Source organism: Vicia villosa, linkage group LG2, assembly GCF_029867415.1.
Source record: "Vicia villosa cultivar HV-30 ecotype Madison, WI linkage group LG2, Vvil1.0, whole genome shotgun sequence".
NCBI classification, from domain to species: Eukaryota; Viridiplantae; Streptophyta; class Magnoliopsida; order Fabales; family Fabaceae; genus Vicia; species Vicia villosa.
Window position 1 is genome coordinate 97,347,843 of NC_081181.1, and position 72,089 is coordinate 97,419,931.

Consider the following 72,089-nt stretch of genomic DNA (forward strand, 5'->3'; position numbering starts at 1 on the left):
ATCCGAAAGCACCCCATATTTTGAAAAAATTTGATTCCTTCCGTAGATGCATATACAGAAGCGTAATAAACTAGTGTATATGGAGAAAAAATACACATAAAAATCAATTAAGGGAAGCTTCTGTAGATGTATCTACGGAACAACTTAGCGCCACATTGTTCCGTAGATGCATCTACGGAAGAGTCTGATATAGTTTGAACCAAAATGATCACTCCCCCCATTGTTTCATTTCTTCAAACTCAACATACTCCACACCCTAAAAACCCTACATCATCAATACCCTATTTCACTCCAAGACCCAAAAAGTTTGGTGCAACAAATCAAAGGGAGCTAGAAGAGTCTGAATTTTAGGTAAATAATCACTTTCAACCACTACATTGTTCACATTATCAAGGTTATTTTCAGTAAAAAAGCTACGTAGCTTCCGTAGATGGATCTAATAAACAAGTCGAGATGCCTAAGGCGATTGTTACGGACCGCGACCCCGCTTTGATGAATGCGGTTGCAATGGTATTTCCTTCTTCTGATGCATTACTTTGTCGATATCACATATCATGTAATGTGAGAAGTAAGGTTAAACCCGTTGTGGGGACGAAACAAGTAGCGACCGAAGGTGGGAAAGCGGTGAAGTCCGGAGTGATTGTTGACCAAATAATGGAATATAATCCTTTTTTGGCAAGTCTTGCCTTATGTGTTTGTGAGTTTTTACTTTTCAAACGATTGCTACTGCAACTGCATTGTTTCTGTTACAAAACAAACAACAAAACTTCTGTAGATGCATCTACGGAAGGTACTACTTTGAAATATTATGGGTGTTTACTGTAGATGCATCTATGGAAAGGGGAAATTTATGACCCTTCCGTGGATATATCTACGGAACTTTCTGTAACAGAAATTGTGTGGTCCATAGTCTCCAAAGGCTTCTATAAATTTGAGGTTTTTAGGTTTGCATTACACACAAACACAAACACAAACACAAACCCTAAACACACACAAAAATGTCTCGCATAAGGCCACAATCATGGGAGCGAACATCATCCAAGCATCCCGATCCTGAACCGGAATATCACATAAGGGAAGAGCATGTCATTTTCTCTCCCGTCAAATCCCCCATGTCGGTTAAGTTTTGGAATATCCATTTGTTCGACCAACTCAAGAGGACTATCATGTCTTTTTTAGAGAGGGAGTACAAACCCGACGAAGTCATCAAAAGGATCCAGAGGCTTAGAACAAAGACCTCTTCTGTGACCGGAGAAAAGGAACGTTGGTGGGATGAAGTGAAATATGACATGGATTGCATTCAAATCATGCATGGATTAGATGACATTGTTTTAACCGTTGCAATTTCTTAGATTTCTTGGTTTTCTTATTTTCTGTTGAAAATTTCGTTGTAATGCCGATTAATCAATGAGTCAATGCATGAGTCTTTTATGGTTCAAAATGCTGCTATTTTGGTTCTGGGTCTGGGCTGATTCCGTAGATGAAGGTTCATAAATCTTCCGTAAGTGCATCTACGGAACAAGCCAACATTTAAAAAAAATGTACTTCTGAAGATGCATCTACGGAAGCACTATGACAGTTTGATCAATTCGGTGGTACGTCTAATGCCGATGGGGTGGGGTGAGAAATTTTTAAAAAGAATTGTTACAATAGAAAAAAGAACCATAAAATTAGAGAGAAGAAATTAAATTTAAAAATATATAATAAAGTAGGTGAATTCTTATTTACCCAACTCAAAAAGTTGGGTAAGATTACTTTCAGTGTAAAATGTCTTGAAAATAACAAATGTACTATTTAATAAATAATTAAATATGTAAAAATTAAATAGTATTATGTGATTGGTTGAATGTACACTACCCATCTTTTTGTGATGGGTAGAGAAGTTGTCTCCAATAAACTATTTATAGTATATAAATACAATTGATATTGTTGTAGCAAAGTTAAAATTTCTTCACGAAGCAGTCATAAAGGTAACCATCAGTTCACTCACCAAAGCAACGCGTGTGCGGCGTGTGCTTTCCAAAAGTGGTAGGTTAAGACCTGTTTGGAACTTAAAGGGATAAGCACTAACTTATAAAGAAAGGATTAAAATAATCACTTTCTTTTATTATGGTTATTAGCTGGACAAGTCATAATCCGTGGCTAACGTGAGAGCATTATCTTACTACTGTGATACATTTTATTTCCGCTTTTTCGTATACTTCTGTATATACATTTGAATTTGATGTATTTTAATTAATACTTTTACATTTTGTCAAAAAAAATTTTAATATTTATATATGCATTAATAATGTAGAACGGATATATCACCATCTTGTGATATCATAATATTGTTATTTATTTTTATGACAAAAATTATTAGTTCTTAAAATGTGTTTGCATTGTGGATATATCACCAGCTTTAAATTTGATGTAATATCTTAAACTTCAAAATGTGAATTGATATTTAGACTTTCTAAATAAAAATATGAAATAGTTTAATAAGTTTTCAAAATATTATGTAGCTCTAAGGTTTGCGATACCATATTCAACTAGTTATGTGACTCAATTAAAGTTTATTTAAAATTAAATTTTTTGCAAGGTTTTCGTAAAAATAAAAATAGATTTGAACTATTTAAGTACATGTTTTGTTAATTATTTTTTATAAATTAGATTTTTTATTACTTGATTTAATTTCATTAACAATGGATTTTACTATTAAAATTTTTTAATGAGGCGATTGTTATTTGTCATTGGTTTTTGGTCTAATCTCTTGAGATTGTACCTTTTATTTTACATTTGATAAATGTTAGTGATAGAGTATGAAAGTGAGCTTTAAGTTATTTAAAATAATTTATGTTAGTTGAGCTTGTCTTAGATATTATTTAGTTGGTCTTTTAGTTATTGGGCCTCTATTTTACTACTCACTATTGTCATCACTATATATGTACTCTTATTGAGAAAGTGAAGATCAATAAAAGAAATCAAAAAGTTATCTTTTATCTCTATTTCCTTAGTTTATTTTAATGTCTTTCTCTTTTTATTGTTGAACCCTAAATTGATAGTCTTGATAGGAACAACTTCCTATCAATTGGTGCTTTCATCCATGTACTCAAATCCTCCTATGGATTATTCTTATCATACACCTTCATTTCCATACCACTCCACCCACCATAAACACCACTCCTATCACACCATCCTTTCCATCTTTTCCATGGGAACTTTTTACACCTTGTTACATTCATGTTGGATCATCATCACCAAATTTGTATCCAAATCATGGATACTCACCACATATACCTAACCCATATCCCTCTTATTCAATAACACATCCTTCATATTCATATGTTTATCCAAATCGGGGTCATGAACCACACAACGACCCACAAGAACAACTTCTATCTTCACACCAACCATTCATTCAACAACAAGCACTCACCAAGTCCACCTATATGAATAATTATTACCTAGAAGCCACACATCAGTTTCACTACCCAAAAACTAACTATCAGTTTCACTTCCAAGAAATTTCATCAATCAACCTTGCTCATCAACAATTTCGGAATCCAAATCCTTGTAGGGTTAGAAGGGATTTTGAAAAACAATTTCTAGTTTCTCACCCATGTTTCAAAAAATCGTCAAAAAAATTCCCAAAACCGCCATTGATTGACAACAAATCACGTTCCAATAACAAACCACAACCGGGATTGTTCAATCGGCGCAAGAAAATGGGCAGTGGAAGTAGAAGAGGGAGCGTTAGAGGAAGATACAACAACAGCGGAAGCAACAGTGTAAACCCTAATTTTCGCAAAGGAGATTCAGTCGCTAGAGAAGCACTTTTCGTTGAAGGGGGATTCTTATCCGATTGGAGCCCTTCCTCCTCCAACCGCAATTTAGAGAAAGAACTTTGGTCGACGGGTGACGATGATTCCTTGGATTTGTCGAAGATTCGAAAGGCATCGGATGTTGATAAGAGATTTTATGAGCTTCAAGAAGATCCGCCTACTACTATCACCAACGCGGAAGGTCAGAGAACGACTCAGTCTGTGGTGGCGTATAGCAAGAACGATGATAGGCTGGTCGGTCAAATTGCAAAGAGGCAGGCGGTTGTGAATCCCGAGAACGCGTTTTTATCCTTCAAGAGGTTTATTGGAAGGAAGATGTCTGAGGTTGATGAAGAGTCGAAGCAGGTCTCTTATAGAGTTATCAGAGATGATAATGGTAACGTTAAACTCGATTGTCCTGCTATCGGTAAATCTTTCGCAGCTGAAGAAATTTCTGCTCAGGTTTTGAAGAAGCTTGTTGATGATGCTTCAAAGTTTTTCAATGATAAAGTAACGAAGGCTGTGGTTACGGTGCCGACATACTACAATGATTCAAAAAAGACAGCTACGAAGGATGCTGCTGCGTTGTTGGCTTATGGTTTTAAAAGGAAAAACAATGAAACCATTTTGGTGTTTGACCTTGCAGGTGATACTTTTGATGTCTCAGTGCTTGAGATTGGTGACAAAGTGTTTGAGGTGTTGTCTACTTCTGGTGATACACACTTGGGTGGTGATGATTTTGATAAGAGAGTTGTTGATTGGCTGGCTGGTGACTTCAAGAGAGATGAAGGTATTGACCTTTTGAAAGACAAACAAGCTCTTTAGCGTCTTATCCATACAGCTGAGAAGGCTAAAATGGAGCTTTCATCATTGACTCAAACAAACATCAGTTTGCTATTCATAACTGCCACATCAGATGGGCCCAAACATATTGAGACCACTCTTACAAGGGCTAAATTTGAAGAATTATTTTTAGATCTTCTTGACAGACTTAGGACACCTGTGGAAAATTCATTTGATGTTGGAATTCATAAGCATGATATTGAATCTGCTGTTAAGACTTATCATTTGATGTCTCAGAGATGGTTTACTAATGCTTCTCCAACTCTTTTCAATGCTGGTACACCTAGGGCCAAGGGTGGCAAGAACCAAAAGGTTATTGCACTGCCCGTTCTTGCTGTGAAAGGGCAAAATTTGCTAGTTAGTGCTGATGAAGAGAAGGAGAATACTTCTAATATTCCAGACTGTGAGCAATACAACAAGTTTGATTTTCCAGAAGAATACATTGATGCTAAATTTTTTGTCATCAAATCTTATAGTGAGGATGACATTCACAAAAGCATCAAGTATCAAGTATGGGCCAGCACACAAAACGGAAACAAGAAGCTTGAGGGCGCCTACCAAAAGGCTCAGCAGAAACCTGGTGGCTGCCCTATTTTCCTTTTGTTCTTTGTTAATACAAGGGGGCAGTTAGTTGGGCTTGCTGAGATGATTGGACTTGTTGATTTTAACAAAATTTTGGAGTACTGGCAGCATGACAAGTGGGATGGTGGTTCTAGCTCAACTAACAACCATTTTTCACTATGGTATATTTTACAGGTGCACAACTTGAAAGAGTTCCAAGATGAACTAACTTTAGTCTTGTTATACTCCACTACTGCAACCATCATATCAATATTTGTAGCTTTGTTATCAGTTCCAAATGCAAGTGCTTGGAAAATAGGACTAAATCTCTCACTCATCTCCATTGTTTCTTCTGGAATATTTGGAAAGTTAATAAGCAATTTAATTTATGCCTGGTCAGTTCACTTAAAGGGGGCTGTCTATGTAACATCATTCATGCCACTCCAAATTGCTATTTCTGTTATCTTGGGAGTTATATTCCTTGGTGATACACTGTATATTGGAAGTATAATTGGAACCATAATCATGAACAACCTTCAGCGGTTGAAAGAGCTTTACAATCTGATCATAGATGGAGTTTTGGTTGAGAAGGAAAACATGTTAACTCGCAGTAGAATAGACTTACCGGTGAGTCTATGTTTAGCAGCATCTAAAGGAAAAGAAAACTGTGTTTTGCTTCTGTTATATTATGGAGAAAATCCCAATAGTAGAGATTCATATGGAAATGTATCTCTATGGGAGGCTATACTTGGTGGACATGAAACAGTAACAAAACTTTTTGTACAAAATGGTGCTACCTTGCAAAGTGGTCATGTTGTTGCTAAGAATATGGATATTTTGAAAAGGAACATAATTACCCGTGTTTTGAATTATGTAGGTTTTGTGTGTCCTGAGTATTCCAAAGCTGATTTTGTATATAGAACTTTATGGTTACAAGATAATCCTAGTGAGGTTCTATATATGTGTGTGTTCTATCATGCAAGATTGGTTCAATATTGTGGGAATGGTTTCAAAGAAAAATTTAAAGGTCTACAATCAAGTTGGCTTCTGTTGAAGTTTATGCAAATTTCAAACTCAACTTTTAGAGACAACATTGACTCATATCTTTGGAAAGAAATGCTTTTAGTGGCTCAAGTTGTAATGATTAAACTGTCTCAGTTTAAGAGGTGGGATCCGGGAAGAAGAAAAAAAAACTTGTGACATTATTTCTTACAACCTTGAGGACAAGGTTGTTTTTGAAGGGGTTGGTAATTTTTTTTTTTGTAAGCAAGAATTTCATTGATGAAAGAGAACCCAAGTTCTCAACCGAACTTACAAAAAAACAAAAGGGGCGACAAACGAAACGCCCCGAGAAGAAATTATCCTCCAATTACAACTTATGAAAAGAAAAGCAAAGGATCTTTGCTAAAATTATAAAAGTCACAATTGGGAAGGCTAATTTTTCCTATGACCAACCATTTCCATGCCGTAATCTTAGAATTCCATACTATATCGTCGACGTTCCACTTATCGTTTCTGAACACGATGCCGTTCCTAACCATCCAGATATTCCAACAAGTAGCCATCCACAAAACCCCTTCTTTTCTTTTCCTCACTTTTTTATATTTGGAATACCCATACCATCTCATGAAGCTTTCCTTAATGCTAGAACACTTATCCACCTTCCATCCGATCCAATCCGCCATATCCTTCCACACCAAAGAAGCAACGACACAGTCCAAAAAAAGATGCTCGATTGATTCAGCACAATCACCACAAAAGCAGCAGCAGGTCGAAGAATTAAGACCACGGGTCTGAAGCGCAACACGGGTAGGAAGCCTATTAAAAAAACTCCTCCAAACAAAAGCCTTTACCTTCATAGGAACTAGCATCTTCCATATAAGCTTAATAGCTTTATCATATTTATCCACAGGACCCATAGGAATATATTTAGTACTTAACAAACGATAACAGCTAGCTACCGAGTACGTACCGCTGCTTTCCAGCATCCAAGAGACGGAGTCAGCAGCGGCTGTCGAGTCAGCAGCGACTGTCCCAAGCACAGTCGTGATACTGCCAGTGTCAAAACGGAGGGGATCCGAAAGCTGAGCATCAGAGACTCGAAAGCCAGCGGCTGCGTCCTTCGGGCTATAGTTGTTCAGCAAACTTGTCATGTTAGATAACGGGATCTGCAGCCGCCTCTCCTCTATAACACTCTGCGGAATGCCAAAGTCGGACCATTTCCAGCCATTACTCGTCCACCCTCCCATTGCTGCGACAGAAACAACCTGTAATACAGAACAAGAAAACAGAGATGGAAACAGACTTTTTAGTATTCCTTCGTTCGTCCACCACGCATGCCAAAACGACGTCTCGAAGCCATTTCCCAAGGTAATTTTACAGTTTTGCGCGAACAAATTCTCCGGAACAGCACTGTCAAGGGCTTGAATATCCTGCCATAGAAAGGATCTACAAAGTTTCTTAGCATTCCGTTCGCGCCTCAGCGGCTGTCGAGTCAGCAGCGACTGTCCCAAGCACAGTCGTGATACTGCCAGTGTCAAAACGGAGGGGATCCGAAAGCTGAGCATCAGAGACTCGAAAGCCAGCGGCTGCGTCCTTCGGGCTATAGTTGTTCAGCAAACTTGTCATGTTAGATAACGGGATCTGCAGCCGCCTCTCCTCTATAACACTCTGCGGAATGCCAAAGTCGGACCATTTCCAGCCATTACTCGTCCACCCTCCCATTGCTGCGACAGAAACAACCTGTAAAAGTGAGCTTTGAGTTATTTAAAATAATTTATGTTAGTTGGGCTTGTCTTAGATATTATTTAGTTGGTCTTTTAGTTATTGGGCCTCTATTTTACTACTCACTATTGTCATCACTATATATGTACTCTTATTGAGAAAGTGAAGATCAATAAAAGAAATCAAAAAGTTATCTTTTATCTCTATTTCCTTAGTTTATTTTAATGTCTTTCTCTTTTTATTGTTGAACCCTAAATTGATAGTCTTGATAGGAACAACTTCCTATCAGTTAGAGATTATAAAGATAAGTGATAAGTTAAAGTTTTAATCTAATTGAGATGTCAATCTTATCATTTTTAGTCAAAACAAAAAGACATAAATAAGGTTTGACATTTTAACACCTTTCGTATAAAAATCGTTATGAGTAGCAATACAACAAGTTTACTTTCATTTTTAAATCAAAACAACAAAATAATAAGTTTAGGCAAACTATTTTGCAAAAAATATGATAGTTTAAAACTAGATTGAAAATACATTAATCATACGATATTACTTATTAGAGCAAGGATTTGTCAAGAATAATAAATTGTAAAAAGTCATTAATATACATAAACCTAACCTAGTAGACCCTATCAATAAAAATTGTGTAATTAGGATTTTTTTTCTTCTTATTTTTTTTGTTTGGTGGAGGAATGTTAATGGCTACTCCGTTAGCAATTCCTATGATTGCATTTCATATTTGGAAGCTCATATTTGGGAGTTGGATGTTCGACTTTCCATGGCTTTGGTTAGTTTATGGAAAACAAAGGTTTCAAGTAGAATTCAAGTTTTTGGGTGACTTTATTGTGGAATAGACTTTCAACTTAATCAGAGCTTTTCAAGCATGGTGTGCTGAGGGGCCCTCACAATATGGTTTGTCCTTTTTGTATCGAGGTGGACAAAGACTTAGATCACCTTTTTTGTCATTGCTTCGTTTCAAGGAGGTGGTGGAACAAAATTTGTATTTGGCTTCGGGTTGTTGATTCTTCTTCCTCATGCCTCATTTTGGATCGTCTTCATTCTTTGGAACAATCTTGTAAGTTGGTTTTTGTCTTGGATTCGGGTTGGTTTTTTGGTTTAATCACTTGCTGGATTATTTGAAAATGTAGGAATGATATCCTTTTTAAAGGTCTCATTTTAGCAAACTTTGATGGGGTTGGTTTGATAAAATTACTTGCGTGAGATTGGTTCTTTCCGGGTTTTAAAGTTCCACTTCCTATTTCTTAGGCCGAATGGTGTATCGACCCGAGAAGTGATTTGTATTGATGTTCTAGGTGGTAGTTGTGGGTTGGTTCTTTTGGTTGGGTTTACTTAATTTCCCTTTGTTTTTTTTTTTGTAATCTTGTAACCACGAGTTTAGCACTTCTTGTGCTCTTTATATTTGATCCTTTTGCTTATAAAAAATTGTACTAATTTTAACTCATTATACTTCAAATGTGAAATGTGGTATAATTTTAACTCATTATACTCCTAGAAGAATATAGACATGGAAAGATTAATTCATTGCCTAATTTGTTAAGGGAGGAACATACAACTCACTAGATACACCTCAAGTTATAACAAAAAGATTTGTTAAATTTAATAACAAAACAGAAACGTAACAACTTCAACGCGAGTCCCCATCTTCTAGAATCATTTTCCATCAAGTGCCAAATTAGTGACATAATCCTCAACCTTCTTAGGAGGTTTGATTGTTCTCTTTGCTTTAGGGCCCTGACTCTCATTGAGTCTTTTCCATCATTAATCCTTTGTCTTTACTATTGGGCCTTCTAATACCAATACGTCCTCCAACAAAACCAAACCTTGTCCTCAAGGTTGTAATTACGATAAAGATCATCTCATTTTTCCCATGAGGTGTCATCGGGCGACAACCCATGCAACTGAACTAGAGCAAAACGCATGAGAATGACATCAATCAATTGTGTCTGGAAATCTAACACAATAAGAAGGGTGGCTAAATGGTGGTTGATAATGGATTATTATGGTAATTGGTCAATGGAATTCGAAGGTAAACCCTCATGTGGCATTAAGAGATAAAAATGGAAGACATTATGGATGTGAGAATGTGGTGATAATTCTAGGTTATAAGCCATTAGACCAACGTTTGATAAAACGATATAAGGTATGTAATACCTTTTGGAGAGCTTAATTATAGTATTTGATATCATACAATGATTCTTGATGACAAGGTTGTAATTGGAAAATAGACCTTCCGACGGTGTTTATTTGCATTCCTCTTCATATGCAATTGGGCTTTGCTCAAATTCTTGCGTAGTAGTAAAAGAACATTGTTTCATGATGTCAAAATGAAATCACAAGAATCAATGGACGACAAACCAAAAATATACGATGGGATAGAAGGAGGAGGTTTACAAAACATGACCTGAAAGGAGGAGGTTAAAAAACATCACAAAATTTGGTTTATATATCCGTTTCAAAAGCAATTTCTCGCGAGTAGTTTCAAAACCATGTTCACTATATTTAAAAAAAAATGTAAATAGACCCTTATATTGTTCTATAGCAACATGAATACACATATCCTTAAATTGAAAAGTTTTACTAACAGAATTTACTTTTACCGCAAACAATATCTCATACCAAATAGTCATGCCTAACAAAAACTCAAAATTTTCAATATATATATATATATATATATATATATATATATATATATATATATATATATATATTTACTAGCCTAAGGGTTGAGACCGCCATGCGGGTCAATCTAGTAGAAATATTACTCCTAATATTCATACTGTAGCAACCTGCCCTAAAACTAAAATATTTAGAGTCGCCACCTATTCTGAAGGGCGAATAGGAAACCCTACGCAGTATAGAGATCGGGGTAAGTTATTATAATTAGGTCGAGGGAAGGTGTTAGGCACCCTCAACCCTTTCCTATTGGCTTTGAATCTAAGGGTCAAGTTTTATGGCTAAAATATTGAGGTTTAATAGCTAAAGAATTGAATAGGGGAAAATTGAGATTTTAGAGAAGGGGACTCGCCTTGTTACCAAGTGCCTACGTACCTCCTTACGGAGGATCAGAGTCTATGTAGTTCGGGGACAGGGTTGTACGCCTTTGAATTGAATTTGATGTGTTTTGAAGTTGTTTTGAAGTTGTTTTGAAATTGTTTTGAAATTGTTTTGAAATTGTTTTGAAATGCGAAGTTCGAAGGTATTTTGAATTACCTTATCGTAGTTGTGAACATCGCAGTGTTGAAAATATGTAGTTACGTGGTTTAGTGTATTTTAAGATTTGGAAGTGTTTTAGGATTTGGCGTACAACCTTGGTTTTAATTTGTTACCATTAGTCGCGATAATCAATAGGTTTGATTACCATGGCTAACGGATTAAAGGGAGGATTGCTAACCACTATAATCGATAGATTTGATTATCACGAATAGCAAATGTGCGTGTTTTAATTATCGTTACTCCTCATAATCGATAGATTCGATTACAAATAACAACGAATTTGATAAAAGGAAAATGCTAATCACCGTAACCAATAGATTTGGTTAAAACCATTTAGCAAAATAATGTGTATTTTAATTTATAGGATTTGATTAATTAAATTAATCGATTATTAATCATCGCGACCAATAAATTTAATCGAAACGAATAATAATTTTAATCCTAATATTTTGATACTTTGGACAAATGGGGTGGAGCAAACCCTAATACCTTAATATATTTTCTAGGGTTTTTTTGGTTTTTATAATTACAATAATTAAATAAATTAATCGAGAAAATAGTCGGGAATATAATCGGGAAAATAGTTCTAAATAGTTATAGCCTTAATCCTAATTATAATCTATTCTAATTAAATTATAAAAAATCAAATTATATAACAAATATATTGTGCTTAATATAATTATATAATTAGTATATATAATATATAATGGAACCTGGTTTTATTCCTGTGTGGGGAGCTATTGAAGGTGCATGGTGGATCCGTAATTCTGGAGCGTTAGATTTGGATTATAGGAAATCTGATGGTTAAGCACTGAGAGTCCATGGTGAGCGTATGGGGAAGCAGCACGTTGGATCACGCCGGATCTGTGCCAAAAATATTTGTCTTGGCCAGGGTTTGAACCCAAGCCTTGTACTTTACAAAGGGAAGCGTTTTACCATTGTGCTGTGTGCCAGAAGTTGTTAGTGGTTTCATCATCAATAAATATAATATAAATTAATAATCAATTAAAGAAAACCAAAGGAAAGTCAAACCAGGCCCCATGTTGTACGCATAGACCAATCGTGGAGGGAGAGAGAAGTTTGACGAATTGCCTGCCCACTGGAAACACGCCACGCACGTGGAGAGAGGGAGTATGAGGCTGACCCACCAATAGGGAAGCGCAATCACGGTCAACGATCAGCCACACCAGCGTCATCTTCAAGCTTTTTCCTTGCAGAATTTCCTGTGGAAATTGCTGTGTCTTTTCCTGCAACTTTTGCTGCGGGTTATCCTTCAAATTCTGCAACAAATTAAAGCTCTACTAAAACATGTTAGTTGGTGACAAATCACGCCCAGACCACCGTTTTCGGGTGCTGCGAATCTCGTGGACGTATTGGTTTTCCCTGAAACGGCCTATAACCATGAGACCGAGCAACAAGGTATCTCCTGCCCTAACAATGGTGTACCACGTTATGGGCCCCAAAACTTTCATGAAATACGTTGCACCTACCTTAAACACGATCCTGAACACTGACAAACACCATAAGCGCGTTAACACTGCATATAAAATTGAAAACGAATTCAAGAACCTTTCACCAATTGGAGCTCTTGAGATCCACGATTTATGGATACTCCAAGATGATGTAAATGCTTGGAACGGTTCCCCTCCCCTTCCAGAAGACGAATGAAGGCTTTGAATTGACTAGGAATGCCTGGATCTTACGGTTTTAGTTTGCCCTAACCTTTTGATTTTTTAAAGATGAGTTAAAGTGGCTAAGACCCCCCATCTTTTCGTCCCCCCCTCTTGTGGTGTTCTAACAATATATATATCATAGTATTAGGGTTTCTTTGGGCTTGGACATTAGGTTTTTTGGAGAGAGTGAAACTTGATTGAAAGAACCATTTTAATCCTTTCTAAATTTGGAAAATTTACCTCATGGACTATGCCAACGAAATTGTGACTATTTTATGATATTATATGGGCCTTTATAAGATTAAAAGTATAATCCCATGATTTATTTCACTATCTTGTATTTTATTTTATTTATTTTGCATTTATATGAATAAAATTCAAATAAAATATAAATAAAATACAAAAAGGGTATGAATAATTTTATAGGCTCTCATGGATGTGTTTGAAATATGAATTCTAGGCCCATTAGTTAAAAAACCAAGTTTTGAGCAATTAGGGTTTCGTGCATCTCTTGAAAATTGCTCAATTTCAACCATGCGTACCTCTCTCAATTTTAATCATATGAATGCATTCTAGGACTTTTTAGAAAGCTAAAAGAGTCCTTTAAATGACCTTTTTGGTTTCATCTTAATTGAAGCTTCCATGCTCAAGTTATGAGCTTTGACCCAAAAGGTGTTTTTGTTGACTTTCTGGAAGACCTATAATGTATTGGACCATATCTCTTGAATGAAGCATTTCTGGCCTTGGCTTGTGAGAGACAAAGTTGTAGAGAATCCAATTTCCTTCAAAATAGGCTTTGAGTGAGGAATTTCTGATAAAGTATGAGAGAGTTATGGCCAGTCAAAGTTGAGTTGACTTTTCTTATAAAAACCCTAATTTGAACCTTTGAATTTGTTCATCTCTGGGTTTTTATTAACGGATCGTGATCAACCTTTGATCAAATGATGGATATAACCTCAAATACTTTATGTTGACCAAAAGTCAGGAGTTTTGACTGTACTTTGACCATAGTTGACTTTTAGGTCAACATAGTCGATTATTGATGACCTGAGCCATAGGGTGGGAAATCCTTGGGATTGAAGTTTGATAATTGACATGGAGATACTTTGAGACATATGAGATACCTTGAGGTTCATTTGAAGCCTTGAATATTCACAATCCCTTGATAAAATGAAAACCCTAGTTTTGGAGATCTTTGATTAGGAGAGAGTGACTTGAATAAGCCTTTGAACCTCGAGTTGTTGGAGATGAAATGAAGAACCTTTGATTGAATATAGGAGGGAAAATTTTGGGGTATGACACATACCTATGTAAAAACTTATAATTCTTTATCCATGATCTATGAGATTTGATCTTGAGTTTATCCATGTAATAGTCTCAATACTTTAATGTTATTCCACTTTACAATAAATCTCGACTATAGATACTTTATGAATAATGTCCTTATGTTTAACGAGATCTCATGATTAAGTCACACTTAACATTTCGTTAAACGTACTAGCTATTATAGGGAATTGATTATTTCACAAAAACAAATATAATAAAGAAAGCCTTTTAATTGTTAATAAATAATTTGATACAGGGATCAAAACTATTGACCTTTATAGCTTACACCAACATTAATTGTGTATCTCCCAAATGGTAGTGTTTCCCTCATAGTTTTACGATGCATGAGCTATGTAAGTATTTTTGCATTTTATCTAAGCAATGTATAAGATACATTATCAGTCATGAATCACTAAGGTCTTTCCTTTGGTTGTAATGTGGTGGGGCTTACAAAAAACAACGGTTTTTCTTTGAATTAAAAAGCCTAAAGATAAGAGAGCAAAATCTTATTGGTAAATCTTTTTTATTTTTTAAAATGTTTATTTCTAAGATTTCAGTTTTTACAACCATTTTTTCTTTTGTGGTTTTCTTTTGTTTGGATGCTTTGACATTTGATTTCTATTTATTTTTATTATTTTCAAATCATATTTTTTCCTTTTATATTTAACATTACTACTTGATTTTATTTTTTAGAACAGTTCCTCTTTTCCACCAACTTTATTTTTGAAAAAATCCTTGCATTTTTAAGCTCTCTTTTATCCTTAAGACAATGTGGTGAACATTATTTTTATTTTAAAAGGGGTTAGGGGTTGTAATGTTGAAAGAAAAAAATTGTTTTGGACTCAAAGAGGTTGTGAAAGGATCACACCCCCACAAGTTAGACTTTTTTGTCAAGTAGTTTTTCACTCAAAATCAAACAATGCGTCGATCATATCCATGACTTTAAGTTAATCAAGTAATAGCAAGACTGATGCAACATCTACATAATAAAAATGTATGTTCACTCTTATTATTTATGTAAACATGAGGTTGCACATAACTCACTTTGATAGGCTTATGATTATTGACTTACATTAACATGTTTTCACTAGACAATAGTAAAATTAAATTTGGTGTAAGCAATTAATTTATAGTCATGCTATATTTCATAGATAATTAAAACATTAATCATGAACGAAACATTTAAAAGAAAAATCCCTTTTTTATGTCATTTGTTTTTGACCTTTGTCATTCACCCATATTTGGTGATTCCAATGCTTTTAGCTTTTCAAATCATCATCAACTGAACCATCTACTGAAAAACCTCTTTAAAGCAATTTTTTAATTTTTTTCGAATTGAATAAGTCATTAATCATAAAAACTATTAAAATTCCACAAGTATTATTGTAGGATTTAGCTTCAATTAAGGAATGACTTTTACATTTTCATTTTTGTCCAGAAAATATCGCTAAGTCAACAATTGTAGTAGAGTGTGGTAGGTGCACACAAAGCTAGCATAGTGAGCCTTCTGCATTAGTGTATTCCACATGTTGTACTTATTCAATTTTCATCTCAAAAACACACCATAAATCAAGTAAAATGATGTTTTAACATCAAAATATTCAAATGTTGTTAGAAACTTGGGTGTGCTTAAGTACTTGGAATAAAATGGATAGCACACTTAAATCTATAGTGAATGACGATTATTAGTAACATGGAATATTATTGATTCACAATTTAATGCTGGACGGTTGAAGCTTCAATCATCATATTCATACTCCTTGGGGTCTTCTTAGTCTTTTCGATTTGAATTGTTCCATCCGCTATCACCTGCAGCATCATGCAAATGCCCTGGTCTCATTCCTTCTAGATATAATGACCTTTTTTAAGCCATTGTAGTTCATGGACGAATTCTTCTCGGGTTGACATATGACCACAATGAGAGTTCAAATTTTGAATTCTTAACTTTAATCTACTCATGGAATCTTACAAAGAAATCAACCCTTTAGAGTATGCATCACTAATATCTCACTCGTAAGTAAAATATGTTTTCAAGTTACGATATACCTATCGTATCACAAATCATGTCATATAAACATGTTTTTGGTAGCTAATTCAAAACAAACATTAAGTCCAAAGAATCATAAATATAAAAGCTTAAGTAGAATTACGAAAAACACCATTATTAGAATTAATACACAGTTATGATGAAGACTACACATAACCCAAATAAAAGAGAATTATATACATTTGCACGCCATAAATTTACACTTAAATATTAGAAGAAAGAGTTTGAACAACATATGTAGTGATTCCTCGAACAAAATTCCCGGCTTCAATCTTCATCTCTTATTCTCTTCTATTGAGATTTAAGACGAACCTTCATATTTTCTTTACTACATTGAGTCCACCAAAAACTCCCTTTTACTGAAATGGAACCTTTATTTACAGTTGTTGATTTGAGGTCTTCACTAGGTGTGCCGCCCATTTGTGCCTAATGCACATACTTTCTTCCCTGTTAAGCAATTCCAACCCATCAGTAACTTAACCTAGCTGCCCATTAGGGTATGAATAATTTTATAGGCTCTCATGGATGTGTTTGAAATATGAATTCTAGGCCCATTAGTTAAGAAACCAAGTTTTGAGCAATTAGGGTTTCGTGCATCTCTTGAAAATTGCTCAATTTCAACCATGCGTACCTCTCTCAATTTTAATCATATGAATGCATTCTAGGACTTTTTAGAAAGCTAAAAGAGTCCTTTAAATGACCTTTTTGGTTTCATCTTAATTGAAGCTTCCATTCTCAAGTTATGAGCTTTGACCCAAAAGGTGTTTTTGTTGACTTTCTGGAAGACCTATAATGTATTGGACCATATCTCTTGAATGAAGCATTTCTGGCCTTGGCTTGTGAGAGACAAAGTTGTAGAGAATCCAATTTCCTTCAAAATAGGCTTTGAGTGAGGAATTTCTGATAAAGTATGAGAGAGTTATGGCCAGTCAAAGTTGAGTTGACTTTTCTTATAAAAACCCTAATTTGAACCTTTGAATTTGTTCATCTCTGAGTTTTTATTAACGGATCGTGATCAACCTTTGATCAAATGATGGATATAACCTCAAATACTTTATGTTGACCAAAAGTCAGGAGTTTTGACTGTACTTTGACCATAGTTGACTTTTAGGTCAACATAGTCGATTATTGATGACCTGAGCCATAGGGTGGGAAATCCTTGGGATTGAAGTTTGATAATTGACATGGAGATACTTTGAGACATATGAGATACCTTGAGGTTCATTTGAAGCCTTGAATATTCACAATCCCTTGATCAAATGAAAACCCTAGTTTTGGAGATCTTTGATTAGGAGAGAGTGACTTGAATAAGCCTTTGAACCTCGATTTGTTGGAGATGAAATGAAGAACCTTTGATTGAATATAGGAGGGAAAATTTTGGGGTATGACAGCTGCCCCTGTTCAATCTTCTTAAACCTGAAGGATCAGATAGGCACGTCTGCCTATCGTGATCTAAAGGTAGAAGATGATTGGACACTGAGAATGCCCCGAAATTTGCATTTGTTAGGAAGAAGTTATGTGGGAGATGGGCTTTAAAGATGCCATCCAAGGTAAACACCCCTCTCCTTTTGGAGTGTGAAGCATGTGCTTTTGAAGGGAACCATTGTGTTTTGATCGTAGCACGGCCTAAAAAGGCAACCTGAATTTTATGCAATGGTTTGATGCATGCGATGTATGATGCAATAAGCTTCTCAAAATAAATGAGAGCGATGTATGTATATGCATTATGTATGAAAGAAATATGCAATTGAATGATGCATGATTGTTAGTATGTTAGTTGAAGTTAGTAACTTTGGAAAAAAAATAAAACCTTGTTTGTTGGTGAAGTTTTGAAGAAGATCACTGCCGAGGGACTAACGTGATAAACCCAATTGAAGAACTGTTTGAGAAACCTTGTAATCAGGGAAAATAAATCCCTATTTGCGAGGAGACATAATTCATGTCACTGCCAGTGGACTAATGTGACAAGTCATAACTCATTACTGCTCGGGGACTAACGTAATAAGTCGTAGTTTGAGATTGAAATTGAAATTGAAATTGAAATGAGTCTTGATTACTGCCAAGGGACTAACGTACCAAAGAACTCGGTGCCATATCACTGCCAAGGGACTAACGTGATAAGACGTAACGCAGTGGGTCACGATTTGGATTGAAATTGAAATTGAAATAGGATTTGAAATTTGAATTGAAATGGGGAATCAGTTTGGGATAGGAATTGGAATAGGATTTGAAATAGGATTTGGAAGATAGGAGTTGGGAAACAAGTTTGCGGTGTGGCCCACTTACTATAGCTCTAGTAAGTCGTCGCGGTTAGCCATACCTCCATGTTATCGTAGTTGGAGTAAGCTTATCGTAGATGGTGTGGCCCACTTACCATAGCTCTGGTAAGTCGTCGCAGTTAGCCATACCTGCTTACTATCGTAGTTGGAGTGAGTTTATCGTAGATGGTATGACCCACTTACTATCGTTCTAGTAAGTCGTCGCAGTTAGCCATACCTACTCACTATCGTAGTTTCAGCAAGTTTATCGTAGACGGTGTGGCCCACTTACTATCGTTCTAGTAAGTCGTCGCGGTCAGCCATACCTACTTGCTATCGTAGTTTGAGTAAGCTTATCGTAGATGATATGACCCACTTACTATTGTTTTAGTAAGTCGTCGCAGTTAGCCATACCTGCTTACTATCGTAGTTTGATTAATCCCTAAAGGATCACTTGCCATAGTTCTAGCAAGCTCACCTGGACCCATGGGATCCACTTGCCCCGGTGCGGACAAAATTACCTGCATAGAAGATCGTTTGCTAAAGTTCTAACATGTTTGCGACTCGAGGGTCGGATATTCATGACTCGAGGGTCGGAGAACACACCTATCACAACACGAGGGTTGGAACTGGGCTTTTGTAGTATGAAAATGCGCTAGATGATATGTATATGCCAATGTGTATGTATATGTTTTATGAGTGAAATGAACGGCAAGGTTGCTATTATTGGTAAGGTTACCGGGAAGCAGGTGGACAATGTGGTTTAGTATCAGAGCTTTGAATTGGATGTTTTGATGTATGGGATAATGCTTATGCTCATGCATATGTTGATTGATGTAATGAGTGGAACGAAATAATGTCTTCTATAAAACTACCTGAAAAGAGTTTCTGGAATGGATATGAAAGTTTGTCTTAAAGAAGACTACCTGAAAAGGTTTTTAGCAAAGGATGAGGAATGTCTTAAAGAAGACTGTCTGGAAAGGTTTAAAAAAATGTCTTAAAAGACTACCTATAAAGGTTCTTGGAAAGGATAATGGATGTCTTAGAAAAGGCTACTTGGAAAGGTTCGTAGAAAAGGAATGTCTTAAAGAAGACCACCTAAACAGGTTATTGGAAATGATGATGAATGCCTTAGAAAAGACTGCCTAGAAAAGTTCTTAGAATATCTTAAAGAAGACTACCTAACAAGGTTCCTGAAAAGGATGACAATTCGTCTTAAGGGAGACTACCTAAAAAGGTACTTAGAAAAAGAATGTCCTGAAGAAGACCACTTGCAGAGGTTCCTAGAGAGGATCGTGAGATTTATCTTAAAGAAGAATACCTGAAGAGGTTCCTAGAAAGGATGGTAAGGTTTGTCTTAAAGAAGACTGTTTGAAAAGGTTCCTAGAAAGGATCATAAGGTTTGTCTTAAAGAAGACTACCTAGAAAGGTATGATGTAATGCATCAACCAATGTACGCAATGCATGATTTGCATGATGCTCCAATGATAGGATGTTGGTAACCAAAGCGTATATAGTTCGCTGGAGTTGTGGGTTGTTGGATGCTAGCGCGATTCCCCAATACCTGTTGCTTGAACTTTGCAGATTGTAGTTAGGAGATAGATTGATTCGAGGTTGTAAAGTACGAAGACGCCTTTTCCTTTTGTTGTGAGTCTTGCCCTAGTTTGACCCTTTGAATTACTCCATGCTTTTGACTTTTGAAGTTCTCCACGTCTTTCACCTTAGCATTTCACACCTTTAACCTTTTTGAGGTTCTCCACACCTTTAACCTTTCGGGGTTCTCCACACCTTTAACCTTTGAATTGTTCACCTTATGGATTTGATATCCAATGCCCCAGTGTTTAGTGGAAAAAGATGCCAATGATCCCCACGCTATGAAGGGAGTGCTCCAAGAAATAACCTTGTCATATGCTCCGATGTTTAGATTGAAGGGTATGCCCTTGATCTCCCGGATATGGAGGGTTATCCATAGTGTTCTATCCATTTGGATTTTGAATTCTTCCCATGCTTGACATGCCCCTGTTTGTTATTGCTTCGAGATGCGACCCAAGTCGATTGAACCTTTAGGATGAATTCCCCTAGTTAATAGGATGTTTGACTGCATGCCCCTGTAATCCTTGAAATTTTGCCCCTGTTTAGGAGAACCCCCTAGATGTGGTTCCCCCCACTCCAAAGTCTTTATTAGAAGTGATCGCCTTTGATTACCCAATTTCGAGATTTCCTTGATGCTAAGTGTATATTCGTAGATGACGTTGTACTCTTCGAAGAGTAACTCCAATGCGATGCGTATGCAAGTTTTGAAATCGAAGTCCGTTATGAATTAGGACCGGATGATTAGAAATGAATGCTTGAAGAAGCGTAGTGATTAGAAATAGTTTTAACAAACATAGGAGTCAGTATAAAAAATCCTGCTTAATATGCTTTCATGGTTAACCTTGCCTCAATTAGGACTTTTGCATGTTGTAACTTGGCCTGGTTCAGGGTTTAAGAAACAACAGATATAAGGCTCAAAATTTATTTACCCCACCCCTTTCTCCTTGATGTTCTCCAAATCCTAAAAATTCGCCTAATCCAATGAATGTGCTTTGTTTGTAAGAGAACCGTTTTAGTTCTGATATTGAGCAGAAGCCTTAGTAAAGATCCAAGTACTGATGAAAACTGTTGTGAAGATCCAAGCATTGATGAAAATGTTGTAAAGATCCAAGCATTGATGTGAAGCTCTGATAGTTTAGCAGTCACATGATTATCCTTTGTATTTCTCCTTTGTTTTGTTTTTTTAATCCCTTATTTTGCATGAACCAATTCCTTTGTATTTGATTCATCGGGATGCCCTAATTTTTGCCTAAGTCGTTTTTTTTTGTTTTATGGAATTTTCCATTTTGACTTAGCGGGCGTTTTTCTCCTCTTTTTTTGAATACTCCTTTTGATCCTTGGATATTGGACATCGTGACTGCCATGTCGATTTTGATTTGTAAGCTTCGCCTTTGATACTTCCTCGATCTTGAATGATGTAATGAGGAAGAAAATGTTGTGAATGTTTTCTCCATTGCTTCCTCAATCTTGGATGAATGCGAGGAGGAAGATATGCTTGAACCTTTGCTTAGCTTGATCCTCATGCTTGAACCTTTGCTTGAATCCTTTCTTGGATTAACTGATTCTCTTAGCAACCAAAATACCCCATTAAATTAATCGAAATCTACCCTACCCCTGGTTGAAATCAAGGTTTGATTGAAAAAGTAGAAACAAACTCCAACTCCTGGCTCGAGGGGGTAACGAGGGATTAACAACCTTATGTCTCCACTGTTTGGGGATTGAAACAATGCCTGTACATCCTCGGTTCGGTCTTACCTTGAAAGCATATATTTAGCGAGACTTAGTTATTTGTATTCGTCATCCTCCCTCAAGTTTGTTAATAATTGGGAGTGATAATTTGAAATGGAAAGTCGTAGTAATGCAAGAGCGAAGAGAAAGAATTGATTTCAAAACACGCATGATTATTTTATTGAATTACTATTCGAAGGTACAACGTTTTACACCAAATAACACTTTGTGATTGTAGAAATTACAACTTGAAATGGTAAAACCTATTGATCCTAGGGACAATCTCCTTTGTGACCGTTGACCCTGTTTTACTCCTTAGTTCGTGGACTTGTAGAAGTAAAGGGTGATCTCGAATTCTCCTTGGGCACGTCAAACCATTCGCAATCTTCGGAGTTCGTAGATTGATGAAGAAGACCTATGGCCCTTTTTCCCCTTGGTGGGGAGCTAACATATGTCGACTTCCCTCCATCATAGTTATGCATCTTTGTTCAGGATATTGCCCCAGTCGGACTAATCCTTGCCCCCAGGTTATCATAGAGTGTCCTTGTGAATTTGATGTGTTCTAAGACGAACCCCTTAATGACTAGATACCTCTTGAGCGTATCTATGTGGGAACTTCTTTGTTGAACTGATCCTTGCTCGACGATTACCTTTGTATAATCTTGTTGCGAAAAGGCGTGGACATGCGGAAGGCATGGTGAAAGACATCCTTTTTTTTCTTAGCAAGACCAAGATCTTTTATTTTCCTTTCTCCATAGTTTCTGATCCCTTTGATTTTTTTGAAAGTTTCGGGAAACCGGCTAGCATGGTAAGTATGGATGCGGGCGAAGATAGAAATGTAAATGTAAATGTAAATGTATGAATGCATGAAAATGCGAATGCACGACTCCTTTTTTTTGCGTAAGGTGACTCCTTATATGTAATGCAAGCGCGCGGGATAAATAATCCTGAGAATAGCCTATGTGGAGTTAGGGATGACATTAGACCCTAGTGACATACGTGCGAGCTTGAGGTTATAATACGCCAATGGGAATCCCTCAGATTAAGGGGTACGCGAAAAGTAGCAGCTGATGACCGTTCAGGATAGTCATCAAGTCTCATGACCTTCGAGAGGTCGTTCGACGTGTACTTACGAAGTTGTCCCTCGTGGGAGGGTTCTCTATGTGGAACACAACCTATCTAAGGACGATATAAGACGAAGTGAAATCCCTACAGGCTAGGGATTGAAGACGCATAAATGGAAATCCGAACCCTACAAGTTAGAGGGTGCGCGGGAATAAACACGGGTTGACCGTTCTAGACAGTTACCAGCTCTCATGGCCATCGTGAAGGCAATCGACGTGCGTTAATGAGGATGTCCTTCAGGAGAAGGACACATTATTGTAGAAACACATGAACGTAAAAGAAAATCCCTACTGGCTAGGGGGTTCGTAGAAGCAAGCACAGAGTGACCGTTCGAGACAGTCACTATATCTCATGGCCATCGAGAGGCCAATCGACGTGCGTTAATAGAAATGTCCTTCGTGGGAAGGACACGTAGTTACAGAAATACAAGGATATAGAAGTAAAATCCCTACAAGCTAGGGACTACATAGGCGGTGATATCCTTCGTGGGAAAGACGTGGTCTTAGAAATTAGAGTCCCTACCGGCTAGGGACCACGTAGGGATACCTGCAAAATTGAAACGCATAGATATTCGAAGTATATAAAGTGCAAACATATAAAGAGCCCAGAAGCACAAAAGTCCTAGGTTCATAGGTTCGACGTAGCGGCTCTAGGGAGCCAACCTTTTTATGGGGGGTTCTAGAAGGTCTCATGGGGTCGTTCGTAGCTGTGGACCTCCGTTTTTAAATCCCGGGCCATACCTCTGTTCTGTAGAGATACGTGAACTGACTCTTTTTTATCGCTTAATGCTTTCGCATTTTGAAAATTCACAGAGTCGCCACCGACCTTTTATTTTATCCAATTAAGGAAAGGTTTATAAAAGAAACAGAAAAAAGACCTTTAAGAAATTCTGGGTAAGGGGGGTAGGTTATACAAAGGGAAGGTGTTAGCACCCTTTGTATCCATGGTTATCCATGGGCTCTTAAGTTTGCTTAGCTCACTTGTTTTTCGATCACTTTTCAATTGCTCTGAAATTGCTCATATGTGGTTTCAAATACCTTTGTAATTTGAATTTTGTAATGATCTGTGTGTGGATGTATACAAAATGCTTGTTTATCTTTCGAAAGATGTTTTGAAAAGAACGTTAACTTTGTAATAATCCGTGTTTGGATGTATACAAAGTATTGTCTTTTTTGAAAGTTTTGTCTTGAAAAACAACAGCGTATGAGAATTTTGTTTGTTTTGATTTGAGCAAGCAAACTAGGAGGTCTACCCTGAGTTGTAAGGTCTTTATCCTATTTCCTTTAAAAATCTATCCTTTCACCGGATATAAACGCAAGGTTCGATTTTGTACTCAAAATAGTAGAATTTTGACTTTGATTTTGAAAAGAATGAGAAGGGATTACCTTAAAAGGTGCAAGTGTGATTGTGATTGTATTCAGATATTTTATCTTTGAAGTTAGTGATCTAACGGTTCAATTTTATCTTTGACATACACGCAGTTTATATTTGCTGGAAATTAAAATGCGGAAATGTAAAGTGCGGAAAGTAAATCTACGCTATTACATCGATTGTGCAGGAAATGTAAACTAGCCTATTTACATGAATTTGACATCCTATACATTTATCTAGGAATTTAAATTGCAAGAAAAATAAAAGGCATGTTTTTGGATTTTTTTATGATTTATTTTAATTATAATTAATGCATGATTAATTAAATTAAAATGAAGAAAAAAGATGAAAATAAATTTAAACCTAGAAATTAAGTTTAAAATATGTACAAAATATTTGTCAATTAATTTTAAAACAAAACTAATTTTTTGGAATTTTTGGAATTGATTTGAAATTGATTTAAGTTAATTAAAACATAATTATGCAAATAATTATAAAAATAATTAAAACTTAAGGATAAAATTATTCAAAATATGTACAAAATTAGTTTATCATATGTAAATAATATTTAACATAAAGAACAATTTTTTTTTATGATTTTTTGATTGGTTAGAATAATTAAAAAGCAAATATATAAATATATACTAATTAATTATGCAAAATATTGAAATTTTGAAGAAAAATAAAATATTTTTATTTCAGAAAATAATATATTATTTTAGAAGTCTAAAAATATTTTTTGTGTATTTTTTGGATTTTTAAAACTATTTTTAATTAATTTAACAAAGAAATTAAAATAAAATAGAAAATAAAAGGATACTGATCATGTGTGGTTGGATTGAGGGTCCATGATAAGGATTGTTTGATCTGGCGCGTTGGATGATTCATTAAATGAGATCAGATGGTCCAGAAATTGAGGCACGTGGTGATCAGTACACCTGCAAAGCACAGAATTAGAGGAAATTTTAAAAAGTACGCGCGCTGGCTGTCCAATGAGGTGGGGACACCTCATCATCTTCAACCTCTCGCTAGGGCCTTTTACAGCGCTTTTATGAAAGAGCGCTGTAATTGATGAGCTTCAGACCTGCAAAATAACGAATAGGGGTAAACGTGCAAAGAAATTTGGCGCGATGGTACCATTCAACTCGTCTGATCCATACGAACCTAATGGTACTACTTAGAACCTCTAATTTTGCCTATTTCAGAAAGCCCTAATTTTGAGATGAAGAACCCTAAAATGGTAGTTTCGTGTATACGTGTTAAAACTCCAATTAAGTTTCCAGAAATGATCTACACCTCAAACCAAACTTAATTATATGTCTACATCTTGCTAAGCATGTGTGAATAACCAGATACAAGTTGATTTAGGTTCGAACAAATTATGACCTGTATAGCTCGATTTAGTGAGCTTCAAGGCTTGCAATTGATTGGGATACGTTTATTGATGTTCAAGGAAGGTGTTTGAATATTTATTTTGTATTGAAATGGACTGAAACTTAAAATTCGAATTCCAAGTTTCTTTGAAAATTACAAGTTGTTACAAGAGTGCTATATGCTTATGAATGCTACTGAATTCGTCCTCTTTTTGTTACTGAAGTATGATAGTCTATATATAAGCATTGAGTGCTTAGAATTGAAGCTAAGAAGCATCTTAGTTGCCTTTGTGGAATTCTTGCATTTTTTATATTAAAAAGCTTTGAATTATTGACCAAGTCTTCTTGCCTTCAATGCACCTGCCTTGCTCTTCAATTCTCTGCAGAAAGATGAAGATTCCTTGGGTGAGTCATGCTTGGAAGTTAAGCTACCATTTATCCATCCATTTTCCTTTTAATTTTAATCTTAAAATAAGATAAAATCAAGCAAAAAATGAATAAAAATGGTGTGGGCTTAGTCTTGGTCGTGGGAAGCCCATAATATCATGGAAATGATGTTTGAATGCTGAAAACTTGGCCCCATTTGGAAAAAATACATTTTTGAGCAATGTTGATTTCATGCATTTTCCCAAAATTTAGCCAACTTCAACAAGGTGTAAATCCTTCAATTTTTGTCATATGAAGGAGATCTTGCACTTTTTGGAAACCTCAAAGAGTCCTCTAACCAATGCCTTTGGTCTCATGTCAAAATGATTTTTGATGCTCCTTGTGTGTCCTTTTGAAAAAAGTGTCTTTTTGTTGACTTTGAAAATGACCTGTAATGTCTTTGATCATATTTTTCAAATGGTGAATCCAATGACCATGGGATCAATGGCATTTGAAAGATAATTGAATTTCCTTCAAAATAAGCTTTGGTTTGAATTTTTTGGATGAAGGATGAGAGAGTTATGATCAGTCAAAGTTGAGTTGACTTTTCAGGCAAAAACCCTAATTTTGAATCTTAGGGTTTTGTTGATTTTTTATCTTTCCTTGATGAATTATGATCATCCAATGATCAAATGATGAATCCTTTGACAAAATATGGACTTTGACAAAAAATTTCATTTTTGACTGTCTGTTGACTTTTTTTGTCAAACGGGTCGTCTGTTGACTGTTTGAGCTGCTGACGGTGCGTCTGAGTGAATTGAAGTTTGAAAATTTGAATGATGGTACTTTGAGATATATGGATGTGCATGAAATCCATTTGAGGTCTCAAAAGCTTGTTTCTCCTGTAAAAACAAGAAAACCCTAGTCAGGGACTGTTTATGTAGGAGACAGTTAAGCGTACCTGATTTTTGTGCAGTGCTGAGTCTCTGCTAATCGCGTGATATTCAGAAGACTTCTAGAACAAAAATCTTGGAATTTTTAATTGTGAAAGATTGATTTGATTGATGGTACAAAACACTGAGAATTGTATTGCCAGCAGTTTGGCTGTCAACTGACTGTTCAGGTATTGACGTAGCAGTTAGAGTGAAAAATCAACAGTCAAGGTTAATTTTCTTTTTTGTTGTTTTTTGTTTTATGTGAAAAATGAAAGTTTATTTACATGACTTGTTAAAAAACACAGACATAATAAATAACTATTATTTACTGTTACCAGTACAGTCTGAGTTTCCTGATTCTGCGCCTACAAAAAAGATTTAACTCTGTACCAATTATGTCAGTACTATTTATCTGTAAATAAATAAATAGCATGTGTGAAGTAATAAACAGTATTTGGCGTTTGCGTAAGAATAAATTCAACTGCAAGCCAAATTACTGTATAAGAAAAATTCTAAAAACTAAGTATTTCATATGTCAGGATATTTGTTGAAATAAAAATCCATGATTATATGAGACTCTTAATTTTCAGATTGGAGTTTTCTTGAAAAAAGATGCGGGCAAATTTTGGGGTATAACAGTTGCCCCTATTCAATCTTCTTAAACCTGAAGAGATTGTCTGAAATCTGAAGGTAGAAGATGATTGAATATTTAGATGCCCTGAAAATTTGCACTTACCATGATCAGAAGAGATGTTGGAAGTTGCATTTGAATGTCGTCTGCGAAATGTTGTTGGCAGATTGGATCATTACCTGAGATGGGCTTTCAGATGCCACCCGTCAATTGTGTTGATGGTCTGTTCATCAGAATGAATCCATTGATTATATCTTGATGAAGGATTTGAAAGTCTTTGCGTTGACCGTTTCGGAACCGTCCAAGGTTACCGCTTTAAGTCTAGGAGGATGATTGCTACGGAACTTGTCCAAAGTTTTTTTTTTGCTTTAGATTTTGAAAGTTGATCATTGTGGAACCGTCTGAGGTATCAGCTTTAGATCTTTGATGTTAGATCGTTCTTGAATCGTCTGAGGTATCGCTTTGGATCTGCAATATTAGATCGTTCTGGAACCGTCTGAGGTATCGCTTTAGATCTGCAATGTTAGATCGTTTTGGAACCGTCTGAGGTATCGCTTTAGATCTGTGATGCTAGATCGTTCTGGAACCGTCTGAGGTATCGCTTTAGATCTGTGATGCTAGATCGTTCTGGAACCGTCTGAGGTATCGCTTTGATCTGTGATGCTAGATCGTTCTGGAACCGTCTGAGGTATCGCTTTAGATCTGTGATGCTAGATCGTTCTGGAACCGTCTGAGGTATCGCTTTGATCTGTGATGCTAGATCGTTCTGGAACCGTCTGAGGTATCGACTTTAGATCTGCGATGCTAGATCGTTTTGGAACCGTCTGAGGTATCAACTCTAGATCTGCAATGTCTGTTTTTGAGTTGATAGGTGATCAGAATGAATCTTCGGCTTGATTATATCTGAGAGAACTGTTCATGGAATTCAGGTGAACACTGCATGTGATTGAGAACATCTTTGTTGAAGATATCCGTCTACCTGAAAAATCAAGTTAGTGATATGCAATGTTTATGATGCATGTAAATGTGAGATATTCCCGGAGAAATATGCATGTGATGTTGTGTATGAATATGCGCATGAATATGCGCATGATGCATGATGTATGATGCATGATGTATGAATATGAATATGTGATGTATGAATATGATGTGATGTATGAATGTGAGATGTCGAGCTTCTATTTGGGAAAATAAATTTCCGCCAGTCATCTGGATATGACTATATTGTGATCGTTGATGATCTTTTGTCTTGTTTGAGTACCCTTGGCTGGGGAAATTCTTTGAGAACCCTGGTATTCTGTTGAAGGATCTTTGAATATCTCTTGAGAATGAAAGGTAGCTGGAAGTTCTGATGCCCTTTCAAATGGGAATGAGGAATATGCATAATCCTCCGATGCACTATCTGACCAAGTCCGGGTGCGGGGATCACACCTTCTGAAGATAGTAATCTGGAACAACCCTGCTGGGGGATAAGACTTCTTTTGAAGAGAAAATCTTTTTGAGGAATTTGCTGAGAAATGCGTTTCTCTTGGGGATTTTCTTCTGATGGGATGATGTCCAGATAATTGGGACATTTCCTGAATGCTATCCCTGTTTTTCCTGGTAAACATCAATCATATTCAAATGCACATGTTCATTCAAAATTATCATTGGGACGCTTACGTATTTAAAACAGAAAAAGTGAAAATAGTGATTTTGAGCCTAAGCTGCATTGATTTTTGAAAAAGAGCCATGATAGGCTGGTTAGCACAGGGAGACAACAATCCTAGAAGTAGGAAATTGTCAGAAAGTTTTGGAAAATATTTATGAAGATAAATAGCTATGTGAAAACGATCCAGTCAAGTTTCAACTCTGCTATTGCCAATCTGTCTTCGAGCATCTCATCCCTCACTTGTTGGAAGAAAGTGATTGGACTGACCGGTGTCTTTGAGGTGTTGAATCTTGATGGTGAGTAGGCAGCTGAACGGAACACAGTTGTATGCTTCATTCCCTAACTTTTGCCTAGGCTGCCCTTTTAGGTTTTCAGCCTACCGGGATAGTATTTGTTTAGTCTCTATTTTTTGCCTGGACCGCCCTTTCGGGTTTTCAATCCACCGAGACGCTCATTTTTTTTTGCCTAAGTTGCCCTTTCAGGTTTTCAACTTAGCGAGCTGTTTTTTTTTTTTAAGCGAAGTATTTTTTGACTATGTCAGCATTCACAGGGTGTGGGAAATCCTCGCCATCCATGGTGGTAAGCAACATGGCGCCGCCGGAGAATATTTTCTTGATTATGAATGGTCCCTCGTAGGTGGGAGTCCATTTGCCTCTGGGATCACCTTGTGGTAAGATGATGCGTTTGACAACCAAGCCACCAGTTTGGTATGCTTGACTTTTGACTTTTTTGTTGAAGGCTTTGATCATACGCTTTTGGTATAGCTGACCATGACAAATAGCTGCGAGCCTTTTCTCATCAATCAAGTTTATCTGGTCCAACCGTGTTTGAATCCAATCGTCTTCGTCTAGATTGGCTTCTTTCATAATCCTTAGGGAAGGAATCTGAATTTCAATTGGAAGAACTGCCTCCATACCATAGACTAAGGAGAATGGAGTTGCCCCTGTTGAGGTACGCGCAGATGTGCGATAACCATGAAGAGCAAAAGGCAACATCTCATGCCAGTCTTTGTAGGTTACTGTCATTTTTTGTATGATTTTCTTGATGTTTTTGTTGGCAGCTTCCACCGCGCCGTTCATCTTTGGTCGATATGGAGAAGAATTATGATGTTTGATCTTGAACTGTGTGCAAAGTTCAGTAATCATTCTGTTGTTTAGATTTGTGCCATTGTCCGTGATAATCCGTTCAGGGATGCCGTACCGACAAATGAGATTGTATTTGATGAACCGGGCCACCACATTCTTGGTAACAGAAGCAAATGAAGCTGCTTCTACCCACTTTGTGAAGTAGTCAATAGCGACCAGGATAAAGCGATGTCCGTTGGAGGCAGTAGGTTTGATTTCTCCAATCATATCAATACCCCACATTGCAAAAGGCCAAGGAGCCGTCAGGACGCTTAATGGAACTGGAGGTACATGTACTTTGTCAGCGTATATCTGGCATTTGTGACATGTTCGGGAGTGATGATGGCAGTCTGTTTCCATGGTAGACCAGTAATAACCTGCTCTCAGGATCTTTTTAGCCATTGTATGTCCACTGGAATGAGTACCGAAGGTACCATTGTGTATTTCTTCCATGATCTGTTCCGCTTCCTTCTTGTTTACACAGCGAAGTAAAGTCGAGTCATGGTTGCGTTTGTATAGGGTTCCATTGCTTAGAAAGAATTTGGCAGCAAATCTCCTTAGAAACTTTCTGTCATTAATGGATGCCCCTTCAGGGTACTCCTGAGCTTCGAGATATCTTTTTACTTCATGGAACCATGGTTTTTCCTTGGTTCCTTCGGTATTGATCTCATTGCAATAGGATGGTTCATCTTGCCTGTAAATGGTGATCATAGGCGCCTCGTTGTCCCACCTGACTTTGAACATGGATGACATGGTAGCTAAAGCATCAGCTAGTTGATTTTCCTCGCATGGGATGTGTTCGAAAGTGATTTCTTCGAAGTAAGGAATCAAACTCAGCACATATTCTTTGTAAGGAAATAGATTCGGGTGCTTCGTGTCCCATTCCCCTTTGACTTGGTAAATTACCAAGGCCGAGTCTCCGTAGACTTCCAGGAATTTGATTCTTAGATCGATTGCAGCTTTAAGACCCAGAATACATGCTTCGTATTCGGCTATATTGTTAGTGCAATTGAAGCATAATCTGGCAGTGAACGGTGTGTAACTTCCTGCGGGGGAAATGATCACAGCTCCGATGCCATTGCCAAGTGCATTAGAAGCTCCGTCAAAAACCATAGTCCACCGGGATCCTGGCTCGGGTCCTTCTTCTGGTCCTGATTGTTTGTAGTCATTGACTAGCATAATGTCTTCGTCTGGGAAGTCAAAGTTCAATGCTTGATAATCATCCACTGCTTGATGAGCCAGATGATCAGCTACCACACTTCCTTTGATTGCTTTTTGTGAAGTGTATTGAATGTCATATTCTGTTAAGATCATTTGCCATCTCGCTATTCTTCCAGAGAGAGCAGGTTTTTCGAACACGTATTTGATGGGATCCATCTTGGAGATTAGGAAAGTGGTGTGATTTAGCATGTACTGTCTTAGCCGGCGAGCTGCCCAAGCTAAGGCACAACAAGTTTTTTCGAGTAGTGAGTATCTTGTTTCACAATCGGTAAACTTTTTGCTAAGATAGTAGATTGCGTGCTCCTTTCGGCCGGATTCGTCATGTTGTCCTAGTACACACCCCATTGAGTCTTCTAACACAGTTAGGTACATTATCAGAGGTCTGCCTTCCACAGGTGGCAACAAGATTGGAGGTTTTTGGAGATATTCTTTGATTTTGTCAAAGGCTAACTGGCATTTGTCATTCCACCTTTCCACTTGATCTTTCTTCAACAGTTTGAAGATCGGCACACAAGTAGTAGTCATGTGGGCAATAAATCGGGCGATGTAATTTAGACGTCCCAAGAATCCTCTGACTTGTTTCTCGGTACGAGGTATAGGCATTTCTTGAATGGCTTTAACCTTGGCGGGATCAACCTCAATACCTTTGCTGCTGACGATGAAACCTAAGAGTTTGCCGGATCTTACTCCAAAGGTACACTTATTTGGGTTCAGTCGCAACTTGTATTTCTTGAGTCTGTCAAACAACTTGTGTAAATGACCCAAATGTTCTTCCTCGGTGTTGGATTTTGCAATCATGTCATCGACATACACCTCTATTTCTTGAGGAATCATATCATGAAATAGCGATACCATTGCACGTTGATAGGTTGCTCCTGCGTTTTTCAGACCAAAGGGCATTACTTTGTAACAAAAGGTTCCCCAGGGTGTTGTGAAGGTTGTTTTTTCCATGTCTTCGGGTGCCATCTTGATTTGATTGTACCCTGAGAATCCGTCCATAAAGGAGAATACCTTGCATTGTGCGGTATTGTCAACCAGTACATCGATGTGTGGTAAAGGGAAATCATCTTTGGGACTTGCCCGGTTCAGATCTCTGTAGTCCACGCACATTCTGACTTTCCCGTCTTTTTTAGGTACAGGGACGATGTTAGCTATCCAAGGAGGATAACTTACAACTTTTAGGAATCCGGCATTGAACTGTTTTTCAACCTCGTCTTTGATCTTTTTTGACATATCAGGCCTACTCCTTCGTAGTTTCTGTTTGACTGGAGTGCTACCTTCTTTGATTGGCAGGCGATGAACTACGATGTCCGTGTCAAGGCCTGGCATATCCTCATAGGACCAGGCGAATATCTCGACGTAGTCTCGCAGCATTTGAATCAGTCTTTGCTTGACGCTGTGTTCTAAATCAGCCCCTATTTTGACTTCTTTCTTTTCTTCGTTGCTGCCCAAGTTGATGACCTCAATTGGCTCATCGTGAGGCTGTATGGCCTTGTCTTCTTGTTCTAGCAGCCTTGCAAGTTCTCTTGGCACTTCACAATCTTCCTCACTTTCGTCCTCAGTTTGGTAGATCGGACTTTCAAAGTCATGACGGGCAATAGCAGAATCGTTGTTGACTGGATCCAGAGTGTATGTGAATCTGCATGTTAATTATGTGAGTATGTGTGAAGAAAAAACATAGTTATTTGAAAGCGAAGAAAGAAGGAAAAAGGATCACAAAATTTAAATATGCAAGCGTCCCATGATTTTATTGAATGCACATGATCATGATATGATAAGCCCTTATAGAAGGACCGGTGTGCTAAGGCACACGGCTTTCAAGCTCATGGTTCGATTGTTCAGGAACCATTTTTATCTTTGCACAATATACACAAAGAAAACAGGAAATGGCATTTACTCCTGGTCAAAGGAGATCACATCCTCAGCTTTCCAGTTGTTCAATCCACTGTTGTGAGCAGGGGGTACCCAGCTGTTCCAGTTGCAGTTGTCTTTTTCATCTTCCACAGCATTGATTTCATTAGTGGGAAAATGAGCCGGTGATCCTTTGGGATAAGGGATATACTCTGCTGGATACGAGAGCCCAGGCTGAGATATCTCTGTTGGCTGAGCGAGATGCTCGATAAGGCCGTCCCATGCAGTCGGGATGATGTTTTGAATAGAGACTTGTGCATCTTGATGAGGAGTGTATGCTGACAGAAAGCAACCCTCGTTATTTGGTATTTCCCTGGCTTCTTCGAAAGCGAAATTGTCATCGTAATGTTCATCCCATCCAGTTGGGATAATGTCCTTCATAGCAATTTGTGAGCATGGAGGAGCGGAATATTTCACCATATAGTCATATTTGCCGCTGGGTTCTCCTAGCGTGTCCCATACTTCTTTGGGTGGATTTTGATATTGCTCAGTGACGGGACTTGTGAAACTTTCGTCATTTCCAATTTGATCACCCCATCCAGTCGGGGTAAGGTCTTCCATAGCAATATAAGAATTCTGAGGTGCGGCATACTGATAGTTATACCCGCCGTTTGGTTCTCCCACAGCATCCCACATTCCCATGGAAATGGGTGGAATCTCATCTGGATATGGCTGAATGATATGGTTCAAGAACACTCCTTCATCTTCAATAGCGTTTACTTCTTGGCTGACGAAGTGTGACATTAATCCTCCAGAACGGGGACCTTGATCATTCTTTTGATTTTCACTATCATAGCCCAGACCTAGCTTGTCAGACTTGTAGGGTATATCGGGAAGCTGTCCCCATACTGTGCAATCACCCTGTTCAATCATGGCTTTGGCATCTTTGAGAGAAGCCATAGCTGTAGTTGGAGTAGCAGGAATATGCTTGGTGGTAGAGACATCTGGGGAGACCACCTCAAATGATTGGCATGGAGTTTCGATGAATTCGTCCTCCAACTCAACATATTTGGAATTGCTTAGGTGACTAACCACATATTCCTCTTCGCCATAGACTGTGACAATCTTTCCTTTTACTGGATATTTTAACTTCTGATGCAGGGTAGAAGTTACAGCGTTTGCCCCATGTATCCAAGGGCGTCCAAGTAAACAGGAGTAGGCTGGGTGAATTTCCATTACGTAAAAGATAGAATCAAAGATTTGAGAACCCACTCTGATTGGGAGATTCACTTTTCCGTATACCGTTCTGGTTGACCCGTCAAAGGCTCTTACCACAACATCACTTGGTTGTAACACAATTCCTTCGAAGTCAAGCTTTTCTAGTACTGTTTTCGGTAACACGTTCAGAGAAGAACCGTTATCTACTAGCACATGAGATAGAGTGGTGCCATTACATTCAATGGAGATATGTAAGGCTTTGTTGTGATTTTTTCCAGCAGGGGTTAGATCCACATCGGAGAAACCGAGACCATTGCTCACGGTTAGATTGGCAACACAATTCTCAAATTGGTCGACTGAGATCTCTTGAGGCACATGCGCAGCTTTGAGGAACTTCATCAGAGCTTTGGCATGAGCTTCTGAATATTTTAGCAGAGATAGCATTGAGATTTTTGAAGCAGTGTGCCCCAGTTGCTCAACAATATTGTAATCACTCTTGCAGATGATTTTCAATATTTCCTCCATTTCTTGCTTTGATGGATCCTCAGCAGTGATCTCCACCGGGGTTTGAACTTGTTCAACTTGTGGCTCTTTGCCTCGAGCGTTAACATTTTGATTAGGAACTGGGACTCGGACTGGACCAGCAGCAACATTTGGAGAAATTTCTGGTGAAAAGATTCTTCCACTTCTCGTGATCTTGCTGGTACCCACAATATTACCCACAGTTGGAGTAGATAACTTTGCGGTCTCTTCAGTCGAGGTACTCTGCTTAACTCCATGAACATAAACATTAGTGTCATATCCCCATGGGACAGCTTTGTCTGAGGAGTATGGAAATGGAGTTGGACTAGCAATGACTACTGATGCCACTTTGAGTGTAGCAGAAATTTTGAATGGAGCCTTGGCAGAGATTTTGAATGGTAAGCTGGAGATCACTGAGGCATCCTCTATTCTCATCCCGTTTGTAAAGACTTCGCACAGCACGTCCATAGAAGGGAGCCTCTCAAACATAATGATACGGCGATCCATCCATTTTTGAATTCCCATCCTCAGATTTTCACAACCATTGGGCAGGCAGGAGCAGTAAAAGCAGTCGGGGTCACACCCTGGAAAGTAACCAGCTCGGATTAGCTTTCCTTTGACTCCGCAGAGTGGAGTTGATAATTCGTTCACATCATAGATGTAAACAGTGTCCAGGATAGCGTTGACAGTTTTGTCATGCTTTGGCATAGGTGTTGTGATGACATTTGGAGTTTCTGGAGGATCGAACTCAATTTCCCCAGCATCTATCATATCTTGTATTTTATTTTTCAGGGCCCAGCAGTGATCTGCGTCATGTCCTGGACAGTTTGAGTGATAAGCACATGTCGCATCAGGGCGATAATTCGGAGAGGAAGTGCTGACATTCTTTGGAGGACCTCTTAAGGTGATCAGATCTGCTTTTAGCAAGTGCTGCAATGCCTGAGAGATTGGCATGTTGATTCTGGTGAAATTTCTTCTTGGTGCATCTGGTCGATGCGTATATTTTGGCTGTTGATCTTTTTGAGGTGCAGATGCGGAGATCAGAACTGCCCCTACAGATTGATGCTGCTCACTTTTGCGACTTTTCTGAATTTGTGTTGCATTGACCTCATTTCTCCCGCTGATGGGCCTTTTTGTAGTACCAGAGGAGGAACCTATTTGAATTTTTCCATTTTGAATGCCACTTTCGACACGTTCTCCGGTCAGTATCAAGTCAGTGAAACCTGATGATGAGCTTCCCAGCAAATGGCTATAGAAAGGGCCAGTTAAAGTGCCCATGAACATGTCGACTAGTTCGCGATCAGATAAGGGTGGTTGAACCCTTCCAGCCATATCTCTCCACTTTTGTGCATATCCTTTGAAACTTTCTTTTGGTCCCATAGACATGCCCCTTAGTTGAGTACGGGTTGGCGCAAGATCAGCATTGTATTGGTACTGTTTGTAAAAAGCAGCAGCTAATTCTTCCCAAGTATGAACCTTGGTATTTTCCAGCTGATAGTACCACTCGAGTTGTGTACCCGACAGACTTTCTTGGAAGAAGTGAATCCACAATTTGTTATCCGTTGTATGAGGTTGTATCTTCCTCACATAGGATCTCAGATGTAGTTTCGGGCAAGAAACTCCATCATATTTTGCAAAGACAGGAACTTTGAATTTTGGAGGGATAACAACATCCGAGATGAGTCCTAGATCATTGAAATCTAAGCCAGGTATTTTTTGTATCTCCATAGCTTTCATACGGTCTTCCAGCTGTTGGTATTTTTCATCATCCGGTTCGTCCCCAAAATGATCATTTTCTTCATTTGAAGAGAGAGAGAGGGTTTAGCAGAACCCTGGTTGCTTTGATTGTCTTCTTGTTCATCATCACCGACTGTTTCAGGGATCGGTGGCTTTTTGAACTTTTTGACTGGGATTTTGATCTTCCTTTTCAGGTGACTCAAGCCTACAGATCCTTTGGGCTTCTTTTTCTTCTTGATTATCAGGGCTTTCAGTTCTTGTTGCCCCTTTGCCAGTTCCAGAATTTCCACTTGAACTTGGGCATTCTGTGCCTCGAGGTTCTTGATGCTCATTTCAGATTCCATCTCTTCTGACTGAAATAAACAGCGAGAAGATGAGAAATCCGTCATGTGAACCTGTTATGCAATGTGTATGACTGGATGCCATGTGTATGCAATGTATGAAATGTATGTGCAATGTATATGAATGCAATGTATGAAATGTATATGCAATGCATGAAGTGAAATGTGTGTGCAATGTTTCAAGGATCTTAGAGTTTAGATTTGTTAAAGAAGAAACAAACGTTAGTTAATCAATTTATTTCTTTTTTTTGCTTCTTTTTTCTTTGCCTCATTTGGGCTTACAAGACAGAAATAAAATAAATGATCCTTCAGGTCTCCCGTGGACGCTTTCTCTTTGCCCCCAGGAATGTGTTGATCTGCTGTTCTTCTTGAAGCTGTCCGGTGAGCTCCAATATCCTTCTCTCATAGTCTTGACAGTATGATTTGAAGGTGTCTCTTTCCTCTTTGAGTTGAACCCAAGATTTTTGCAACTCTTCTAGGTCAGTTGGCATGTCCGGGTGTAGAATAACTTGAGGTTCATATCCTTCGACCTCTGGTTCAATAGTCACTGGTAGAACAGCGGGATATGGCATAAGGAGTTTTTGAGCATGAGTGCGGACCCATCTGAGGTAGGGTTCCATAGGAATAGAATTCCATTGTGTGGACCTCCAATTTTTTAATCCCGGGCCATACCTCTGATCTGTAGAGATACGTGAACTGACTCTTTTTTATCGCTTAATGCTTTCGCATTTTTGAAAATTCACAGAGTCGCCACCGACCTTTTATTTTATCCAATGAAGGAAAGGTTTATAAAAGAAACAGAAAAAAGACCTTTAAGAAATTCTGGGTAAGGGGGTAGGTTATACAAAGGGAAGGTGTTAGCACCCTTTGTATCCATGGTTATCCATGGGCTCTTAAGTTTGCTTAGCTCACTTGTTTTTCGATCACTTTTCAATTGTTCTGAAATTGCTCATATGTGGTTTCAAATGCTTTTGTAAATTGAATTTTGTAATGATCCGTGTGTGGATGTATACAAAATGCTTGTTTATCTTTCGAAAGATGTTTTGAAAAGATCGTTAACTTTGTAATAATGCGTGTTTGGATGTATACAAAGTATTGTCTTTTTTGAAAGTTTTGTTTTGAAATACAACAGTGTATGAGAATTTTGTTTGTTTTGATTTGAGCAAGCAAACTAGGAGGTCTACCCTGAGTTGTAAGGTCTTTATCCTATTTCCTTTAAAAATCTATCCTTTCACCGGATATAAACGCAAGGTTCGATTTTGTACTCAAAACAGTAGAATTTTGACTTTTGATTTTGAAAAGAATGAGAAGGGATTACCTTAAGAGGTGCAAGTGTGATTGTGATTGGATTCAGATATTTTATCTTTGAAGTTAGTGATCTAACGGTTCAATTTTATCTTTGACATACACGCAGTTTATATTTGCTGGAAAGTAAAATGCGGAAATGTAAAGTGCGGAAAGTAAATCTACGCTATTACATCGATTGTGCAGGAAATGTAAACTAGCCTATTTACATGAATTTGACATCCTATACATTTATCTAGGAATTTAAATTGCAAGAAAAATAAAAGGCCTGTTTTTGGATTTTTATGATTGATTTTAATTATAATTAATGCATGATTAATTAAATTAAAATGAAGAAAAAGATGAAAATAGATTTAAACCTAGAAATTAAGTTTAAAATATGTACAAAATATTTGTTAATTAATTTTAAACAAAACTAATTTTTTTTGGAATTTTTGGAATTGATTTAAGTTAATTAAAACATAATTATGTAAATAATTATACAAATAATTAAAACTTAAAAAGAAAATTATTCAAAATATGTACAAAATTAGTTTATAATATATAAACAATATTTTATATAAAGAACAAATTTTTTTATGATTTTTTGATTGGTTAGAATAATTAAAAAGCAAATATATAAATATATACTAATTAATTATGCAAAATATTGAAATTTTAAAGAAAAATAAAATATTTTTATTTCAGAAAATAATATATTATTTTAGAAGTCTAAAAATATTTTTTGTGTATTTTTTGGATTTTTAAAACTATTTTTAATTAATTTAACAAAGAAATTAAAATAAAATAGAAAATAAAATAGAAAATAAAAGGATATTGATCCTGTGTGGTTTGATTGAGGGAGTATGATGTGCACGCGCGTTCTGAAGCATTGGATGAGCTGTTAAGCAAGATCAGGTGGTCCAGAAATTGAGGCACGTGGTATACGTTACACCTGCAAAACACTGGATTAGTGGAAAGTTTAAAAAAGTACGCGCGCTGCTGAACCAATAGGAGGAAGACACGTCTTCGTCTTCAACCTTCAGACAAGGCCTTTAACAGCGCTTTTGTAAAAAAGCGCTATAGTAAGTGAGCCCTAATTCTGCAAAATAACGAATAGGGGTAAACAAGCAAATAAATTTGGCGCGATGGTACCATTCAACTCGTTTTGTCCATACGAATCTAATGGTACTATTTAGAACCTCTAATTTTGCCTAATTTGGAAAGCCCTAATTTTGAAGCTATGAACCCTAAAATGGTAGTTTCGTTTACACGTGTTCAAACTTCAATTAAGTTTCCAGAAATGATCTACACCTCAAACCAAACTTAATAGTATGTCTACATCTTGTTAAGCATGTGTGAATAACCAGATACGAATTGATTTTAGTTTGAACAAATTTGGACCTGTATAGCTCGATTCAGTGAGCTTCAAGGCTTGTAATTGATTGGGATAGTTTCAGTGATGTTCAAGGAAGGTGTCTGAATGCTTAGTTTGTATTGAAATGGACTGAAATTACAAATTCGAATTTGAATTTTCTTTGAAACTTTTCAAGTGATTACAAGTGTGTATGAGCTAAGCTTTGCTTCTGAACTTGCCCCCTTTTTCTGTTACTGAACTATGATAGCTTATTTATAAGCATTGAGTGCTTAGAATTGAAGCTAATATGCAACTAGTTGCCTTTGTTGAAATCTTGCATTTTTAATATTAAAAAAGCTTTGAATTCTTGACCAAGTCCCCTTGCCTTCAATGCACCTGCCTTGCTCTTCAATTCTCTGCAGAAAGGTAGAGATTCCTTGGGTGAGTCATGCTTGGAAGTTAAGCTACCATTTATCCATCCATTTTTCTTTTAATTTAATCTTAAAATAAGACAAAATTATGCCAAAAATGGATAAAAAAAGGTGTGGGCTTAGTCTTGGTCGTGGGAGGCCCATATCATCATGGAAATGATGTTTGAATGCTGAAAACTTGGCCCCATTTGGAAAAAATACATTTTTGAGCAATGTTGATTTCATGCATTTTCCCAAAATTTAGCCAACTTCAACAAGGTGTAAATCCTTCAATTTTTGTCATATGAAGGAGATCTTGCACTTTTTAGAAACCTCAAAGAGTCCTCTAACCAATGTCTTTGGTCTCATGTCAAAATGATTTTTGATGCTCCTTGTGTGTCCTTTTGAAAAAAGTGTCTTTTTGTTGACTTTGAAAATGACCTGTAATGTCTTTGATCATATTTTTCAAATGGTGAATCCAATGACCATGGGATCAATGGCATTTGAAAGATAATTGAATTTCCTTCAAGATGAGCTCTGGTTTGAATTTTTTGGATGAAGGATGAGAGAGTTATGATCAGTCAAAGTTGAGTTGACTTTTCAGGCAAAAACCCTAATTTTGAATCTTAGAGTTTTGTTGATTTTTGATCTTTCCTTGATGAATTATGATCATCCAATGATCAAATGATGAATCCTTTGACAAAATATGGACTTTGACAAAAAATTTCATTTTTGACTGTCTGTTGACTTTTTTGGTCAAACGGGTCGTCTGTTGACTGTTTGAGCTGCTGACGGTGCGTCTGAGTGAATTGAAGTTTGAAAATTTGTATGATGGTACTTTGAGATATATGGATGTGTATGAAATCCATTTGAGCTCTCAAAAACTTGTTGCTCCTGTAAAAACAAGAAAAACCCTGATTAGGGACTGTTTATGTAGGAGACAGTTAAACGTACCTGATTTTTGTGCAGTGTTGAGTTTCTGCTAATCGCGTGATATTCAGAAGACTTCTAGCACAAAAGATCTTGGAATTTTGAATTGTGAAAGATTGATTTGATTGATGGTACAAAACACTGAGAATTGTACTGCCAGCAGTTTGGCTGTCGACTGACTGTTCAGGTAGCAGTTAGAGTGAAAAATCAACAGTCAAAGTTAATTTTCTTCTTTTTTTTGTTGTTTTTGTTTTATGTTTTATGTGAAAAATGAAAGTTTATTTACATGACCTGTTAAAAACATAGACATAATAAATAACTAATATTTACGGTATGCGGGCAAAATTACCGATAATAACCCTGAAAATCATTTAATGCACAGAAATAGGAATTTTTGACTGGCAGAAAACACACAAAATATTATCTTAGTAATTAAGCAATATTATGACAAGTAATACAACATTTAATACTGACAGTACAAATATTACATACTATATTGAACAGTACGACGAATAAACGGTACATTTAAGAAATAAGAAATACGGCAAATTTTAAGAATGACGGTTAATGACCCATGCTATGAACAATAACATGTAGATGATTGGGAGTGCAACCATTGCAGGTCCACACTCTTCAGGACTATGCAGGCAGAAGAAAGTCATGATCACCGTAGCAATGGTGATGACTGTAAGAAACAGTGTCTCTATCCACTTTGCCATTCTTGTTAGGGAAGAAGAGAAAATAGATATGAGGTAGGAATTTGAAAGATGAGTTAGAATTTGATGTGAGATTTTATAGAAGAAAATGAGAGGTATTTATAGAATGGAAAGAAGGATAGAGACGTTGGGGAATGATGTGATTCCGTACAAAAGGAAAATTTGAGTGAAAGTAAGATTTGAAAGAAAGTGGAGATAGTGTTGGGAAAAAGAGAGATTTGATTTTTGAAAAAGAGATTTGAAAAGATTTTTGAAAATAATGGAATATAGTACAAAAATTAGTGGGAAACAAAAGATAATAATAATCTACTTGTTACCAGTACAGTCTGAGTTTCCTGATTCTGCGCCTGCAAAAAGATTTAACTCTGTACCAATTGTGTCAGTACTATTTATCTGTAAATAAATAAATTGCATGTGTGAAGTAATAAACAGTATTTGGCGTTTGCGTAAGAATAAATTCAACTGCAAGCCAAATTACTGTATAAGAAAAATTCTAAAAACTAAGTGTTTCATATGTCAGGATATTTGTTGAAATAAAAATCCATGATTATATGAGACTCTTAATTTTCAGATTGGAGTTTTCTTGAAAAAAGATGCGGGCAAATTTTGGGGTATAACACATTGCCCTAGAGTTTTGCTTTCTATTCTATAGACACTGCCCCATGCATGTATGAACCTTCGTCGGTGTCTATGAGAATCATTCTCGTAATCAAACACAATGCCATGGATAAACATGTCATGAGGACCGTTGCTCCTTGCATATCCGAATTGGCGTAGAGCTAAAGAGGGATTGTAAGTGATGCCTCCTTTGATGCCAAGGAGTGGCACATTAGGGTACTCTCCACAATGATCAATGATAGTAATGTCTCTTTGAAAGAAGTTGTTCCACCGGATATCTGAATGAGACAAAGACATAATCCTGCGAGACCATTGCATTCTTTGTTCATTTCTCAACACTGATCGGGGAAGATGAAATGTAAACCACCTAGCCAGTAGTGGTATACAGCACATGAGAGTTCCTCGTTTCTTCATGGTACGAGTGTGTAGAGAATGTAGAATGTCTCCCAGCAATGTTGGTACCGGGTTACGGTTTAGGAAAAGGTTGACGATGTGTACACTTATGAACTGGTCGGGATTTGGGAATAAAACCAACCCATAGATCAAAAGTGCCATAACTTCCTCAAAAGCTGGATAACTTTTGTTTTCTAGTAGTAGTCGAGCCTTTTCCAATAAGAACTTGGCAAGTAAACCCTTAACTCCACTCTTTGTTTCCCAATTGGACTCGATTTCTGATTTCCGCAGATGTAAAGTAGCAGCAATGACCTCAGGTTTTGGAATCCTTTCTAAACCAGTGAAAGGTAATTGATTTCGAACAGGTAATCCAATTAGTTCAGAGAATTCTTCCAAAGTGGGTACCAACTGGTAATCAGGAAAGGTAAAGCAATGATGTTCAGGGTCAAAGAACTGGAACAGGACCCGTATCATGTCTTCTTCAAATTTTGAGGTAACTAAATGGAGTAGGTGACCATGCCTTTCAGTGAATTGAACATTCCTGGGGAATTCTGACACTAAGTCTTTTAGTTCAGATGGTACCGTTGAGATGTTGATTCGGATGTAATCTTTGGTGGCGGGAGCCATTACCTGCAAAAACAAAGGTAAACTCTTTGATCCTTGAAGTGTTTGGTGCAAAAAAATGATATGCTTATGATGCAAACATGTGGCACACAAAAACAAATCAAACAATAGCCTTAGGTTTAAAGGCTTGCATGGAGCTGATAGGTGATACCCTCCCCACTGAAGTTGAGTTGGTTAAAACCTGTCCTAGAATAGTATTCGGGTTCTATGATCCTTGGAAGTAACATCTCAATACGGCGCTCGAGCGGCCGATCAAAATATTCCTCGAGGATAACTAACTTCGATCAATTTCAAAGCTAGCCACTTAATAGGCCATAAGTCAAGTTCAACTAAAAAGGTTCTAAGACAAATTAGTGTTTAATGACATTTTGGAAGCCTAATATACTCCTTGATCGTTTTCAAGGGACATCAGTATAAACCAAAGTATCGCACTAATGATGACTACCAGATCAACCGTATCGGTACATGCCGTACAGTTTCCTTGGTCTATTGTCATATACTTAAGGTATCTCGAGATTCGGGTTAGAATCTTTCACACAAGCAAAATACCCAAACAAACCTTTGAAAGATAGAGCAATCAAGTCAAACAATTGAAAACATCGACCTATTCTCTTAAGGTAACCCCTTTTGAAAACATTTTGTTTTTTGAAAGTGACTCCCCAGCAGAGTCGCCAGTTCTGTGGACCTCCGTTTTTAAATCCCGGGCCATACCTCTGTTCTGTAGAGATACGTGAACTGACTCTTTTTTATCGCTTAATGCTTTCGCATTTTGAAAATTCACAGAGTCGCCACCGACCTTTTATTTTATCCAATTAAGGAAAGGTTTATAAAAGAAACAGAAAAAAGACCTTTAAGAAATTCTGGGTAAGGGGGGTAGGTTATACAAAGGGAAGGTGTTAGCACCCTTTGTATCCATGGTTATCCATGGGCTCTTAAGTTTGCTTAGCTCACTTGTTTTTCGATCACTTTTCAATTGCTCTGAAATTGCTCATATGTGGTTTCAAATACCTTTGTAATTTGAATTTTGTAATGATCCGTGTGTGGATGTATACAAAATGCTTGTTTATCTTTCGAAAGATGTTTTGAAAAGAACGTTAACTTTGTAATAATCCGTGTTTGGATGTATACAAAGTATTGTCTTTTTTGAAAGTTTTGTCTTGAAAAACAACAGCGTATGAGAATTTTGTTTGTTTTGATTTGAGCAAGCAAACTAGGAGGTCTACCCTGAGTTGTAAGGTCTTTATCCTATTTCCTTTAAAAATCTATCCTTTCATCGGATATAAACGCAAGGTTCGATTTTGTACTCAAAATAGTAGAATTTTGACTTTGATTTTGAAAAGAATGAGAAGGGATTACCTTAAAAGGTGCAAGTGTGATTGTGATTGTATTCAGATATTTTATCTTTGAAGTTAGTGATCTAACGGTTCAATTTTATCTTTGACATACACGCAGTTTATATTTGCTGGAAATTAAAATGCGGAAATGTAAAGTGCGGAAAGTAAATCTACGCTATTACATCGATTGTGCAGGAAATGTAAACTAGCCTATTTACATGAATTTGACATCCTATACATTTATCTAGGAATTTAAATTGCAAGAAAAATAAAAGGCATGTTTTTGGATTTTTTATGATTTATTTTAATTATAATTAATGCATGATTAATTAAATTAAAATGAAGAAAAAAGATGAAAATAAATTTAAACCTAGAAATTAAGTTTAAAATATGTACAAAATATTTGTCAATTAATTTTAAAACAAAACTAATTTTTTGGAATTTTTGGAATTGATTTGAAATTGATTTAAGTTAATTAAAACATAATTATGCAAATAATTATACAAATAATTAAAACTTAAGGATAAAATTATTCAAAATATGTACAAAATTAGTTTATCATATGTACATAATATTTAACATAAAGAACAATTTTTTTTATGATTTTTTGATTGGTTAGAATAATTAAAAAGCAAATATATAAATATATACTAATTAATTATGCAAAATATTGAAATTTTGAAGAAAAATAAAATATTTTTATTTCAGAAAATAATATATTATTTTAGAAGTCTAAAAATATTTTTTGTGTATTTTTTGGATTTTTAAAACTATTTTTAATTAATTTAACAAAGAAATTAAAATAAAATAGAAAATAAAAGGATACTGATCATGTGTGGTTGGATTGAGGGTCCATGATAAGGATTGTTTGATCTGGCGCGTTGGATGATTCATTAAATGAGATCAGATGGTCCAGAAATTGAGGCACGTGGTGATCAGTACACCTGCAAAGCACAGAATTAGAGGAAATTTTAAAAAGTACGCGCGCTGGCTGTCCAATGAGGTGGGGACACCTCATCATCTTCAACCTCTCGCTAGGGCCTTTTACAGCGCTTTTATGAAAGAGCGCTGTAATTGATGAGCTTCAGACCTGCAAAATAACGAATAGGGGTAAACGTGCAAAGAAATTTGGCGCGATGGTACCATTCAACTCGTCTGATCCATACGAACCTAATGGTACTACTTAGAACCTCTAATTTTGCCTATTTCAGAAAGCCCTAATTTTGAGATGAAGAACCCTAAAATGGTAGTTTCGTGTATACGTGTTCAAACTCCAATTAAGTTTCCAGAAATGATCTACACCTCAAACCAAACTTAATTATATGTCTACATCTTGCTAAGCATGTGTGAATAACCAGATACAAGTTGATTTAGGTTCGAACAAATTATGACCTGTATAGCTCGATTTAGTGAGCTTCAAGGCTTGCAATTGATTGGGATACGTTTATTGATGTTCAAGGAAGGTGTTTGAATATTTATTTTGTATTGAAATGGACTGAAACTTAAAATTCGAATTCCAAGTTTCTTTGAAAATTACAAGTTGTTACAAGAGTGCTATATGCTTATGAATGCTACTGAATTCGTCCTCTTTTTGTTACTGAAGTATGATAGTCTATATATAAGCATTGAGTGCTTAGAATTGAAGCTAAGAAGCATCTTAGTTGCCTTTGTGGAATTCTTGCATTTTTTATATTAAAAAGCTTTGAATTATTGACCAAGTCTTCTTGCCTTCAATGCACCTGCCTTGCTCTTCAATTCTCTGCAGAAAGATGAAGATTCCTTGGGTGAGTCATGCTTGGAAGTTAAGCTACCATTTATCCATCCATTTTCCTTTTAATTTTAATCTTAAAATAAGATAAAATCGAGCAAAAAATGAATAAAAATGGTGTGGGCTTAGTCTTGGTCGTGGGAGGCCCATAATATCATGGAAATGATGTTTGAATGCTGAAAACTTGGCCCCATTTGGAAAAAATACATTTTTGAGCAATGTTGATTTCATGCATTTTCCCAAAATTTAGCCAACTTCAACAAGGTGTAAATCCTTCAATTTTTGTCATATGAAGGAGATCTTGCACTTTTTGGAAACCTCAAAGAGTCCTCTAACCAATGTCTTTGGTCTCATGTCAAAATGATTTTTGATGCTCCTTGTGTGTCCTTTTGAAAAAAGTGTCTTTTTGTTGACTTTGAAAATGACCTGTAATGTTTTTGATCATATTTTTCAAATGGTGAATCCAATGACCATGGGATCAATGGCATTTGAAATATAATTGAATTTCCTTCAAAATAAGCTTTGGTTTGAATTTTTTGGATGAAGGATGAGAGAGTTATGATCAGTCAAAGTTGAGTTGACTTTTCAGGCAAAAACCCTAATTTTGAATCTTAGGGTTTTGTTGATTTTTGATCTTTCCTTGATGAATTATGATCATCCAATGATCAAATGATGAATCCTTTGACAAAATATGGACTTTGACAAAAAAATTCATTTTTGACTGTCTGTTGACTTTTTTGGTCAAACGGGTCGTCTGTTGACTGTTTGAGCTGCTGACGGTGCGTCTGAGTGAATTGAAGTTTGAAAATTTGAATGATGGTACTTTGAGATATATGGATGTGCATGAAATCCATTTGAGGTCTCAAAAGCTTGTTTCTCCTGTAAAAACAAGAAAACCCTAGTCAGGGACTGTTTATGTAGGAGACAGTTAAGCGTACCTGATTTTTGTGCAGTGCTGAGTCTCTGCTAATCGCGTGATATTCAGAAGACTTCTAGAACAAAAATCTTGGAATTTTGAATTGTGAAAGATTGATTTGATTGATGGTACAAAACACTGAGAATTGTATTGTCAGCAGTTTGGCTGTCAACTGACTGTTCAGGTATTGACGTAGCAGTTAGAGTGAAAAATCAACAGTCAAGGTTAATTTTCTTTTTTGTTGTTTTTTGTTTTATGTGAAAAATGAAAGTTTATTTACATGACTTGTTAAAAAACACAGACATAATAAATAACTATTATTTACTGTTACCAGTACAGTCTGAGTTTCCTGATTCTGCGCCTGCAAAAAAGATTTAACTCTGTACCAATTATGTCAGTACTATTTATCTGTAAATAAATAAATAGCATGTGTGAAGTAATAAACAGTATTTGGCGTTTGCGTAAGAATAAATTCAACTGCAAGCCAAATTACTGTATAAGAAAAATTCTAAAAACTAAGTATTTCATATGTCAGGATATTTGTTGAAATAAAAATCCATGATTATATGAGACTCTTAATTTTCAGATTGGAGTTTTCTTGAAAAAAGATGCGGGCAAATTTTGGGGTATAACAGTAGCCTCCGAGACTTTTTGTCTCTTCGGATTTTAAAACAACTCATTTTATCCATGAGGTTCGAATTTTTGGGGTTGGTTCTCGGAGAGATCAGCCAAGTATCCAGTCCTGCCCTCAACAAAGTCAAGCCTCGTTTTGGACATTTCCGAATACTCAACCCACTCCGAGTGGAGTTATCAATGAGACTCGTAGGCGATTCGATTCCCCCCTGATCTCAAAGTTAACTCCCACACTTAGGGTTTAACACAACATAAAAACAACAGCAATGCATATAATATATAATCAAACATTTTAAATAAAACGTTCCATAAAAAAACAATGACAAAAAAATAAAACAAATAATTAAAATATTTATTATAAAGATGAACCTCCCCCAAACCCTAAAAATGGCAAGCTTGCCAAACCCTAAAGGTGCGCCATAAACCTAAACCATTAGCCACAAACCTAAACCCTCTCAAGCCTTAGGAGCATAATAATTAACCTAATGTGTTTCCCCAGCAGAGTCGCCAGCTGTAGCGACCTGCCCTAAAACTAAAATATTTAGAGTCGCCACCTATTTTGAAGGGCGAATAGGAAACCCTACGCAGTATAGAGATCGAGGTAAGTTATTATAATCAGGTCGAGGGAAGGTGTTAGGCACCCTCAACCCTTTCCTATTGGCTTTGAATCTAAGGGTCAAGTTTTATGGCTAATGTAACACCCTTCTAATACCCCGCATAAATAATAAATAATAATCAGAGTAAACATGAAAAAGGGCATTACAACTTCCAAATAATTAAACAATAATACTCATGTCATGCCATAAAAGAGAACGTCAACCAAATTTATTCAGATCATCATGTTTAACACAGCGGAATTATCTATAACATCTGAATAACAAACAGCCAAGTCACAGACTTAAGACGTTAACATAAAATCCATCCAAAATAAAAGTTTAACAAGTAACTCTAAACGACGCCCCCAGTGTTACACGACCAGAGCATGACACGGACCCAACTGACTCTAACGAACTACTTGACGAGCTAATCCTCACCAAGTACGAGAGCTACTCCTCAATCTGAAAAATAACAACAGTAAGGGTGAGTCTCATTCACATTTAACTAATGTTATAAGATATAGATAATAAAATATCATTTCACATGCCATTCACCCAATCACAGTTATGATCAGATTCAAACCATACAATCAGCAAGCAAACAACCAAATTAACACATATTATAACATTGGACAATCTTCCATTCATGTTATAATAGCAAAACAGCCTAATGCAATGCAACTACATGCACGTGGTACCAAAATCTGGGATAACCCAACTCACCGACCCACCATCGTCAAGGATACGGTAACACCCACTCACTAATTCCACACAATGGGAATTAGCTACCACTGATCCACCATCGTCAAGGACCAGCCACCAAATGATTATGAATGCATGCATCAACCATAACATGCTCATCACCCACATACATCGATCAATGTCATAATCATCAATAAAACACATATTTCATACCAACAATACATGCATAATAAACACCAGTTATAACCACGTCATCATACAGGTAAGACATTCATTAGTGAACCTATAAGCATATTCCACCACAAAAAATAAGATCGAGTATTTTAAAAATAATTCAAGCCACAACTCAAAACACCATTTGAGTATATAAATTATTTGATTAGCTTCACTGTACTCGAAACGGCACCAAAATCCGGCTTACGGTTTAAAAGTTACACGTTTTTAAACTTTTCAAACGGTCTGTCGCAACAACTAACAGCACGCGGCGCCACACACATTCGCGGCGCGGAACGAATCGGAACAACGCCTTCGCGGCGCAAATAAGGTTTCGCGGCGCGGAACGAGAAGAAACTACGCCTTCGCGGCGCGGCCATACTCTCGCGGCGCGTACTGAGCACAACAAAACTTCCTGGCCTTCTGCCAAGCAGTTCGCGGCGCCAACTCCTGGACGCGGCGCGAACTGGCGATTTCCAGCGCTCCGAATAGCAGAAACAGCCTGCGATTTCGTCCCTCTTTCACCGAATCACTACCAAACCAAACTCACTCCAACCAGATTTCGCATACAGTGAAATAACACACATTATAACACATTTATAATACATTCAACCGTCCAATTATCACCACACACGATCAATACAATTCATTATAAATCAATTCCCCAAAAAACCTAACATTTCTACAACCTAAGCATAACCCAATTGATCCGAATAACACGATCAAATTCTATCATACTACCTATAATCCCATAATAGAAGATAAACGGAAGAGTCCCCCCTTACCTGAAGGTTGATTCTTCGCTCTTCTTCGCGTCGCACTTCTTCGCTCTTCTCCTCTTTTCACGTTCAGACTTCTTTTCCCAAAACGCTGTAATTCTCTCTATTCCACAACTCCTTCTATTTTATGAAAATAAGCTTATCATTAGTAATGGGCTTCACCACTGACACCCCCTTCTACTACACGCGACCCTGGCCCATTAGCCTCATTATTTCCATTATTCTCAGTTAACTCAAATAATTCCAATATTTAATCCAAAAATTAATTAAATTAAATAAAGAATTTTATGGGGTGTTACAACTCTCCCCCACTAGAAAAGTTTTCGTCCTCGAAAACATACCTTAGGCAAAGAGTTCTGGGTAGGAGTCCTTCATCTGGCTCTCCAACTCCCACGTAACATTTCCACCGGCTGGTCCTCCCCAAGCTACTCTGACTAATGCTATCTCCTTGCCACGTAATTTTTTCACCTTCCGATCTTCAATCCTCATAGGTAAGGTTTCAACTGTCAGATTATCCTTTATCTGCACATCATCGACTTGGATCACATGAGATGGATCAGCAATGTACTTCCTCAACTGCGATACATGGAATACATCATGCAGATTCGCAAGTGTCGGTGGCAACGCAATGCGATACGCCACTTCTCCAACCCTCTCCATAATTTGAAACGGACCAATAAAACGCGGAGTCAACTTCCTTGACTTCAGTGCTCTACCAACACCAGTTGTAGGAGTCACCCTCAAGAACACATGATCTCCCTATTGAAATTCAAGTGTCCTTCTTCTTTTATCATGATAACTCTTCTACCGACTCTAAGAAGTCTTCATCTTCTCCTGAATCATCTTAATCCTTTCTGTTGTCTCCTGAACAATTTCCGGCCCAATCACAGCACTTTCGCCAGATTCATACCAACATAAAGGCGTTCTACACCTCCGACCATACAAAGCTTCAAACGGAGCCATACCAATACTCGAGTGAAAACTATTATTGTAAGTAAATTCGATCAAGGGTAGATAACTATCCCAAGCACCGCCCTTTTCCAACACGCAAGCACGCAACAAATCTTCTAGTGATTGAATAGTTCTTTCTGTCTGTCCATCCGTCTGTGGATGATAAGCAGAACTCAATCTCAGCTTAGTACCCAAAGCCTTCTGCAAACCTTCCCAGAATCTGGATGTAAACCTTGGATCTCTATCTGACACGATACTCGAAGGAATACCATGTAAACTCACTATCCTTTCAATATACAATTGAGCCAGCTTCTCCATTGGGTAATCCATTCTCATTGGTATAAAGTGAGCAGACTTTGTCAACCTGTCTACAATAACCCAAATAGCTTCACAATTCTTCACCGTCCTCGGCAAACCTGAAACAAAATCCATAGATATACTATCCCACTTCCATTCTGGAATAAATAACGGTTGCATAGCTCCATACGGTTTCTGATGCTCAATCTTCGACTTCTGGCAAGTCAAACAAGCATAGACAAATTCTGTAACACTCTATCTATTTTCATAATTTAATTTAATTAATTTAAATAAATTATGGGGAATTATTTGGAATTATGGAAGACTATGAGGAATTAAGCAATTGGGCTTGTGTTGTAGTTAGTAAAGAGAGGGTGCATTGGTAGGCCCTATTACTAATTAAAATAAGTTTATTTCAATTTTAATAAAATAGGAGGAGTTGTGGAATAGAGAGGGTTACAGCATTTTGGAAAAAAGAGTCTGAACGTGAAAAGAGAAGAGGAGTGGAGAAGGCGACGCGAGGAAGAACGAAGAATCAACCTTCAGGTAAGGGGGGACTCTTCCGTTTATCTTCTATTATGGGATTATAGGTAGTATGATAGAATTTGATCGTGTTATTCGGATCAATTGGGTTGTGCTTAGTTTGTAGAAATGTTAGGTTTTGGGAGGATTGATGCATAATGATTATATTGATCATGTATTGGTGATAATTGGATGGTTGAATGTATTATAATGTGTTATAATATGTGTTATTTCACTGTATGCGAAATCTGGTTGGAATGAGATTTGTATGGTAGTGATTCGGTGGAAAGGGGGACGAAATCGCAGGCTGTTTTCTGCTATTCGGAGCGCAGGAAATCGCCAGTTCGCGCCGCGTCCAGGAGTTGGCGCCGCGAACTGCTTGGCAAAAGGCCAGGAAGTTTTGTTATGCTCAGTACGCGCCGCGAGAGTATGGTCGCGCCGCGAAGGCGTAGTTTCTTCTCGTTCCGCGCCGCGAAACCTTGTTTGCGCCGCGAAGGCGTAGTTTCGATTCGTTCCGCGCCGCGAACGTGTGTGGCGCCACGTGCTGTTAGTTGTTGCGACAGGTCATTTTGGAAATGTTTAAAAATGTGTAACTTTTAAACCGTAAGCCGGATCTTGGTGCCGTTTCGAGCACAGTGAAACTAATCAAATAATTTATACAATCAAATGGTGTTTTTGAGCTGTGGTTTGAATCATTCTAAAAACAATCGATCTCATTTGTTGTGGTGGGATATGCTTATAGGTACACTAACGAATGTCTTACCTGTATGATGTTGTGGTTATAACTGGTGTTTTATTATACATGTATTGTTGGTATGAAATATGTGTTTTACTGGTGATTATGACATTGATCGATGTATGTGGGTGATGAGCATGTTATGGTTGATGCATGCATTCATAATCATTTGTGGCTGGTCCTTGACGATGGTGGATCAGTAGTAGCTAATTCCCATTGTGTGGAATTAGTGAGTGGGTGTTGCCGTATCCTTGACGATGGTGGGTCGGTGAGTTGGGTTATCCCAGATTTTGGTACCACATGCATGTAGTTGCATTGCATTAGGCTGTTTTGATGTTATAACATGAATGGAAGATTGTCCAATGTTATAATATGTGTTAATTTGGTTGTTTGCTTACTGATTGTATGTTTTGAATCTGATCATAACTGTAATTGGGTGAATTGCATGTGAAATAATATTTTATTATCTATATCTTATAACATTAGTTAAATGTGAATGAGACTCACCCTTACTGTTGTTATTTTTCAGATTAAGGAGTAGCTCTCGTACTTGGTGAGGATTAGCTCGTCAAGTAGTTCGTTAGAGTCAGTTGGGTCCGTGTCATGCTCTGGTCGTGTAACACTGGGGGCGTCGTTTAGAGTTACTTGTTAAACTTTTGTTTTGGATGGATTTTATGTTAACGCCTTAAGTCTGTGGCTTGGCTGTTTGTTATTCAGATGTTAAAGATAATTCCGCTGTGTTAAACATGATGATCTGAATAAATTTGATTGACGTTCTCTTTTATGGCATGACATGAGTATTATTGTTTAATTATTTGGAAGTTGTAATGCCCTTTTTCATGTTTACTCTGATTATTATTTATTATCTATTATTTATGCGGGGTATTAGAAGGGTGTTACAATAGTGGTATCAGAGCATTGTCGGTCGTTTGAGTCAGAGTCTTAGTGTCGGTTAATCCCTCGTATACGATTAGTGTAAGGTTGACACTGTCGATACTTCTTGTTCTAATAGATATTGTTTGATATTTAGCAGAACAATGGCCGGAAGAGGAGGAAGAAACGATGATGCTATCGCTGAGGCTCTGGGCATGATTGCTGGTGTGCTGGGAGGGAATGCCAATGGAGCTGGAATTGGTGCTGACAGGCAGCTGAATAGTTTTCAGAGGAACAACCCTCCGTTGTTCAAAGGCACTCACGATCCCGAAGGCGCCCAGAAGTGGTTGAAAGAGATTGAAAGGATCTTCCGGGTGACTGATTGTGACGAAAATCTGAAGGTGAGATATGGGGCTCACATGCTGTCTGAAGAAGCCGATGATTGGTGGATGGCTAGTAGGGACGAACTGCAAGCTGCAGGTGTTGCAATCACTTGGGCTGTGTTCAAGAGAGAATTCTTGCGGAGGTACTTTCCTGAAGATGTTAGAGGCAGGAAAGAGATTGAATTTTTGGAGCTGACACAAGGTAACATGACTGTGCCGGAGTATGCGTCTAAGTTTGTGGAGCTAGCAAAGTATTATGTCCACTACAATAATGATGAGGCTAGTGAATTCTCGAAGTGTGTTAAGTTTGAGAATGGTCTCCGCGATGAGATTAAACAGGGTATCAGATACCAGAGGATTCGCAGGTTTGTCGATTTGGTTGACTGCAGCCGAATCTTTGAAGAGGACAATATTAAGCTGAAGTCGTCGCACTCTCGCGAGTTAGTCGACAGGAAAGGGAAAAAGCATATGGATCGTGGTAAGCCGTATGGTAAGGGTAACCAGAAGGCTGGAGGTTGGAAGAAGCCTAGTGGGGGAGACTCTAGTGCTCCTATCAAGTGCTTCAAGTGTGGAGAACCTGGACATCGCATTCACGAATGCAAGAGTGAGGAAAAGAAGTGCTATAGATGTGGGAAGGCAGGTCACATTGCTATTGAGTGCAAAGGGAACACTGTAACTTGTTTCAACTGCGGGGAAGAAGGTCATATCAGTCCTAAGTGTCCCAAGCCGAGGAAGAATCAAGCTGGTGGTAAGGTATTCGCCTTATCTGGTTCAGAGACTACTCCAGATGATCGGTTGATTAAAGGTACGTGTTTTATCCATGGCACTCCTTTAATTGCAATAATAGATACTGGGGCAACTCACTCGTTTATTTCATTGGATTGTGTTAAACGACTGAATTTGGAAATATCTGAGATTAATGGAAGTATGGTCATTGACACTCCTGCGTCGGGTTCAGTGACTACTTCGTTCGCTTGTTTGAACTGTCCAATTGATATTTTTGGTAGAGAATTCGGAATGGACTTAGTGTGCCTTCCGTTGGAACAACTTGATGTTATCTTGGGTATGAATTGGTTGCAATTTAATCGGGTTCATATCAACTGTTTCACGAAAACGGTTATTTTCCCCGAAGATGTCATTGTCGAGGATTTAGCAATGACCGCTAGACAAGTGGATGAAGCCATGAAGGGCGGGGCCGCCGTGTTTATGTTGATTGCATCCATGGAAGTGAAGAAGAAAGCGGTGAGTAGTGATTTACCGGTAGTATGTGAATTTCCAGAAGTCTTTCCAGAAGATGTAAGAGAGTTACCGCCTGAGAGGGAGGTAGAATTTGCTATTGAACTAATCCCTGGGACTAGTCCTGTGTCGATGGCGCCGTATCGTATGTCGGCATCTGAATTAGCAGAATTGAAGAGTCAACTGGAAGAGTTACTGGAAAAAGAATTTATTCGTCCTAGTGTGTCACCGTGGGGTGCACCGGTGTTACTAGTGAAGAAGAAAGAAGGTTCAATGAGGTTGTGTGTGGATTACAGACAACTCAACAAGGTTACTATCAAGAATCGGTATCCCTTGCCAAGGATTGATGACTTGATGGATCAACTAGTTGGGGCATGTGTGTTCAGCAAAATTGACTTGAGGTCGGGATATCATCAGATTCGGGTGAAGACGGACGATATTCAGAAAACAGCATTTAGAACGAGGTATGGTCATTACGAGTATACAGTGATGCCATTTGGAGTAACTAATGCGCCGGGGGTTTTCATGGAGTATATGAATAGAATCTTCCATCCTTTTCTGGATCAGTTCGTAGTAGTATTCATTGATGATATTTTAATATATTCTAAGAATGAAAAAGAGCATGCGGATCATCTTAGAGTGGTATTGGAACTATTGAAGGAAAAGAAACTTTATGCGAAACTGTCAAAGTGTGAGTTCTGGTTAAACGAAGTGAGCTTTCTTGGGCATGTAATTTCTAAGGATGGTATTGCCGTTGACCCAACGAAAGTAGAAGCAGTGTCTCAGTGGGAAGCTCCGAGGTCAGTTTCCGAAATCCGTAGTTTCCTTGGTCTGGCGGGTTACTATAGAAAGTTCATTGAAGGTTTTTCAAAGTTAGCATTACCGTTAACTAAGTTGACTAGGAAGGGTCAAGTGTTTGTTTGGGATTCGAAATGTGAAGAAGGATTCCAAGAGTTGAAGAAGAGGTTGACTAGTGCGCCGATCTTGATTTTGCCGAATCCGGCGGAGTCTTTTGTTGTTTATTGTGATGCTTCGTTGTCAGGATTAGGAGGTGTACTGATGCAGAATCAACAGGTAGTCGCTTATGCGTCGAGACAACTCAAGGTGCATGAGAGAAACTATCCGACTCATGACTTAGAGTTAGCAGCAGTGGTATTTGTGTTGAAGTTGTGGAGGCATTACCTATATGGTTCGAGGTTTGAAGTATTTAGTGATCACAAGAGTTTGAAGTACCTCTTTGACCAAAAAGAGTTGAATATGAGACAAAGAAGATGGTTAGAATTTCTCAAGGATTATGATTTTGAACTAAATTACCATCCGGGTAAAGCAAATGTTGTTGCCGATGCATTGAGTAGGAAGTCCTTGCATATATCTATGCTTATGGTGAGAGAATTGGATTTAATTGAGCAATTCCGAGATTTGAGTTTGGTATGTGAAGACACTCCTACCAGTGTTAAATTGGGTATGCTGAAGCTGACTAGTAGTATTCTGGAGGAAATCCGAGAAGGTCAGAAGACTGATGTAGAGTTGGTTGATAAGTTGGCTCTGATTAATCAAGATAAAGGAGGTGAATTCAGAATCGACGAGAATGGTATAATAAGGTTTGGTAATCGTGTTTGTGTTCCTGATGTTGCCGAATTGAGGAAGGGTATTCTTGAAGAAGGACATCGTAGCGGATTGAGTATTCATCCTGGTGCTACCAAGATGTATCACGACTTAAAGAAGCTGTTTTGGTGGCCTGGAATGAAAAAGGAAATAGCTGAATTTGTCTATGCTTGTCTGACTTGCCAGAAGTCGAAGATTGAGCATCAGAAACCGTATGGAGCTATGCAGCCGTTATTTATTCCAGAATGGAAGTGGGATAGTATATCTATGGATTTTGTTTCCGGTTTGCCGAGGACGGTGAAGAATTGTGAAGCTATTTGGGTTATTGTAGACAGGTTGACAAAGTCTGCCCATTTTATACCAATGAGAATGGATTACCCAATGGAGAAGCTGGCTCAATTGTATATTGAGAAGATAGTGAGTTTACATGGTATTCCTTCGAGTATTGTGTCGGATAGAGATCCAAGGTTTACATCCAAATTCTGGGAAGGTTTGCAGAAGGCTTTGGGTACTAAGCTGAGATTGAGTTCTGCTTATCATCCGCAGACGGACGGACAGACAGAAAGAACTATCCAATCGCTAGAGGATTTATTGCGTGCTTGTGTGTTGGAAAGGAGTGGTACTTGGGATAGTTATCTACCCTTGATCGAATTTACCTACAATAATAGTTTTCACTCGAGCATTGGTATGGCTCCGTTTGAAGCTTTGTATGGTCGGAGATGTAGAACGCCTTTATGTTGGTATGAATCTGGCGAAAGTGCGGTGATTGGACCAGAGATTGTTCAAGAAACGACAGAAAAGATTAAGATGATTCAGGAGAAGATGAAGGCTTCTCAGAGTCGTCAGAAGAGTTATCATGACAAGAGACGGAGGACACTTGAATTTCAAGAAGGAGATCATGTGTTCTTGAGGGTGACTCCTACAACTGGTGTTGGTAGAGCACTGAAATCAAGGAAGTTGACTCCGCGATTCATTGGTCCGTTTCAAATTTCGGAGAGGGTGGGAGAAGTGGCATATCGTATTGCGTTGCCACCGACGCTTGCGAATTTACATGATGTATTCCACGTATCACAGTTGAGGAAGTACATTGCTGATCCATCTCATGTGATCCAAGTCGATGATGTACAGGTAAAAGATAATCTGACAGTTGAGACTTTGCCCATGAGGATTGAAGATCGAAAGGTGAAACAATTGCGTGGCAAGGAGATAGCGTTGGTCAGAGTAGCTTGGGGAGGACCAGCAGGTGGAAATGTGACTTGGGAACTGGAAAGTCAGATGAAGGATTCCTATCCAGATTTATTTGCCTAAGGTATGTTTTCGAGGACGAAAACTATTTAGTGGGGGAGAGTTGTAACACTCTATCTATTTTCATAATTTAATTTAATTAATTTAAATAAATTATGGGGAATTATTTGGAATTATGGAAGACTATGAGGAATTAAGCAATTGGGTTTGTGTTGTAGTTAGTAAAGAGAGGGTGCATTGGTAGGCCCTATTACTAATTAAAATAAGTTTATTTCAATTTTAATAAAATAGGAGGAGTTGTGGAATAGAGAGGGTTACAGCATTTTGGAAAAAAGAGTCTGAACGTGAAAAGAGAAGAGGAGTGGAGAAGGCGACGCGAGGAAGAACGAAGAATCAACCTTCAGGTAAGGGGGGACTCTTCCGTTTATCTTCTATTATGGGATTATAGGTAGTATGATAGAATTTGATCGTGTTATTCGGATCAATTGGGTTGTGCTTAGTTTGTAGAAATGTTAGGTTTTGGGAGGATTGATGCATAATGATTATATTGATCATGTATTGGTGATAATTGGATGGTTGAATGTATTATAATGTGTTATAATATGTGTTATTTCACTGTATGCGAAATCTGGTTGGAATGAGATTTGTATGGTAGTGATTCGGTGGAAAGGGGGACGAAATCGCAGGCTGTTTTCTGCTATTCGGAGCGCAGGAAATCGCCAGTTCGCGCCGCGTCCAGGAGTTGGCGCCGCGAACTGCTTGGCAAAAGGCCAGGAAGTTTTGTTATGCTCAGTACGCGCCGCGAGAGTATGGTCGCGCCGCGAAGGCGTAGTTTCTTCTCGTTCCGCGCCGCGAAACCTTGTTTGCGCCGCGAAGGCGTAGTTTCGATTCGTTCCGCGCCGCGAACGTGTGTGGCGCCGCGTGCTGTTAGTTGTTGCGACAGGTCATTTTGGAAATGTTTAAAAATGTGTAACTTTTAAACCGTAAGCCGGATCTTGGTGCCGTTTCGAGCACAGTGAAACTAATCAAATAATTTATACAATCAAATGGTGTTTTTGAGCTGTGGTTTGAATCATTCTAAAAACAATCGATCTCATTTGTTGTGGTGGGATATGCTTATAGGTACACTAACGAATGTCTTACCTGTATGATGTTGTGGTTATAACTGGTGTTTTATTATACATGTATTGTTGGTATGAAATATGTGTTTTACTGGTGATTATGACATTGATCGATGTATGTGGGTGATGAGCATGTTATGGTTGATGCATGCATTCATAATCATTTGTGGCTGGTCCTTGACGATGGTGGATCAGTAGTAGCTAATTCCCATTGTGTGGAATTAGTGAGTGGGTGTTGCCGTATCCTTGACGATGGTGGGTCGGTGAGTTGGGTTATCCCAGATTTTGGTACCACATGCATGTAGTTGCATTGCATTAGGCTGTTTTGATGTTATAACATGAATGGAAGATTGTCCAATGTTATAATATGTGTTAATTTGGTTGTTTGCTTACTGATTGTATGTTTTGAATCTGATCATAACTGTAATTGGGTGAATTGCATGTGAAATAATATTTTATTATCTATATCTTATAACATTAGTTAAATGTGAATGAGACTCACCCTTACTGTTGTTATTTTTCAGATTAAGGAGTAGCTCTCGTACTTGGTGAGGATTAGCTCGTCAAGTAGTTCGTTAGAGTCAGTTGGGTCCGTGTCATGCTCTGGTCGTGTAACACTGGGGGCGTCGTTTAGAGTTACTTGTTAAACTTTTGTTTTGGATGGATTTTATGTTAACGCCTTAAGTCTGTGGCTTGGCTGTTTGTTATTCAGATGTTAAAGATAATTCCGCTGTGTTAAACATGATGATCTGAATAAATTTGATTGACGTTCTCTTTTATGGCATGACATGAGTATTATTGTTTAATTATTTGGAAGTTGTAATGCCCTTTTTCATGTTTACTCTGATTATTATTTATTATCTATTATTTATGCGGGGTATTAGAAGGGTGTTACAAATTCAGCTATTTCCTTTTTCATTCCAGGCCACCAAAACAGCTTCTTTAAGTCATGATACATCTTGGTAGCACCAGGATGAATACTCAATCCGCTACGATGTCCTTCTTCAAGAATACTCTTCCTCAATTCGGCAACATCAGGAACACAAACACGATTACCAAACCTCATTATACCATTCTCGTCGATTCTGAATTCACCTCCTTTATCTTGGTTAATCAGAGTCAACTTATCAACCAACTCTACATCAGTCTTCTGACCTTCTCGAATTTCCTCAAGAATACTACTAGTCAGCTTCAGCATACCCAATTTAACACTGGTAGGAGTGTCTTCACATACTAAACTCAAATCTAGGAATTGCTCAATTAAATCCAATTCTCTCACCATAAGCATAGACATATGCAAGGACTTCCTACTCAATGCATCGGCAACAACATTTGCTTTACCCGGATGATAATTCAGTTCAAAATCATAATCCTTGAGAAATTCTAACCATCTTCTTTGTCTCATATTCAGCTCTTTTTGGTCAAAGAGGTACTTCAAACTCTTGTGATCGCTAAATACTTCAAACCTTGAACCATATAGGTAATGCCTCCACAATTTCAACACAAATACCACTGCTGCCAATTCTAAGTCATGAGTCGGATAGTTTCTCTCGTGCACTTTGAGTTGTCTCGACGCATAAGCGACTACCTGTTGATTATGCATTAGTACACCCCCTAATCCTGACAACGAAGCATCACAATAAACAACAAAAGATTCCGCCGGATTCGGCAAAATCAAGATCGGCGCACTAGTCAACCTCTTCTTCAACTCTTGGAATCCTTCTTCACATTTCGAATCCCAGACGAAAGCTTGACCCTTCCTAGTCAACTTAGTTAACGGCAACGCTAACTTTGAAAAACCTTCAATGAACTTTCTATAGTAACCCGCAAGACCAAGGAAACTACGGATCTCGGAAACTGACTTTGGAGCTTCCCACTGAGACACTGCTTCTACTTTCGTTGGGTCAACGGCAATACCATCCTTAGAAATTACATGCCCAAGAAAGCTCACTTCCTTTAACCAGAACTCACACTTTGACAGTTTTGCATAAAGTTTCTTTTCCTTCAATAGTTCCAATACCACTCTAAGATGATCCGCATGCTCTTTTTCATTCTTAGAATATATTAAAATATCATCAATAAATACTACTACGAACTGATCCAGAAAAGGATGGAAGATCCTATTCATATACTCCATGAAAACCCCCGGCGCATTGGTTACTCCAAATGGCATCACTGTATATTCGTAATGACCATACCTCGTTCTAAATGCCGTTTTCTGAATATCGTCCGTCTTCACCCGAATCTGATGATATCCCGACCTCAAGTCAATTTTGCTGAACACACATGCTCCAACTAATTGATCCATCAAATCATCAATCCTCGGCAAGGGATACCGATTCTTGATAGTAACCTTGTTTAGTTGTCTGTAATCCACACACAACCTCATTGAACCTTCTTTCTTCTTCACTAGTAACACCGGTGCACCCCACGGTGAGACACTAGGGCGAATAAATTTCTTCTCAAGTAACTCTTCCAATTGACTCTTCAACTCAGTCAATTCCGATGCCGACATACGATAAGGTGCCATCGACACAGGACTAGTTCCCGGAATTAATTCAATAGCAAAATCCACCTCCCTCTCTGGCGGTAATTCTCTGACGTCTTCTGGGAAAACTTCCGGAAATTCACATACTACCGGTAAGTCACTACTCACCGCTTTCTCTTTCACTTCCATGGACGCAATCAACATAAACACGGCAGATCCGTCCTTCATTGCTTTATCCACTTGTCTAGCCGTCATCTCCAAGTCCTCAACACTGACATCATCAGGAAAAGTAACCGTTTTCGTGAAACAGTTGATATGAACCCGGTTAAATTGCAACCAATTCATGCCCAGGATAACATCCAGTTGTTCCAACGGAAGGCACACTAAGTCCATTCCGAATTCTCTACCAAAAATATCAATTGGACAGTTCAAACAAGCAAACGAAGTAGTCACTGAACCCGACGCAGGAGTGTCAATGATCATACTTCCATTAATCTCAGATATTTCCAAATTCAGTCGCTTAGCACAATCCAATGAAATAAACGAGTGAGTTGCTCCAGTATCTATTATTGCAATTAAAGGAGTGCCATGGATAAAACACGTACCTTTAATCAACCGATCCTCTGGGGTAGTCTCTGAACCAGATAAGGCGAACACCTTACCACCAGCTTGATTCTTCCTCGGCTTAGGACACTTAGGACTAATATGACCTTCTTCCCCGCAGTTGAAACAAGTTACAGTGTTCCCCTTGCACTCAATAGCAATGTGACTTGCCTTTCCACATCTATAGCACTTCTTTTCCTCACTTTTGCACTCGTGAATGCGATGTCCAGGTTCTCCACACTTGAAGCACTTAATAGGGGCACTAGAGTCTCCCCCACTAGGCTTCTTCCAGCCTCCAGCTTTCTGATTACCATTACCATATGGCTTACCACGATCCATATGCTTTTTCCCTTTCCTGTCGACTAACTCGCGAGAGTGTGACGACTTCAGTTTAATATTGTCCTCTTCAAAGATTCGGCTGCAGTCAACCAAATCGACAAACCTGCGAATCCTCTGGTATCTGATACCCTGCTTAATCTCATCACGGAGACCATTCTCAAACTTAACACACTTCGAGAATTCACTAGCCTCATCATTATTGTAGTGGACATAATACTTTGCTAGCTCAACAAACTTGGACGCATACTCAGGCACAGTCATGTTACCTTGTGTCAGCTCCAAAAATTCAATCTCTTTCCTGCCTCTAACATCCTCAGGAAAGTACCTCCGCAAGAATTCTCTCTTGAACACAGCCCAAGTGATTGCAACACCTGCAGCTTGCAGTTCGTCTCTACTAGCCATCCACCAATCATCAGCTTCTTCAGACAGCATGTGAGTCCCATATCTCACCTTCAGATTTTCGTCACAATCAATCACCCGGAAGATCCTTTCAATTTCCTTCAGCCACTTCTGGGCGCCTTCGGGATCGTGAGTGCCTTTGAACAACGGAGGGTTGTTCCTCTGAAAACTATTCAGCTGCCTGTCAGCACCAATTCCAGCTCCATTGGCATTCCCTCCCAACACACCAGCAATCATACCGAGAGCCTCAGCAATCGCGTCGTCGTTCCTTCCTCCTCTTCCGGCCATTGTTCTGCTAAATATCAAACAATATTTATTAGAACAAGAAGTATCGACAGTGTCAATCTTACACTAATCGCATACGAGGGGTCAACCGACACTAAGACTCTGACTCAAACGACCGACTATGCTCTGATACCACTATTGTAACACCCTTCTAATACCCCGCATAAATAATAAATAATAATCAGAGTAAACATGAAAAAGGGCATTACAACTTCCAAATAATTAAACAATAATACTCATGTCATGCCATAAAAGAGAACGTCAACCAAATTTATTCAGATCATCATGTTTAACACAGCGGAATTATCTATAACATCTGAATAACAAACAGCCAAGTCACAGACTTAAGACGTTAACATAAAATCCATCCAAAACAAAAGTTTAACAAGTAACTCTAAACGACGCCCCCAGTGTTACACGACCAGAGCATGACACGGACCCAACTGACTCTAACGAACTACTTGACGAGCTAATCCTCACCAAGTACGAGAGCTACTCCTCAATCTGAAAAATAACAACAGTAAGGGTGAGTCTCATTCACATTTAACTAATGTTATAAGATATAGATAATAAAATATCATTTCACATGCCATTCACCCAATCACAGTTATGATCAGATTCAAACCATACAATCAGCAAGCAAACAACCAAATTAACACATATTATAACATTGGACAATCTTCCATTCATGTTATAATAGCAAAACAGCCTAATGCAATGCAACTACATGCATGTGGTACCAAAATCTGGGATAACCCAACTCACCGACCCACCATCGTCAAGGATACGGTAACACCCACCCACTAATTCCACACAATGGGAATTAGCTACCACTGATCCACCATCGTCAAGGACCAGCCACCAAATGATTATGAATGCATGCATCAACCATAACATGCTCATCACCCACATACATCGATCAATGTCATAATCATCAATAAAACACATATTTCATACCAACAATACATGCATAATAAACACCAGTTATAACCACGTCATCATACAGGTAAGACATTCATTAGTGAACCTATAAGCATATCCCACCACAACAAATAAGATCGAGTGTTTTAAAAATAATTCAAGCCACAACTCAAAACACCATTTGAGTATATAAATTATTTGATTAGCTTCACTGTACTCGAAACGGCACCAAAATCCGGCTTACGGTTTAAAAGTTACACGTTTTTAAACTTTTCAAACGGTCTGTCGCAACAACTAACAGCACGCGGCGCCACACACATTCGCGGCGCGGAACGAATCGGAACAACGCCTTCGCGGCGCAAATAAGGTTTCGCGGCGCAGAACGAGAAGAAACTACGCCTTCGCGGCGCGGCCATACTCTCGCGGCGCGTACTGAGCACAACAAAACTTCCTGGCCTTCTGCCAAGCAGTTCGCGGCGCCAACTCCTGGACGCGGCGCGAACTGGCGATTTCCAACGCTCCGAATAGCAGAAACAGCCTGCGATTTCGTCCCTCTTTCACCGAATCACTACCAAACCAAACTCACTCCAACCAGATTTCGCATACAGTGAAATAACACACATTATAACACATTTATAATACATTCAACCGTCCAATTATCACCACACACGATCAATACAATTCATTATAAATCAATTCCCCAAAAAACCTAACATTTCTACAACCTAAGCATAACCCAATTGATCCGAATAACACGATCAAATTCTATCATACTACCTATAATCCCATAATAGAAGATAAACGGAAGAGTCCCCCCTTACCTGAAGGTTGATTCTTCGCTCTTCTTCGCGTCGCACTTCTTCGCTCTTCTCCTCTTTTCACGTTCAGACTTCTTTTCCCAAAACGCTGTAATTCTCTCTATTCCACAACTCCTTCTATTTTATGAAAATAAGCTTATCATTAGTAATGGGCTTCACCACTGACACCCCCCTTCTACTACACGCGACCCTGGCCCATTAGCCTCATTATTTCCATTATTCTCAGTTAACTCAAATAATTCCAATATTTAATCCAAAAATTAATTAAATTAAATAAAGAATTTTATGGGGTGTTACAGCTAAAATATTGAGGTTTAATAGCTAAAGAATTGAATAGGGGAAAATTGATATTTTAGAGAAGGGGACTCGCCTTGTTACCAAGTGCCTACGTACCTCCTTACGGAGGATCAGAGTCTACGTAGTTCGGGGACAGGGTTGTACGCCTTTGAATTGAATTTGATGTGTTTTGAAGTTGTTTTGAAGTTGTTTTGAAATTGTTTTGAAATTGTTTTGAAATGCAAAGTTCGAAGGTATTTTGAATTACCTTATCGTAGTTGTGAACATCGCAGTGTTGAAAATATGTAGTTACGTGGTTTAGTGTATTTTAAGATTTGGAAGTGTTTTAGGATTTGGCGTACAACCTTGGTTTTAATTTGTTACCATTAGTCGCGATAATCAATAGGTTTGATTACCATGGCTAACGGATTAAAGGGAGGATTGCTAACCACTATAATCGATAGATTTGATTATCACGAATAGCAAATGTGCGTGTTTTAATTATCGTTACTCCTCATAATCGATAGATTCGATTACAAATAACAACGAATTTGATAAAAGGAAAATGCTAATCACCGTAACCAATAGATTTGGTTAAAACCATTTGTCATACCCCAAAATTTGCCCTATAAATTTTAAATATCTAATTATTATAGTTGGAATATGACACTTTGTTCTACTTGTTTTATTTTTATTTTTGTTATAATTCTTTTATTTTGGTATGGGGTTTATTTCTAAAAATGGGGTGTGTATAAAGAAATCTACGGGCTTAATGTACAAATTGTTAAGCCCAATCTTGAAAGCCATTTATTCTAAAATTGGGGTGCGTTTTCTTTTAGGAAATCATGTTGAATTTGATTACCTAGACCCATTAGAAATAACGCTATGATTTGTTAGAATATTTTCTTAAATTAGATGCATGTATCTAACATTTGTTGTATTTTACTCTCATGCATTTTTCTGAAAAATCATATTAATATTACTCTTTTCACCAAGCTTAGGATTTGAATATTCACTTCTGTTTTATTTCTTATTATATATTTTGGCTTTTATTTATTATGAATCGATTATGGAGGGATGAGCCTATGATTTAGTTTTGACTAAGTATGCGATTTTGTTTCTTTTTTTATTATGAGTAGATTTGGATGGTTATTAGATTGAAGGGTATATGCAACAACAAAAAAAGAGTTATTAAAATGTCATTAATTAATTGTTCTATTATCGGTTATTAAAATATTTTTACTTATTTATAATAGTATTAACTATTATTATTAAGTAATTATTATTAAGAATATTATTAGTCATTAACTTTCATTAACTTTTATTAACTATTATTATTATTGTTTTGATTACAATTTGTTTAATAATAATATTAATAAGCTTAATAATAATAATAATAATAAGAGAGGAAATCATGGCATTTTACCTTTTCAAAATTAAAACAAACTAATTAGTTTGAATGTCAAAAATTGGTAGCAAGGAGGGCGCCGATTGCCTATCTTTTAGGGTTAGATTTTTTTGTTTTTTTATATATAATAATAATAATAAAGCAATATAAAATTGTAAGTTTTTTTAAAATTATATTAGTTTCCAAAAAAATTAATAATTATCTAAGCTATCATTTATTTTAATATCACTATTTTTGTTTTTAACTTTGCATACATTAACTATTATTAATAATATTATTAGCATTACTAATTGTTTTGATTTAATTAATGACTAACAACTTTCTTTAGTTGTTGATTAGAATTATTAAAGATGTTATTAACATATTATAAAAAAAAAAGAAGCGACAATTATTTGTTCAAATTTCAAAGAAGTCAAAATTAGGGTTTCTAAACCCTGTTCATCTTCTTCCTTGCGGCGGCCTTCATCCAAATAAACCCTAAATCAATCCAAGCAAGAATATTCTAGAATAAAAATCGAATCAAGATTGAAAGAAGAAAGTTTTTATGAAAACGAGTACAAATCAAAACCAATTATCGCAATAAATCAAATCAAATAATCAGAGATAGGAAAGAATCATACAATTGATTTGAGATTACAAGCCTTAAAAAACTAAATCAAAATCGAATCAAATCCTAACATTAATCTGAATCAAAGCTCTTAAACTATTTCCTAATTCATCACTCCTAAAAACTCTATAAAAGCAAAACCTAAAATCTACAGAAAGGGGGCGGAAAAAGATATCGAGAAATAAGAAGGAGACGGAGAAGAAGATTAGCGCAGAAGAAGACGGAAGGCATCGAGTTCCTGGGATTCTCGGAGCCGCAACGTTCTAGCTTCATCGTCCTCGCACCTACATATAGAAAACGGAAAGCCTTAAAGAGAGAGAATTCGATAAATCAGAGAGGTAAATAAATATAAACTTAGCTTTTAGGATCTGTTGATATCTGCATATGTGTAGTCCTTGCATGTTATAGCTTCGATTTGGGGTTAAGGTTTGTTGTTCATGTTGTTTCTGGGTTCCGACTGAGTTCTGGGTTTTTTGTTTATGAAGATGAGAGGGGAAGAAGATGAAGATCATGGAAGATCTTCATCTAAAATTCTTGGTTTCTGCGTTCTTCATTTGCAGAGAGTGAGAGAATGAAGGATAGAGACAAGGGAGAGAGAGAGGAACGAATAACAAAAATGAAAATAAATCGTTCCAATTGCCACCCATTCATTTTTTTTATTAAAATGAAATTTATAAAATACAATAATCGTATGCGCTTACCTTACCGTATACCCTCAATCAACTCAACATGCAGACCTTTTGATCGTCTTATTTTGAATCTAAGTCTCAGATTTCAATTCTGTTGGCCATTGGATTTAATCGACGGTCAAGATCTTGCAGAACCATCACAATGTTGTACACGCGCCCTCACCTTGCCCAAACGGACCTTGAGTCTGTTTGGGCCAGCCCAGTTACTATTAACACTCCCCTAATTTACTAACCAGTACAATAATACACCCTTGGCCTAATCTTTTTTTATTTAATTTGTTTTTAATAATGAGTCTTTTTTTTAGAATAAATAAAATTTATTTTGATAACCCTTTAAATATTTTAACCTCTAATCTAATCAATTAATTTATTGAATCATAAATTATGTGCTTGAATTTAAACTTTATTTCACGATGTTATTCTTTTCAAATGAATAATGTTTGAAATAAAATAATCCTTTTTTGTTAAAATTATGTAAAAATTGATTATAATTTTGCGCAAATTGAAACACCCATTGAAGTGTTTTGATATGCAAAATTTACCTATAATTCCCTTATAATGTATCCTTTATTTATAAACCAATTGATTAATATATATTTATATTTATGCAACTATTCTAATCAACTTATAAATACCTGTCTTACTTTTATTATTAAAAAATACAAAAATAGGGGTTGTATACAATATTATTTTTTATTCATAACTACGAACTACGTTAACTGCGAAACTACGTAAAACACATTCAACATACAACAATAATGGTGTATAACCCCATAAAAAACACCAACAAACATTACGAACTACGTTGACTCTGATCCTCCATTAAGGAGGTACGTAGGCATCTGAGCAATCAGAACGAGTCCCCTTTCCCTAAAACCAAATTAGGTTTATATATTTACTATAACTGTATCATATTTCTATATTATAAACCATTGACTGTAAACCTTACCTTAGAGACATTTAAAAAATCTTAAGGAAGGGTTAAGGGTGCCTAACACCTTCCCTTGACCCTAATTTCTCAACTTACCTAGAAACTCTTCATTAGGTTTTTTTCCCATGTTTACCCCCTATCTTAGGATAAAATAAAACATAGGTGGCGACTCTGTTATTTTAAGTTAGAAACTTAGAATTAAAAAGCCGGTCGTAACACCATTTAGCAAAATAATGTGTATTTTAATTTATAGGATTTGATTAATTAAATTAATCGATTATTAATCATCGCGACCAATAAATTTAATCGAAACGAATAATAATTTTAATCCTAATATTTTGATACTTTGGACAAATGGGATGGAGCAAACCCTAATACCTTAATATATTTTCTAGGGTTTTTTTGGTTTTTATAATTACAATAATTAAATAAATTAATCGAGAAAATAGTCGGGAATATAATCGGGAAAATAGTTCTAAATAGTTATAGCCTTAATCCTAATTATAATCTATTCTAATTAAATTATAAAAAATCAAATTATATAACAAATATATTGTGCTTAATATAATTATATAATTAATATATATAATATATAATGGAACCTGGTTTTATTCCTGTGTGGGGAGCTATTGAAGGTGCATGGTGGATCCGCAATTCTGGAGCGTTAGATTTGGATTATAGGAAATCTGATGGTTAAGCACTGAGAGTCCATGGTGAGCGTATGGGGAAGCAGCACGTTGGATCACGCCGGATCTGTGCCAAAAATATTTGTCTTAGCCAGGGTTTGAACCCAAGCCTTGTATTTTACAAAGGGAAGCGTTTTACCATTGTGCTGTGTGCCAGAAGTTGTTAGTGGTTTCATCATCAATAAATATAATATAAATGAATAATCAATTAAAGAAAACCAAAGGGAAGTCAAACCAGGCCCCATGTTGTACGCATAGACCAATCGTGGAGGGAGAGAGAAGTTTGACGAATTGCCTGCCCACTGGAAACACGCCACGCACGTGGAGAGAGGGAGTATGAGGCTGACCCACCAATAGGGAAGTGCAATCACGGTCAACGATCAGCCACACCAGCGTCATCTTCAAGCTTTTTCCTTGCAGAATTTCCTGCGGAAATTGCTGTGTCTTTTCCTGCAACTTTTGCTGCGGGTTATCCTTCAAATTCTGCAACAAATTAAAGCTCTACTAAAACATGTTAGTTGGTGACAAATCACGCCCAGACCACCGTTTTCGGGTGCTGCGAATCTCGTGGACGTATTGGTTTTCCCTGAAACGGCCTATAACCATGAGACCGAGCCACAAGGTATCTCATGCCCTAACAATGGTGTACCACGTTATGGGCCCCAAAACTTCCATGAAATACGTTGCACCTACCTTAAACACGATCCTGAACACTGACAAACACCATAAGCGCGTTAACACTGCATATAAAATTGAAAACGAATTCAAGAACCTTTCACCAATTGGAGCTCTTGAGATCCATGATTTATGGATACTCCAAGATGATGTAAATGCTTGGAACGGTTCCCCTCCCCTTCCAGAAGACGAATGAAGGCTTTGAATTGACTAGGAATGCCTGGATCTTACGGTTTTAGTTTGCCCTAACCTTTTAATTTTTTAAAGATGAGTTAAAGTGGCTAAGACCCCCCATCTTTTCGTCCCCCCCTCTTGTGGTGTTCTAACAATATATATATCATAGTATTAGGGTTTCTTTGGGCTTGGACATTAGGTTTTTTGGAGAGAGTGAAACTTGATTGAAAGAACCATTTTAATCCTTTCTAAATTTGGAAAATTTACCTCATGGACTATGCCAACGAAATTTTGACTATTTTATGATATTATATGGGCCTTTATAAGATTAAAAGTATAATCCCATGATTTATTTCACTATCTTGTATTTTATTTTATTTATTTTGCATTTATATGAATAAAATTCAAATAAAATATAAATAAAATACAAAAAGGGTATGAATAATTTTATAGGCTCTCATGGATGTGTTTGAAATATGAATTCTAGGCCCATTAGTTAAAAAACCAAGTTTTGAGCAATTAGGGTTTCGTGCATCTCTTGAAAATTGCTCAATTTCAACCATGCGTACCTCTCTCAATTTTAATCATATGAATGCATTCTAGGACTTTTTAGAAAGCTAAAAGAGTCCTTTAAATGACCTTTTTGGTTCCATCTTAATTGAAGCTTCCATGCTCAAGTTATGAGCTTTGACCCAAAAGGTGTTTTTGTTGACTTTCTAGAAGACCTATAATGTATTGGACCATATCTCTTGAATGAAGCATTTCTGGCCTTGGCTTGTGAGAGACAAAGTTGTAGAGAATCCAATTTCCTTCAAAATAGGCTTTGAGTGAGGAATTTCTGATAAAGTATGAGAGAGTTATGGCCAGTCAAAGTTGAGTTGACTTTTCCTATAAAAAACCCTAATTTGAACCTTTGAATTTGTTCATCTCTGAGTTTTTATTAACGGATCGTGATCAACCTTTGATCAAATGATGGATATAACCTCAAATACTTTATGTTGACCAAAAGTCAGGAGTTTTGACTGTACTTTGACCATAGTTGACTTTTAGGTCAACATAGTCGATTATTGATCACCTGAGCCATAGGGTGGGAAATCCTTGGGATTGAAGTTTGATAATTGACATGGAGATACTTTGAGACATATGAGATACCTTGAGGTTCATTTGAAGCCTTGAATATTCACAATCCCTTGATAAAATGAAAACCCTAGTTTTGGAGATCTTTGATTAGGAGAGAGTGACTTGAATAAGCCTTTGAACCTCAAGTTGTTGGAGATGAAATGAAGAACCTT

The 72,089-nt window shown here is 37.3% G+C and overlaps 1 protein-coding gene across 1 annotated transcript; it reads left to right on the forward strand.

Annotated features, from left to right (window-relative positions):
* Positions 1-9,951: 9,951 nt before the first annotated feature.
* On the forward strand, positions 9,952-55,758 carry LOC131649637 (uncharacterized; the record flags this gene model as incomplete). Its single annotated transcript, XM_058919390.1, has 2 exons — positions 9,952-10,092; positions 54,850-55,758. Coding segments are annotated over exons 1-2 (1,050 nt in total), but the record flags the coding sequence as incomplete, so codon positions are not given.
* Positions 55,759-72,089: the final 16,331 nt, after the last annotated feature.